The sequence below is a fragment of the Arachis ipaensis genome, chromosome B7 (assembly GCF_059453495.1).
Source record: "Arachis ipaensis isolate K30076 ecotype BB chromosome B7, ASM5945349v1, whole genome shotgun sequence".
Taxonomy (NCBI): Eukaryota; Viridiplantae; Streptophyta; class Magnoliopsida; order Fabales; family Fabaceae; genus Arachis; species Arachis ipaensis.
In genome coordinates, this window is record NC_142442.1 from 122,158,034 (window position 1) to 122,227,191 (window position 69,158).

The 69,158-nt window shown below is 37.8% G+C and overlaps 6 protein-coding genes and 4 non-coding genes across 16 annotated transcripts in view; 8 read left to right on the forward strand and 2 right to left on the reverse strand.

The window, feature by feature from the left end:
• The first annotated feature begins 8,682 nt into the window (after positions 1-8,682).
• On the forward strand, positions 8,683-8,791 carry LOC148553946 (small nucleolar RNA R71). The gene has a single exon (XR_015893917.1). It is a non-coding gene; the product is annotated as a small nucleolar RNA R71 (small nucleolar RNA).
• A 9,366-nt stretch (positions 8,792-18,157) lies between these two features.
• On the forward strand, positions 18,158-18,266 carry LOC148553947 (small nucleolar RNA R71). The gene has a single exon (XR_015893918.1). It is a non-coding gene; the product is annotated as a small nucleolar RNA R71 (small nucleolar RNA).
• Positions 18,267-29,622: 11,356 nt separating this feature from the next.
• On the forward strand, positions 29,623-29,730 carry LOC148553948 (small nucleolar RNA R71). Its single transcript, XR_015892847.1, has one exon. It is a non-coding gene; the product is annotated as a small nucleolar RNA R71 (small nucleolar RNA).
• Positions 29,731-36,348: 6,618 nt separating this feature from the next.
• LOC107610078 (BEL1-like homeodomain protein 7) lies at positions 36,349-39,947 on the forward strand. 2 transcript variants are annotated; one of them, XM_088493566.1, is made up of 5 exons: positions 36,349-36,602; positions 37,424-38,061; positions 38,166-38,518; positions 38,836-38,896; positions 38,981-39,947. In XM_088493566.1, the coding sequence occupies exons 2-5, from the start codon at positions 37,450-37,452 to the stop codon at positions 39,578-39,580; spliced, it is 1,626 nt and encodes a 541-aa protein (XP_088349692.1). In that variant the 5' UTR covers positions 36,349-36,602; positions 37,424-37,449; the 3' UTR covers positions 39,581-39,947. The 2 variants fall into 2 exon arrangements, with proteins under 2 accessions (XP_088349692.1, XP_016167637.3); XM_016312151.3 differs by having other exon boundaries at positions 36,491-36,785.
• A 1,228-nt stretch (positions 39,948-41,175) lies between these two features.
• On the forward strand, positions 41,176-43,959 carry LOC107608094 (BEL1-like homeodomain protein 11). Of its 2 annotated transcripts, XR_002350265.2 has the most exons (6): positions 41,176-41,815; positions 41,984-42,794; positions 42,870-43,264; positions 43,375-43,435; positions 43,530-43,785; positions 43,833-43,959. XR_002350265.2 is itself a non-coding variant. In XM_016309984.3 (5 exons), the coding sequence occupies exons 2-5, from the start codon at positions 42,060-42,062 to the stop codon at positions 43,686-43,688; spliced, it is 1,350 nt and encodes a 449-aa protein (XP_016165470.1). In that variant the 5' UTR covers positions 41,575-41,815; positions 41,984-42,059; the 3' UTR covers positions 43,689-43,943. The 2 variants fall into 2 exon arrangements, 1 of the variants encoding a protein (XP_016165470.1); XM_016309984.3 differs by having other exon boundaries at positions 41,575-41,815; positions 43,530-43,943.
• Positions 43,960-44,320: 361 nt separating this feature from the next.
• LOC107610079 (uncharacterized) lies at positions 44,321-47,602 on the forward strand. Its single transcript, XM_016312152.3, has 7 exons — positions 44,321-44,980; positions 45,073-45,215; positions 45,315-45,586; positions 45,694-45,848; positions 46,076-46,338; positions 46,566-46,628; positions 47,072-47,602. Exons 1-7 carry the CDS (start codon positions 44,707-44,709, stop codon positions 47,321-47,323), a joined length of 1,422 nt encoding a protein of 473 aa, XP_016167638.3. The 5' UTR covers positions 44,321-44,706; the 3' UTR covers positions 47,324-47,602.
• A 1,074-nt stretch (positions 47,603-48,676) lies between these two features.
• Positions 48,677-52,016, forward strand: LOC107610080 (26S proteasome regulatory subunit S10B homolog B). Its single transcript, XM_016312153.3, has 10 exons — positions 48,677-48,939; positions 49,449-49,568; positions 49,755-49,891; positions 50,058-50,219; positions 50,387-50,473; positions 50,565-50,651; positions 50,736-50,873; positions 51,162-51,353; positions 51,430-51,528; positions 51,617-52,016. Exons 1-10 carry the CDS (start codon positions 48,840-48,842, stop codon positions 51,689-51,691), a joined length of 1,197 nt encoding a protein of 398 aa, XP_016167639.1. The 5' UTR covers positions 48,677-48,839; the 3' UTR covers positions 51,692-52,016.
• A 264-nt stretch (positions 52,017-52,280) lies between these two features.
• LOC107610081 (RING/U-box superfamily protein) lies at positions 52,281-55,978 on the reverse strand. 5 transcript variants are annotated; one of them, XM_016312154.3, is made up of 5 exons: positions 55,658-55,978; positions 54,680-54,750; positions 54,230-54,575; positions 53,529-53,560; positions 52,281-53,422 (listed from the first exon to the last, which is right to left on the reverse strand). In XM_016312154.3, exons 3-5 carry the CDS (start codon positions 54,558-54,560, stop codon positions 52,472-52,474), a joined length of 1,314 nt encoding a protein of 437 aa, XP_016167640.1. In that variant the 5' UTR covers positions 54,561-54,575; positions 54,680-54,750; positions 55,658-55,978; the 3' UTR covers positions 52,281-52,471. The 5 variants fall into 5 exon arrangements, with proteins under 5 accessions (XP_016167640.1, XP_016167641.1, XP_020961819.1 ...); XM_016312155.3 differs by having other exon boundaries at positions 54,230-54,565; positions 55,658-55,907; XM_021106160.2 differs by having other exon boundaries at positions 54,230-54,600; positions 55,658-55,796.
• A 5,505-nt stretch (positions 55,979-61,483) lies between these two features.
• On the reverse strand, positions 61,484-61,591 carry LOC148553949 (small nucleolar RNA R71). The gene has a single exon (XR_015893338.1). It is a non-coding gene; the product is annotated as a small nucleolar RNA R71 (small nucleolar RNA).
• A 7,499-nt stretch (positions 61,592-69,090) lies between these two features.
• Positions 69,091-69,158, forward strand: part of LOC107607573 (uncharacterized) — a 483-nt gene continuing 415 nt past the window's right edge. Inside the window, exon 1 of the mRNA XM_016309508.1 lies at positions 69,091-69,158. This exon is cut by the window's right edge and continues 415 nt beyond it. Within this exon, the coding sequence (XP_016164994.1) occupies positions 69,091-69,158 (68 nt within the window).

Consider the following 69,158-nt stretch of genomic DNA (forward strand, 5'->3'; position numbering starts at 1 on the left):
TCATCAAAGGCCTGTTGACACTCCTTTGATCATTCCCAAGATTAGTTCTTTTTTAGAAGATCGGTTAATGGTGAAGCCTTGGCGGAGTATCCCTTGATAAACTTCCGATAGTAGTTAGCCAATTCAAGGAATGATCTCAATTCAGATACTTTGTTTGGCGACTCTCACTCTTTGATAGCATTCACATTTCCTTGATCCATGTGGAGAGTTCCATCTTTTATGATGTGTCCTAAGAAGTGGACTTTGTCCATTATAAAGGAACACTTTAATTTCTTTACATATAGATTATTCTCTCGCAAAATCTTGAATATAGTTTGTAAATGTTCTACATGTTTCTCTAAGGTATTGTTGTAGATGACAATGTCATCCAAGTAGACCACTACAAACCGATCAAGATAAGGATGAAAGATCTCGTTCATCAAGGTACAAAAGATCACAAGAGCATTGGTTAAGCCAAAAGGCATCACTAACCACTCATACGATCCATACCTCGTGACACATGTGGTCGTAGACTCATCACCATCAGCAAACTTACTAACCGGCAAGTGCACTGGGTCGTACCAAGTAATACCTTACGTGAGTAAGGGTCGATCCCACGAGGATTGATAGATTAAGCAACAATAGCGTTTGATAGGATTAGTTAGACAGACAGAAAATTGGTGTTGAGATGCAATATAAAAGACATTAAACAATATCAAAAATATTGAAGAAAGGCAAGTAATTAAGATGGGAATAATATATGGAGAAGATAGTTAAGGTTTCAGAGTTATCTATTTTTCCGGATTAACTTTTCTTACTAACTAATTTAATTATGTAGGATTTAATTTATGGCATACTGTATGTGACTAGACCCTAATTCCTTAGACCTTCCTAGTCTCCCCTAAAATTCATTAACTGCCAATTCCTTGGTCAATTAATTCCAATTAGAGGGTGATAATCAATTTCTAGTTTATATGCTACAAAAACTCTAATTATCCAAGAGGTAAAAGGATTATATGTCACGTATCCTATTAAATTCAGATAATTAAAATTTAGGAGAAATAGTTTTCAAGCTGTTGTTCAGGTAAAGAGCTTTTCCAAGTTTTACAAGAACTCAAATAGAAAGAGGGTCATACTTCCGTTCCACCCAAATTCATAAAATAAAGAGCGAAAACAATTCTTAAATTATAAATCCACACATAAATTAAAATAGTAAAAGAAATAAAATTAATCCATAGAAATAGACAGAGCTCCTAACCTTAACAGTGGAGGTTTAGTTGCTCATGGAAAAGAGAAAATAAGGATTCAGGTAAAAATGTACAGTGTTTCAATTTGATGGCATCAGATCCCTTTTTATAACTAATCCTAATAAATTTAAAATCTAATATTTAAAATTAAACTTAAAATAATATCTTTTCCTAATTTAAGATTTAAATTTAAATTTGAATTAATTAACAGATCTTCAGTTGATGGGTGGGGACCACTTGTTCTGTCCATTCTGCAGCTTCTAATATGTGTTTTCTGGGTTGAAAATTGAGTTAAAACAGCCCAGAAATCGCCCCCAGCGTTTTTCTGCATTTTCTGCACGTGGCGCATGTGACGCGTCCGCGTCGTCCATGCGTTCGCGTCATTTGTGCAGATTCCAGTTCACGCGTTCGCGTCAGGCACGCGATCGCGTCATTGTGATTTCCTACATTCCGCGCGGTCGCGTGAGCCATGCGTCCGCGTCGGTATTCGCTGGTCATCTCCTTGGCTTCTTCTCTTTCTCTGCAGAAACTCCATCAAATTCCGCCAAATGCTACCTAAAATAAACAGTATTGTACAAAACTCAAAATAGCATCCATAGTGGCTAAAATATAATTAATTCTTAATTAAATTCAACAATTTAGATGCAAATTCACTAGGAAAAGATAGACAAAATGTTCACGCATCACAACACCAAACTTAAACTGTTGCTTGTCCTCAAGCAACCAAAACTAATATAAGCTTAGGATGTGAATTTGCATGAGAATGAGAGTTCGATTAAGCCCATGTCTTCTCTTATAGTGGGATTTACAACTGCAATCCTGAACAGTTTTGGCATCTCACTTTATCCTTTGAAGTTCAGAATGATTGGCATCCATATGAACTCAGAATTCAGATAGTGTTATTGACTCTCCTAGTTTAGTATGTTGATTCTTGAACACAGCTACTTTATGAGTCTTGGCTGTGACCCTAAGCATTTTGTTTTCTAGTATTACCACCGGATACATAAATGCCACAGACACATAACTGAGTGAACCTTTTCAGATTGTGACTCAGCTTTGCTAGAGTCCCCAGTTAGAGGTGCCCAAAGCTCTTAAGCACACTCTTTTTGCTTTGGATCACGACTTTAACCGCTCAGTCTCAAGCTTTTCACTTGACACCTTCACGCCACAAGCACATGGTTAGGGACAGCTTGATTTAGCCGCTTAGGCCAGGATTTTATTCTCTTGGGCCCTCCTATCCATTAATGCTCAAAGTCTTGGATCCTTTTTACCCTTTGCCTTTTAAGTTAAAGGGTTATTGGCTTTTTCTGCTTGCTTCTTTTTTTTTATTAATAATATTTTTTTTTCGCAAACTTTGTGTTTTTCACTGTTTTTTTTTTTTTTGCTTCAAGAATCAATTTTATGATTTTTCAGATTATCAATAACATTTCTCTTTGTCATCATTCTTTCAAGAGCCAACAATTTTAACATTCATAAACTTCACTATCAAAAAATATGCACTGTTCATGTCATGCATTCAGAATCACAGAAAATACCACCACATTTAAGTAAATAAGACTATTATTCAATATAGACCCACTTTCTCATGCAATATATCACTCCTATAATTTTTTTTTTGATTTAAGCTCAGTGAGTAATACATGAGACATCTTTTCAGAATTAAAGCAATAGAAAAACTAAACTAGTCCTAGGATTCTAACTAATAAAGGATCATGCAACAAACAAAGCAAAATAACAGGAAACCGGAACATAACATAGAAAAAGAGGGGAGGAATAAAAAATGAAAGGAACTCAACCACCTTAATTATCCTAGCGGTCGCTTTATTCTTCAGGTTGTGCTCCTTCGCGAAGATGATTCGCCTCCCTTTTGTACTAGAAAACCTGTAAGCGTAGCGTCAACACCAAACTTAAGGGTTTGCTTGTCCTCAAGCAAAGAAGAACTGAAAATAGAAAAGACAAATATTAAAATGAAAGAAAAAATAAAAGGATAAGAGAATAAGAGAGAAGTAGGATTGGGAGAGAGAGAGAGAAAGAAAACTGGGCGGCGCAAGCGACGCGGCCGCGTGGGGCACGCGGTCGTGCATATTGCTCTTATACGGATTGACGTGATCGCGTCGGTCACGCGGTCGCGTGACCCAGTTTGTGCTTCTGGCGCGAGTGCAGCCTCGCGCCAGCACAACTCTCTGTTCAAATTGATATAATTGCCGAAATTGGGGTGACGCGATCGCATGGGGCATGCGATCGCGCGAGTGGGCATTTAATGGGGTACGACGCGGCCGCGTGGGGCACGCGGTCGCGTGAAGGGAATTGCGCGTCCAGCGCCAGTTCAGCACCACTCTAGCACAACTTTCAGCTGTGCACTCGTTTTACGTCGAAAATCAGGGCACGCGGCCGCGTGGGAGGCCATTACGCCCATACGACGCGGACGTGTCGGCGACGCGGTCGCGTGGGATGAATTGTGCCATTGGCACGTCTCCAGCCACGCTCCAGCGTGACTCTCTGTTTGTTTTTATTTTTTCTCTTCTCCCCTTGCGACGCGGACGCGTTGCTGATGCGGTCGCGTCGCGTAGCAATTTTTTTTTTTTAGCTTGAGGTGGTCGGTTCCTGGAAGAACATAGCTGTATGATCAGAGAATTAGTAAGAACTCAATAAAAACAAAATAACTAAGAAAAACTACTATGAAAAATGGCGAAGGATACGAAATTATCGGGTTGCCTCCCGACAAGCGCTTCTTTTACGTCACTAGCTTGATGGTCAGTTTTGCTAGTTCAGCAGATGAGTGGATCTCTGGCGGTCAATCTCGCCTCCAAGATAGTGCTTCAACCTCTGGCCATTCACTGTAAATTTTCTGTCAGAATTTTCTTCCTGTATTTCCACATGACCATATGGCGAGGCTCTGGTAACCACAAACGGTCCTGACCACCGGGATTTCAGCTTCCCGGGAAAGAATTTGAGCCTTGAATTATACAGAAGCACTCTTTGTCCTGGCTCAAAGACTCTGATGGCAATCTTCTTATCATGCAGTAGCTTGGTTCTCTCCTTATAGAGCTTGGCATTCTCATAGGCTGAATATCTGAATTCATCAAGCTCATTCAACTGAAGCATCCGCTTAATTCCTGCAGCCTCTGAATCAAGATTCAGGTACCTGATTGCCCAATAAGCCTTGTGCTCCAGCTCCACTGGCAAGTGACAGGCTTTGCCATAGACCAACTGATATGGGGACATGCCAATTGGAGTCTTGTATGCTATCCGGTATGCCCAGAGAGCATCATCAAGCTTCCTAGACCAGTCCTTTCTTGAAACACTGACGGTCTTCTCCAGAATCCTCTTAAGCTCCCTGTTGAAAACTTCAACCTGTCCACTTGTCTGAGGGTGATAGGGGGTTGCCACCTTATGACGGACTCCATATCTATGTAGAAGAGAGTCCAACTGTCTGTTACAGAAGTGGCTTCCTCCATCACTAATGAGTGTCCTTGGGACACCAAACCGGCTAAAGATGTATCTCTGAAGAAAGCTCATTACCACCTTGGCATCATTGGTGGGTAGAGCTACAACTTTCACCCATTTGGACACATAATCCACTGCCACTAGAATATAGTTGTTTGAATGTGAGGGTGGGAAAGGTCCCATGAAATCAATACCCCACACATCAAACAACTCAACCTCAATTCTCTGTTGTGGCATTTCATGGTTAGCAGGGAGATTTGCAGCTTTTTCACATCTGCCACAGTGCTTTACGAAAGCTCTTGAGTCCCTGAAGAGAGTCGGCCAGTAAAACCCCCTCTGAAGGACTTTTGTAGCTATCATTTCACCACCAAAGTGGCCTCCATACTCAGAACCATGACAGTGCCAGAGAATCTGCTGTTTTTCTTCATTTGAGACACACCTCCGGATAATTCCATCCGAACACCTTTTAAAAAGGTATGGTTCCTCCCAAATGTAGTACTTTGCATCAATCAATAGCTTCTTCACTTGTTGCCTACTGTACTCTCTTGGGATAAAATTCATGGCTTTATAATTTGCAATGTCTGCAAACCATGGAGCCTGCTGAATGAGGAACAATTGCTCATCTGGAAATGTCTCAGTTACAGCTGTGGGTGGTTGCATTCCTGCTTTATGCTCAATTCTGGAGAGATGGTCAGCTACTTGATTTTCTGACCCTTTCCTGTCTTTTATTTCAATATCAAACTCCTGAAGGAGCAACACCCATCTGATTAATCTTGGTTTAGAATCCTGTTTGGTTAGAAGGTACTTCAAGGCAGCATGGTCAGTATAAACAATAACCTTAGAACCAAGTAAATAGGACCTAAACTTATCAACCGCATACACAACAGCTAATAATTCTTTTTCTGTAGTTGTGTAATTCTTTTGAGTATCATTTAACACACGACTGGCATAATAAATGACATGTACAACCTTACCATGCCTCTGTCCTAAAACAGCTCCTATAGCAAAATCACTAGCATCACACATTAATTCAAATGGTAAATTCCAGTCAGGGGGAGCTATAATGGGAGCAGAGGTAAGGTTTGCCTTCAGAGTTTCGAAAGCATGCAGACAGTCAGAATCAAAGACAAAAGGAACATCAACAACCAACAGGTTGCTCAATGGTTTAGCAATTTTAGAAAAATCCTTTATAAATCTTCTATAAAATCCTACATGACCCAAGAAACTCCTAATTGCCTTAACATTAGTTGGTGGTGGTAATTTTTCAATTACCTCCACTTTTGCTCTGTCAACCTCAATTCCCTTACTTGAAATCCGGTGTCCAAGAACAATGCCTTCGGTGACCATAAAATGGCATTTTCCCAGTTTAAAACAAGGTTTGATTCTTGACACCGTTTCAAGACAAGAGATAAATGTTTAAGGCAGGATTCAAAAGAATTACCAAAAACAGAAAAGTCATCCATAAATATCTCAATAAACTTTTCAACCATATCAGAAAAAATTGAAAGCATACACCTCTGAAAAGTTGCTGGAGCATTACAAAGTCCAAATGGCATTCTCCTGTAGGCAAATACTCCAAAGGGGCATGTGAATGCAGTCTTCTCTTGATCTTGAGGGTCACTGCAATTTGATTATATCCAGAATATCCATGTAGAAAACAATAAAAAGCATGACCAGCTAACCTCTCAAGCATCTGATCAATGAAGGGGAGGGGAAAATGATCCTTCCTTGTAGCAGTGTTGAGCCTCCTGTAATCTATGCACATTCTCCATCCTGTGACTGTTCTTGTAGGAATAAGCTCATTCTTTTCATTCTTGATCACTGTCATCCCTCCTTTCTTGGGAACTACCTGTACAGGACTTACCCAAGGGCTATCAGAAATAGGGTAAATAATACATGCTTCCCATAATTTCATTACCACTTTTTGGACCACCTCTTTCATAGTTGGATTGAGTCTCCTTTGTGGTTGCATAACTGGTTTAGCATCATCTTCAAGAAGGATCTTGTGCATACACCTGGTTGGACTAATCCCCTTCAAGTCACTAATGGTCTACCCAATAGCTGTTTTATGGCTCCTGAGCACTGAAATAAGTGCCTCCTCTTCTTCAGGCTTCAGAGAAGAGCTAATAATCACTGGATATGAATCATTTTCACCCAAAAACACATATTTCAGAGAAGGTGGTAAGGGTTTGAGCTCAAGCTTGGGGGCTTCCTCCTCCTTAATTGGCGTATTCATCAGCTCCTTTTGGGGTGGTGAATCATCAACTTCAACTAATTCACACTCAGAAATAGGATCTAGAACATCATCAAGTACCTCAGTTTCCAGTACTTCTTGAACAAGTGGTTCAATAACATCTATTTTCATACACCCCTCAGAATCATTGGGGGTGTTTGAGGGCTTCAAAGACATTTAGGACCACCTGTTCTTCATTGACCCTCAGGGTTAATTCACCCTTTTGTACATCAATCAGAGCTCTACCTGTAGCTAAAAAGGGTCTACCAAGTATAATAGAGGGTTTTACCTCCTCTTCCATGTCTAATATAACAAAATCAACAGGAAAAATAAATGGTCCTACTTTCACAAGTAAATCTTCAACAACACCCACAGGTAATTTGATAGAAAGATCAGCAAGTTGAAGAGAAATACGAGTGGGTTTTACCTCCTCAATTTGAAGCTTTTTCATCACTGAAAGTGGCATGAGGTTAATGCTAGCTCTAAGATCACATAAAGCTCTCTGAATGCCAACTTCTCCAATGGTTCAAGGAATGACAAAGCTCCCTGGGTCTGGCATCTTCTCAGGAAGGGTGTGTTGAATAATAGCACTGCATTCCTTGGTTAACACCACGGTTTCTTGCTCCTTCCAATTCCTCTTGTGTGTCAACAGCTCTTTCATAAATTTAGCATAGAGAGGCATTTGCTCCAGAGCCTCTGCAAAAGGGATGTTGATCTGCAGCTTCTTGAAGACATCTAAAAATTTAGAGAATTACTTTTCTTTGGACGCCTTCTGAAGCCTCTGAGGATATAGCATTTTTGGCTTGTATTCAGGGGCCTTTGGCAAGGTGGGATAAGTGTCAAGAGAGTCAGGAAATGGGTTGTCTGCATGTTTAGGAGAGGCGTGCTCTGCTTCTTCCTTCTTCTCCTCTGGAGCTTCTTTTTCAACTAGATCTTCATTGACCTTAGTCTCAGAACCAGCTACCTTACCACTTCTCAATTGAATGGCCTTGCAATCTTCTCTTGGGTTCACCACTGTATCACCAGGGAATGTATTTGGAGACCTTTCAGGTAATTGCTTGCTCATTTGACCCATTTGCACCTCCAAATTTCTAATAGAGGCTTTGGTTTCTTGCATGAAACTCATCATCATCTCCCATTTAGAATCTTCTTGGGATTTAGAATTTGTCTGCCGAGGTGGTTGTTGTTGCTGAGACTGAAATTGGCGGTTATTATAGTTGTTCTGTTGAAAACTGCCCTGAGAACTATTGTTGAAGTTCTGAGGTTGATCTCTCCACCCAAAATTTGGGTGATTCCTCCATCCCTGATTGTATGTCTTAGAATATGGATCATTGTTGGGATTTCTAGGACCACTCCCCATGTAATTCACCTGTTCAGAAGAAGGTTGAGCATAATCATAATTATCATTTTGCATAAAGTTACCTGTCATGTCATAGGAGGTCTCTTGGGGTGGATTTTGAGTGTTGATAGCTGAGACTTGCATGCCACCCATCTGTTGAGTAAGTAGATTTATCTGCTGAGACATAAGCTTGTTCTGAGCAAGAAGAGCATTAACAGCTTCTACTTCTAACACGCCTCTCTTCTGAGAGGTCTCAGAGTTCACAGGATTCCTGTTAGATGAGTACGGATATTGGTTGCTTGCAACCAATTCAATCAGCTCAATAGTCTCCTCTGGTGTCTTCTTTTTGTGCAATGAACCGCCTGCAGAAGTGTTTAGGCTCATCTTTGACATCTCTCCTAAGCCTTCATAAAAGATATCCAGTTGGGTCCACTTGGAGAACATGTCTGGAGGGCATTGCCTAGTCAGTAGCTTGTATCTCTCCCAAGCTTCATAAAGAGTTTCACCCTCCTTCTGCTTGAAGGTCTGAACCTCCAACCTGAGCTTAGTCAGCTTCTTTGGTGGGAAGAATTTAGTGAGAAACTCTGTAACTACCTTTTCCCACGTATTCAGACTCTCCTTTGGTTGGGAATCTAGCCATAGCTTTGCTTTATCCCTCAGAGCAAATGGGAAAAGCATGAGTTTGTACACCTCTGGGTTTACTCCATTTGTCTTCACAGTATCACATATCTGCAGAAAATCAGAAATAAATTGATTTGGATCTTCATGAGGAAGTCCATGATACTGGTAGTTTTGTTGCACCAGGGTGACCAATTGTGATTTCAACTCAAAGTTGTTTGCAGTTATAGGAGGCACCACAATGCTTTTTTCATAGAGATCCGCAGTAGGGGCAGAATAAGAGGCAAGCACTCTCCTCTGTTGATCATCCCCGTTCGGATTTACCACATTGGCATTAGCATTATTATTTGTCATAGTGGATTTTGCAGCCTTGCAAAGTCTTACTTGTTGTAAACGTCGCCTGAAAGTTCTTTCAGGTTCAGGATCAAAGTCTAAGAGATATTTTTTGTCTCTATTCCTGCGCATACACAAGCAAAAAACAAGGAAAAAAATTGGAACTCTCTACGTTAGAGTGCAGAGAAGTCCCTGTGAAGTAACTTGTGTAAAATAATAAAATAAAAATACTAAATAAATAAATAATAATAAAAAAATTCGAAAATTTAAAAAAAAAATAAACAGAAAAATCAAAATAAAATTAACTGGATAACACAAAACTTAATTTCAGGAATTAAAAAAAATATTAATACTAAAATTATTATTTATTTATTTATTTATCATATATATATATTTTAGAGATAAAATAAAACTAATAGAATATAAAAAATGGGAAGAAACGAAAACGAAAATAAAGGAAGATGGAAATAAAAAGAAAATAAAATAAAAAAAAAAAAAGAAATAACGAAACTGGAGGGGGGAATTGTAAACGAAAAGGAAAAAAGAGAAAAAAAATAACGTAAACGAAAATGAAAAGAAAAAAATAAAAAAGACTTAACGTAAAAAAAATGAAAAAAGAAAAAATAACGTAAAAAAAATGCAACAGAAAAAATAATAATAATAATAAAATATAAAGAAAAAATATCTAATCAAAACAATCAAACAACGAATAGTTGGTAATCATAGTCAAATCCCGACAACAGCGCCAAAAACTTGATGCGGTGATTTATAACCACAAACTTACTAACCGACAAGTGCACCGGCTTGTACCAAGTAATACCTTACGTGAGTAAGGGTCGATCCCACGAGAATTGATAGATTAAGAAACAATAGCGTTTGATAGGATTAGTTAGACAGACAGAAAATTAGTGTTGAGATGCAATATAAAAGACATTAAACAATATCAAAAATATTGAAGAAAGGCAAGTAATTAAGATGGGAATAATATATGGAGAAGATAGTTAAGGTTTCAGAGTTATCTATTTTTCCGGATTAACTTTTCTTACTAACTAATTTAATTATGCAGGATTTAATTTCTGGCAAACTGTATGTGACTAGACCCTAATTCCTTAGACCTTCCTAGTCTCCCCTAAAATTCATAACTGCCAATTCCTTGGTCAATTAATTCCAATTAGAGGGTGATAATCAATTTCTAGTTTATATGCCACAAAAACTCTAATTATCCAAGAGGTAAAATGATTATATGTCATGTATCCTATTAAATTCAGATAATTAAAATTTAGGAGAAATAGTTTTCAAGCTGTTGTTCAGGTAAAGAGCTTTTCCAAGTTTTACAAGAACTCAAATAGAAAGAGGGTCATACTTCCGTTCCACCCAAATTCATAAAATAAAGAGCAAAAACAATTCTTAAATTATAAATCCACACATAAATTAAAATAGTAAAAGCAATAAAATTAATCCATAGAAATAGACAGAGCTCCTAACCTTAACAGTGGAGGTTTAGTTGCTCATGGAAAAGAGAAAATAAGGATTCAGGTAAAAATGTACAGTGTTTCAATCTGATGGCATTAGATCCCTTTTTATAACTAATCCTAATAAATTTAAAATCTAATATTTAAAATTAAACTTAAAATAATATCTTTTCCTAATTTAAGATTTGAATTTAAATTTGAATTAATTAACAGATGTTCAGTTGATGGGTGGGGACCACTTGTTCTGTCCATTGTGCAGCTTCTAATACGTGTTTTTTGGGTTGAAAATTGAGTTAAAACAGCCAAGAAATCGCCCCCAGCGTTTTTCTGCATTTTCTGCACGTGGCGCATGTGACGCGTCCGCGTCGTCCACGCCTTCGCGTCATTTGTGCAGATTCCAGTTCACGCGTTCGCGTCAGGCACGCGATCGCGTCATTGTGATTTCCTACATTCCGCGCGGTCGCGTGAGCCATGCGTCCGCGTCGGTATTCGCTGGTCATCTCCTTGGCTTCTTCTCTTTCTCTGCAGAAACTCCATCAAATTCCGCCAAATGCTACCTAAAATAAACAGTATTGTACAAAACTCAAAATAGCATCCATAGTGGCTAAAATATAATTAATTCTTAATTAAATTCAACAATTTAGATGCAAATTCACTAGGAAAAGATAGACAAAATGTTCACGCATCACAACACCAAACTTAAACTGTTGCTTGTCCTCAAGCAACCAAAACTAATATAAGCTTAGGATGTGAATTTGCATGAGAATGAGAGTTCGATTAAGCCCATGTCTTCTCTTATAGTGGGGTTTACAACTGCAATCCTGAACAGTTTTGGCATCTCACTTTATCCTTTGAAGTTCAGAATGATTGGCATCCATATGAACTCAGAATTCAGATAGTGTTATTGACTCTCCTAGTTCAGTATGTTGATTCTTGAACACAACTACTTTATGAGTCTTGGCTGTGACACTAAGCATTTTGTTTTCTAGTATTACCACCGGATACATAAATACCACAGACACATAACTGAGTGAACCTTTTCAGATTGTGACTCAGCTTTGCTAGAGTCCCCAGTTAGAGGTGCCCAGAGCTCTTAAGCACACTCTTTTTGCTTTGGATCACGACTTTAACCGCTCAGTCTCAAGCTTTTCACTTGACACCTTCACGCCACAAGCACATGGTTAGGGACAGCTTGATTTAGCCGCTTAGGCCAGGATTTTATTCTCTTGGGCCCTCCTATCCATTAATGCTCAAAGTCTTGGATCCTTTTTACCCTTTGCCTTTTAAGTTAAAGGGTTATTGGCTTTTTCTGCTTGCTTCTTTTTTTTTTATTAATAATATTTTTTTTTCGCAAGCTTTGTGTTTTTCACTGTTTTTTTTTTGCTTCAAGAATCAATTTTATGATTTTTCAGATTATCAATAACATTTCTCTTTGTCATCATTCTTTCAAGAGCCAACAATTTTAACATTCATAAACTTCACTATCAAAAAATATGCACTGTTCATGTCATGCATTCAGAATCACAGAAAATACCACCACATTTAAGTAAATAAGACTATTATTCAATATAGACCCACTTTCTCATGCAATATATCACTCCTATAATTTTTTTTTATTTAAGCTCAGTGAGTAATACATGAGACATCTTTTCAGAATTAAAGCAATAGAAAAACTAAACTAGTCCTAGGATTCTAACTAATAAAGGATCATGCAACAAAGAAAGCAAAATAACAGGAAACCGGAACATAACATAGAAAAAGAGGGGAGGAATAAAAAATGAAAGGAACTCAACCACCTTAATTATCCTAGCGGTCGCTTTATTCTTCAGGTTGTGCTCCTTCGCGAAGATGATTCGCCTCCCTTTTGTACTAGAAAACCTGTAAGCGTAGCGTCAACACCAAACTTAAGGGTTTGCTTGTCCTCAAGCAAAGAAGAACTGAAAATAGAAAACACAAATATTAAAATGAAAGAAAAAATAAAAGGATAAGAGAATAAGAGAGAAGTAGGATTGGGAGAGAGAGAGAGAGAAAGAAAACTGGGCGGCGCAAGTGACGCGGCCGCGTGGGGCACGCGGTCGCGCGTATTGCTCTTATACGGATTGACGCGATGGCGTTGGTCAGGCGGTCGCGTGACCCAGTTTGTGCTTCTGGCGCGAGTGCAGCCTCGCGCCAGCACAACTCTCTGTTCAAATTGATATAATTGCCAAAATTGGGGTGACGCGATCGCATGGGGCATGCGATCGCGCGAGTGGGCAGTTAATGGGGTACGACGCGGCCGCGTGGGGCACGCGGTCGCATGAAGGGAATTGCGCGTCCAGCGCCAGTCCAGCACCACTCTAGCACAACTTTCAGTTGTGCACTCGTTTTACGTCGAAAATCAGGGCACGCGGCCGCGTGGGGCACGCGGTCGCGTGGGAGGCCATTACGCCCATACGACGCGGACGTGTCGGCGACGCGGTCGCGTGGGACGAATTGTGCCATTGGCACGTTTCCAGCCACGCTCCAGCGTGACTCTCTGTTCGTTTTTATTTTTTCTCTTCTCCCCTTGCGACGCGGACGCGTTGCTGATGCGGTCGCGTCGCGTAGCAATTTTTTTTTTTTTTAGCTTGAGGTGGTCGGTTCCTGGAAGAACATAGCTGCATGATCAGAGAATTAGTAAGAAGTCAATAAAAACAAAATAACTAAGAAAACCTACTACGAAAAATGGCGAAGGATACGAAATTATCGGGTTGCCTCCCGACAAGCGCTTCTTTTACGTCACTAGCTTGACGGTCAGTTCTGCTAGTTCAGCAGATGAGTGGACTTCTAGCGGTCAATCTCGCCTCCAAGATAGTGCTTCAACCTCTGGCCATTCACTGTAAATTTCCTGTCAGAATTTTCTTCCTGTATTTCCACATGACCATATGGCGAGGCTCTGGTAACCAAAAACGGTCCTGACCACCGGGATTTCAGCTTCCCGGGAAAGAATTTGAGCCTTGAATTATACAGAAGCACTCTTTGTCCTGGCTCAAAGACTCTGATGGCAATCTTCTTATCATGCAGTAGCTTGGTTCTCTCCTTATAGAGCTTGGCATTCTCATAGGCTGAATATCTGAATTCATCAAGCTCATTCAACTGAAGCATCCGCTTAATTCCTGCAGCCTCTGAATCAAGATTCAGGTACCTGATTGCCCAATAAGCCTTGTGCTCCAGCTCCACTGGCAAGTGACAGGCTTTGCCATAGACCAACTAATATGGGGACATGCCAATTGGAGTCTTGTATGCTGTCCGGTATGCCCAGAGAGCATCATCAAGCTTCCTAGACCAGTCCTTTCTTGAAACACTGACGGTCTTCTCCAGAATCCTCTTAAGCTCCCTGTTGAAAACTTCAACCTGTCCACTTGTCTGAGGGTGATAGGGGGTTGCCACCTTATGACGGACTCCATATCTATGTAGAAGAGAGTCCAACTGTCTGTTACAGAAGTGGCTTCCTCCATCACTAATGAGTGTCCTTGGGACACCAAACCGGCTAAAGATGTATCTTTGAAGAAAGCTCATTACCACCTTGGCATCATTGGTGGGTAGAGCTACAACTTCCACCCATTTAGACACATAGTCGACTGTCACTAGAATATAGTTGTTTGAATGTGAGGGTAGGAAAGGTACCATGAAATCAATACCCCACACATCAAACAACTCAACCTCAAGAAGTCTCTGCTGTGGCATTTCATGGTTAGCAGGGAGATTTGCAGCTTTTTCACATCTGCCACAGTGCTTTACGAAAGCTCTTGAGTCCCTGAAGAGAGTCGGCCAGTAAAACCCGCTCTGAAGGACTTTTGTAGCTGTCCTCTCACCACCAAAGTGGCCTCCATACTCAGAACCATGACAGTGCCAGAGAATCTGCTGTTTTTCTTCATCTGGGACACACCTCCAGATAATTCCATCCGAACACCTTTTAAAAAGGTATGGTTCCTCCCAAATGTAGTACTTTGCATCAGTCAATAGCTTCTTCACTTGTTGCCTACTGTACTCTCTTGGGATAAAATTCATGGCCTTATAATTTGTAATGTCTGCAAACCATGGAGCCTGCTGAATGAGGAACAATTGCTCATCTGGAAATGTTTCAGTTATAGCTGTGGGTGGTTGCATTCCTGCTTCAGGCTCAATTCTGGAGAGATGGTCAGCTACTTGATTTTCTGACCCTTTCCTGTCTTTTATTTCAATATCAAACTCCTGAAGGAGCAACACCCATCTGATTAATCTTGGTTTAGAATCCTGTTTGGTTAGAAGGTACTTCAAGGCAGCATGGTCAGTATAAACAATAACCTTAGAACCAAGTAAATAGGACCTAAACTTATCAACCGCATACACAACAGCTAATAATTCTTTTTCTGTAGTTGTGTAATTCTTTTGAGCATCATTTAACACACGACTGGCATAATAAATGACATGTACAACCTTACCATTCCTCTGTCCTAAAACAGCTCCTATAGCAAAATCACTATCATCACACATTAATTCAAATGGTAAATTCCAGTCAGGGGGAGCTATAATGGGAGCAGAGGTAAGGTTTGCCTTCAGAGTTTCGAAAGCATGCAGACAATCAGAATCAAAGACAAAAGGAACATCAACAACCAACAGGTTGCTCAATGGTTTAGCAATTTTAGAAAAATCCTTTATAAATCTTCTATAAAATCCTACATGACCCAAGAAACTCCTAATTGCCTTAACATTAGTTGGTGGTGGTAATTTTTCAATTACCTCCACCTTTCCTCTGTCAACCTCAATTCCCTTACTTGAAATCCGGTGCCCAAGAACAAAGCCTTCGGTGACCATAAAATGGCATTTTTTCCAATTTAAAACAAGGTTTAATTCTTGACACCGTTTCAAGACAAGAGATAAATGTTTAAGGCAGGATTCAAAAGAATTACCAAAAACAGAAAAGTTATCCATAAATATCTCAATAAACTTTTCAACCATATCAGAAAAAATTGAAAGCATACACCTCTGAAAAGTTGCTGGAGCATTACAAAGTCCAAATGGCATTCTCCTGTAGGCAAATACTCCAAAGGGGCATGTGAATGCTGTCTTCTCTTGATCTTGAGGGTCCACTGCAATTTGATTATATCCAGAATATCCATCTAGAAAACAATAAAAAGCATGACCAGCTAACCTCTCAAGCATCTGATCAATGAAGGGGAGGGGAAAATGATCCTTCCTTGTAGCAGTGTTGAGCCTCCTGTAATCTATGCACATTCTCCATCCTGTGACTGTTCTTGTAGGAATAAGCTCATTCTTTTCATTCTTGATCACTGTCATCCCTCCTTTCTTGGGAACTACCTGTACAGGACTTACCCAAGGGCTATCAGAAATAGGGTAAATAATACCTGCTTCCCATAATTTCATTACCTCTTTTTGGACAACCTCTTTCATAGTTGGATTGAGTCTCCTTTGTGGTTGTACAACTGGTTTAGCATCATCTTCAAGAAGGATCTTGTGCATACACCTGGTTGGACTAATCCTCTTCAAGTCACTAATGGTCCACCCAAGAGCTGTTTTATGGCTCCTGAGCACTGAAATAAGCGCCTCCTCTTCTTCAGGCTTCAGAGAAGAACTAATAATCACTGGATATGAATCATTTTCACCCAAAAACACATATTTCAGAGAAGGTGGTAAGGGTTTGATCTCAAGCTTGGGGGCTTCCTCCTCCTTAATTGGCGTGTTCATCAGCTCCTTTTGGGGTGGTGAATCATCAACTTCAACTAATTCACACTCAGAAATAGGATCTAGAACATCATCAAGTACCTCAGTTTCCAGTACTTCTTGAACAAGTGGTTCAATAACATCTATTTTCATACACTCCCTCAGAATCATTGGGGTGTTTGAGGGCTTCAAAGACATTTAGGACCACCTGTTCTTCATTGACCCTCAGGGTTAATTCACTCTTTTGTACATCAATCAGAGCTCTACCTGTAGCTAAAAAGGGTCTACCAAGTATAATAGAGGGTTTTACCTCCTCTTCCATGTCTAATATAACAAAATCAACAGGAAACATAAATGGTCCTACTTTCACAAGTAAATCTTCAACAACACCCACAGGTAATTTGATAGAAAGATCAGCAAGTTGAAGAGAAATACGAGTGGGTTTTACCTCCTCAATTTGAAGCTTTTTCATCACTGAAAGTGGCATGAGGTTAATGCTAGCTCCAAGATCACATAAAGCTCTCTGAATGCCGACTTCTCCAATGGTTCAAGGAATGACAAAGCTCCCTGGGTCTGGCATCTTCTCAGGAAGGGTGTGTTGAATAATAGCATTGCATTCCTTGGTTAACACCACGGTTTCTTGCTCCTTCCAATTCCTCTTGTGTGTCAACAGCTCTTTTATAAATTTAGCATAGAGAGGCATTTGCTCCAGAGCCTTTGCAAAAGGGATGTTGATCTGCAGCTTCTTGAAGACATCTAAAAATTTAGAGAATTACTTTTCTTTGGACGCCTTCTGAAGCCTCTGAGGATATAGCATTTTTGGCTTGTATTCAGGGGCCTTTGGCAAGGTGGGATAAGTGTCAAGAGAGTCAGGAAATGGGTTGTCTGCATGTTTAGGAGAGGCGTGCTCTGCTTCTTCCTTCTTCTCCTCTGGAGCTTCTTTTTCAACTAGATCTTCATTGACCTTAGTCTCAGAACCAGCTACCTTACCACTTCTCAATTGAATGGCCTTGCAATCTTCTCTTGGGTTCACCACTGTATCACCAGGGAATGTATTTGGAGACCTTTCAGGTAATTGCTTGCTCATTTGACCCATTTGCACCTCCAAGTTTCTAATAGAGGCTTTGGTTTCTTGCATGAAACTCATCATCATCTCCCATTTAGAATCTTCTTGGGATTTAGAATTTGTCTGCTGAGGTGGTTGTTGTTGCTGAGACTGAAATTGGCGGTTATTATAGTTGTTCTGTTAAAAACTACCCTGAAAACTATTGTTGAAGTTCTGAGGTCTCTAAGGTTGATCTCTCCACCCAAAATTTGGGTGATTCCTCCATCTCTGATTGTATGTCTTAGAATATGGATCATTGTTGGGATTTCTAGGACCACTCCCCATGTAATTCACCTATTCAGAAGAAGGTTGAGCATAATCATAATTATCATTTTGCATAAAGTTACCTGTCATGTCATAGGAGGTCTCTTGGGGGTGGATTTTGAGTGTTGATTGCTGAGACTTGCATGCCACCCATCTGTTGAGTAAGTAGATTTATCTGCTGAGACATAAGCTTGTTCTGAGCAAGAAGAGCATTAACAGCTTCTACTTCTAACACGCCTCTCTTCTGAGAGGTCTCAGAGTTCACAGGATTCCTGTTAGATGAGTACAGATATTGGTTGCTTGCAACCAATTCAATCAGCTCAATAGTCTCCTCTGGTGTCTTCTTTTTGTGCAATGAACCGGCTGCAGAAGTGTCTAGGCTCATCTTTGACATCTCTCCTAAGCTTTCATAAAAGATATCCAGTTGGGTCCACTTGGAGAACATGTCTGGAGGGCATTGCCTAGTCAGTAGCTTGTATCTCTCCCAAGCTTCATAAAGAGTTTCACCCTCCTTCTGCTTGAAGGTCTGAACCTCCAACCTGAGCTTAGTCAGCTTCTTTGGTGGGAAGAATTTAGTGAGAAACTCTGTAACTACCTTTTTCCACGTATTCAGACTCTCCTTTGGTTGGGAATCTAGCCATAGCTTTGCTTTATCCCTCATAGCAAATGGGAAAAGCATGAGTTTGTACACCTCTGGGTTTACTCCATTTGTCTTCACAGTATCACATATCTGCAGAAAATCAGAAATAAATTGATTTGGATCTTCATGAGGAAGTCCATGATACTGGCAGTTTTGTTGCACCAGGGTGACCAATTGTGGTTTCAACTCAAAGTTGTTTGCAGTTATAGGAGGCACCACAATGCTTTTTCCATAGAGATCCGCAGTAGGGGCAGAATAAGAGCCAAGCAATCTCTTTTGTTGATCATCCCCGTTCGGATTTACCACATTGGCATTAGCATTATTATTTGCCATAGTGGATTCTGCAGCCTTGCAAAGTCTTACTTGTTGTAAACGTCGCCTGAAAGTTCTTTCAGGTTCAGGATCAAAGTCTAAGAGATATTCTTTGTCTCTATTCCTGCGCATACACAAACAGAAAACAAGAAAAAAAAATTGGAACTCTCTACGTCAGAGTGCAGAGAAGTCCCTGTGAGGTAACTTGTGTAAAATAATAAAATAAAAATACTAAATAAATAAATAATAATAAAAAAATTCGAAAATTTAAAAGAAAAAATAAACAGAAAAATCAAAATAAAATTAATTGGGTAACACCAAACTTAATTTCAAGAATTAAAGAAAAATATTAAATCTAAAATTATTATTTATTTATTAGAGATAAAATAAAACGAATAGAATATAAAAAAATGGAAAGAAACGAAAAACGAAAATAAAGGAAGATGGAAATAAAAAGAAAATAAAATAAAAAAAAAAGAAATAACGAAACTGGAAGGGGGGGGGGAATTGTAAACGAAAAGGAAAAAAGAGAAAAAAAAATAACGTAAACGAAAATGAAAAGAAAAAAATAAAAAAGACTTAACGTAAAAAAAACGAAAAAAGAAAAAATAACGTAAAAAAAATGCAACAGAAAAAATAATAATAATAATAAAATATAAAGAAAAAATATCTAATATAAACAATCAAACAACGAATAGTTGTTAATCACAGTCAATTCCTGGCAATGGCGCAAAAAATTTGATGCGGTGATTTATAACCACAAACTTACTAACCGGCAAGTGCACCGGGTCGTACCAAGTAATACCTTACGTGAGTAAGGGTCGATCCCACGAGGATTGATGGATTAAGCAACAATAGCGTTTGATAGGATTAGTTAAACAGACAGAAAATTGGTGTTGAGATGCAATATAAAAGACATTAAACAATATCAAAAATATTGAAGAAAGGCAAGTAATTAAGATGGGAATAATATATGGAGAAGATAGTTAAGGTTTCAGAGTTATCTATTTTTCCGGATTAACTTTTCTTACTAACTAATTTAATTATGCAGGATTTAATTTATGGCAAACTGTATGTGACTAGACCCTAATTCCTTAGACCTTCCTAGTCTCCCCTAAAATTCATTAACTACCAATTCCTTAGTCAATTAATTCCAATTAGAGGGTGATAATCAATTTCTAGTTTATATGCCACAAAAACTCTAATTATCCAAGAGGTAAAAGGATTATATGTCACGTATCCTATTAAATTCAGATAATTAAAATTTAGGAGAAATAGTTTTCAAGCTGTTGTTTAGGTAAAGAGCTTTTCCAAGTTTTACAAGAACTCAAATAGAAAGAGAGTCATACTTCTGTTCCACCCAAATTCATAAAATAAAGAGCGAAAACAATTCTTAAATTATAAATCCACACATAAATTAAAATAGTAAAAGTAATAAAATTAATCCATAGAAATAGACACAGCTCCTAACCTTAACAGTAGAGGTTTAGTTGCTCATGGAAAAGAGAAAATAAGGATTCAGGTAAAAATGTACAGTGTTTCAATCTGATGGCATCAGATCTCTTTTTATAACTAATCCTAATAAATTTAAAATCTAATATTTAAAATAAAACTTAAAATAATATATTTTCCTAATTTAAGATTTGAATTTAAATTTGAATTAATTAACAGATCTTCAGTTGATGGGTGGGGACCACTTGTTCTATCCATTCTGCAGCTTTTAATCTGTGTTTTCTGGGTTGAAAATTGAGTTAAAACAGCCCAGAAATCGCCCCCAGCGTTTTTCTGCATTTTCTGCACGTGGCGCATGTGACGCGTCCGCGTCGTCCACGCGTTCGCGTCATTTGTGCAGATTCCAGTTCACGCGTTCGCGTCAGGCACGCGATCGCGTCATTGTGATTTCCTCCATTCCGCGCGGTCACGTGAGCCATGCATCCGCGTCGGTATTCGCTGGTCATCTCCTTGGCTTCTTCTCTTTTTCTGCAGAAACTCCATCAAATTCCGCCAAATGCTACCTAAAATAAACAGTATTGTACAAAACTCAAAATAGCATCCATAGTGGCTAAAATATAATTAATTCTTAATTAAATTCAACAATTTAGATGCAAATTCACTAGGAAAAGATAGACAAGATGCTCACGCATCATCATCTTGTATGGTGCTGAGGCAAGAAGCTTTGCTCTTAACTCTAATTCAATCTTATGATTCACTTTTTTCTCCTAGGTGGTAGTTACTTTGACAACTCAGAAGGCATCACATCTTTATTTTCTTCAAGCACTTTCTTGATTTTGTGGGGACATTTTATTTTTTGGATGTTGACTCCTCTTGTAATAGAGCCAAATATCATCTTCTCCTTCTTGAAGACTTTCTTGAGTTGCATAGCGAAGAGCATCGGGGGTTGTCCAACTTTTAAAACTATAGAAACCATGCATGGAGATCCTTTCTCTGTAATGCATACTATATTGTAGTATGACATAGGTAATATATTTTTCTTCTTTTACAAATTGAGTCCGATGACTATCTTAAAATTATCCATGGTTGCTACTGAAAAATTCACAAGACCCTTCCAAGAATCAAGAGTCATCTCAATCCCTTTTGCTACTTGATAAGCAGATATTTTATACGCTTTTTGGCATCATTTTCATATAACTTTTAGTATGTTTTGTTTAGTTTTTATTAAGTTTTTATAGGTTTTAGTGTTAAATTCACATTTTTGGATTCTACTATGAGTTTTTGTATTTTTGTACAATTTCAGGTAATTTCTGGCTGAAATTGAGGAGTTGGAGTAGAAGTCTGATTCAAAGACAGAGAAAGCACTGCAGATGCTGTCTGGATCTGACCTCCTTGCACTCGGAAGAGCTTTTCTGGAGCTACAAAAGTCCAAATGGAATGTTCTTAATGGCTCTGGAAAGCTGACTTCTAGAGCTTTCCATCAATGTATAATAGTCTATACTTTACTTCGGATTAGAAGGCCCAAAACTGGCATTCAACACCAGTTTCCTACCCCCTTCCAGGCGTCCAGTGCCCAAAGAGCAGAGCCCAGCGTCCAAATGTCCAGAGAGGACCCCCTAGCCAGCGTTCAACACTCTAGGAGCCTCATAGCACGTAGATCTCATCAAAGCTTAGCCCAAGCACTCACCAAGTGGGCCCCAGAAGTGGATTTTAGCACTAAAAAAATGTTTTACCCTTACTAGTCATTTGTTTAGTATTTAAGGGATTAGATTTATGTTATTTAAATAGATCCTCTTGGAGGACGCACACCATACATGTTTAACATTTTATTTCCTTTCAGTATGAGTCTCTAAACCTCCTAGGTTGAGGGGAGGAGCCCTGCTGAGTCCTATGAATTAATAAAAGTATTACTGTTTCTTCTTCGATCCGTGTTTGATTTATTTCTAAGACGTATACTTGATCTTCAACATGGTGAATAGGATGATTAGTGACAATCAGCTCTGTTCATCATACTAAGATGAACGTGCCTGACAAACACCCATGTCTACTTGGTTTCGTGTGAATACGTGACTGGAAAGCACGAGCCAACAACTATGTTTATACATCTCTCAGACGGTTAATCCACGACTTCGTTGGGGACTTCTCGAGACACCAATTCAGCCAATATCCGGGGAGATTAGGATCTTCATGGTATAAGCTAGAATCTAAAGAAGCATCATCCTCTGATCCAGAAGATTCGACCTTGTCTGTGGCGTTTTAAGTAGGATCACCAGGAGAATGAACTGCTAGAGCTTCACCCTTCGTCAGATTGGATGACCACGGCTAATGGCCTTCAATCTGTAGCAGAGGAGATCAATGACCACGACCCATGGCGTTGATCACATATAGCCTGCCATAGAAGAGATCATTCACAAATAGAGAAGACAGTGATACCAGAGTTAATTCAGAAAGGCAAAGCAACTCTAATCCTTAACCCTATTCCTATTCCTGATTCCATTCAAATTCACAATCAAATTGCATTTAAACATAATCAACCTTCTGATTCGCCTGACTAAGACCTGCAAGATAACCATAGCTTTCTTCAAACCACAATTCTCATGGAATCAACCCTGACTCGCTCAGGTATTACTTGGACAATCTAGTGCACTTGCTGGTATAGCTATACAAAAGTGTGGGGATTCGTGCACCACTACTCTCTTAAGAGGTTCACCCTTGATATTCACGGGTTTGAACTAGCCATTCTTTTCGGTGTTCTTCAATCTAAGCCTCTTTGCTTCATCAGGTGTGATGAAGTTGTGTTTAGCACCAGTGTCGATCATAGCCATAACGGGTTTTTCATTGATAAATATTTTAATATACATCAAGTCTTTCTTTTTTGTAATGCTTGCCTCTTTACCCTTCACAACATTCATATGTTAGATAGATCCAACATATTCAGTTACTTGCGATTGAGCATCTATTTTCTCAGAGATAGATGCCAGAGTCCCTAACTTGGGACAGTCATTCATTTGGTGAAAGCTTTCTTCTTTTTCTCATACTCTTTCTTTCAAGAATACTTCCCTTCCTTCTTGGTTAAGAAACTCTTCTCCTTGTCTCCCCCACCTTTAGTAGAACTAGGCTTGGAAAAAGACTTGGATTTAGAGTCTTTTTTATGATACTCGGTGAGTGATTCAGCCACTACAATGGCTTCATCGACATCCTTAACATTTCTCCTTTATAATTCTTGTTTTGCTCAAGGTTGGAGTCTATCAATGAAGAAAACAATGCATCCTCTGATGCTAAGTTGGGATTTGAAGTGTGTGAGTAATGAACTCTTGTACGTAGTTACTAATCACACTCTTATACTTCAACTCCCTCAATCTCTTCCCTACTTCATAGACCACATTCTCAGAAAAGAATGGTCTCTTCAACTCTCTTTTAAAAAATTTTTCATGTGGCTATATTGCAAGTACCCTTCTCCATATCTATGAATTTTCTCCTCCACCACAAAGTAGCATTATTAGAAAGGTAGAGAGCTGTAATGTGTATCTTTATTGCTTCTTCGACCACCCATTGGCCTTCGAAGTACCTCTCTATTCGCCATAGAAAGTTCTCCACCTCTCGAACATCCCTTATGTCCTTCAACTCCTTCGCTTTTGGGAGATCAATCTTTGTTGCTCCCTTATAATGGTTGGTCGGAAACTCGCCTCCTCGAACCAAACTTGAACCTCCTCGAATAGTTTTAAGGAATTCTCAAGCTTCTCTTCTATTTGGAGCATGCTTTCTTTGAAAGCATCTAGTTCTCCCAACACGTGAGTCTCGAGGGTCTCCTTGTCATGTTCTATCTTTTGGAAGCTGGTACACGAAATTGTGAACTCTGGTAATGGCTCCAAAAACTTGGTGCTCTAATCTCAAATTCATAATTTGTCACAACTTCGACACAGCTAACCAGCAAGTGCACTGGGTCGTCCAAGTAATACCTTACGTGAGTAAGGGTCGAATCCCACGGAGATTGTTGGTATGAAGCAAGCTATGGTCACCTTGTAAATCTCAGTCAGGCAGATATAAAATAGTAATGGGGTTTTCGAAAATAAGTAATAAAAGAAGGATAGAAATACTTATGTAAATCATTGGTGAGAATTTCAGATAAGCGTATGGAGATGCAATCGTTCCTCTAAACCTCTGCTTTCATGCTGTCTTCATCCAATCAGTCTTACTCCTTTCTATGGCTGGCTTTATGTAAGAATGTCACCGGTGCCAATGGCTACTTTCAATCCTCTCAGGAAAATGGTCCAAATGCTCTGTCACAGCACGGCTAATCGTCTGGAGGCATCACCCTTGTCATTGGTTGCATCATATTCCTCTCTGTGAAAATGGTCCGATGCGCTGTCACTGCATGGCTAATCATCTTGGACGTTCTCGATCATACTGGAATAGAATTTACTATCCTTTTGCGTCTGTCACTACGCCCAGCACTCGCGAGTTTGGAGTTCGTCACAGTCATTCAATCCCAGAGTCCTACTCGGAATACCACGGACAAGGTTTAGACTCTCCAGACTCTCATGAATGCCGCCATCAATCTAGCTTATACCACGAAGATTCTGATTAAGAGATCTAAGAGATACTCATTCAATCTAATGTAGAACGGAAGTGGTTGTCAGGCACGCGTTCATAGGGAATGATGATGATTGTCACGTTCATCACATTCAGGTTGAAGTGCGAATGAATATCTTAGAAGCGAAATAAGATGAATTGAATAGAAAACAGTAGTACTTTGCATTAATCTTTGAGGAACAGCAGAGCTCCACACCTTAATCTATGGAGTATAGAAACTCTACCGTTTGAAAATACATAAGTGAAAGGTCCAGGCATGGCCGAATGGCCAGCCCCTCTGATCTAAGAACCAGGCATCCAAAGATGTCTAATACAATAGTAAAAGGTCCTATTTATAATAAACTAGCTACTAGGGTTTACAGAAGTAAGTAATTGATGCATAAATCCACTTCCGGGGCCCACTTGGTATGTGCTTGGGCTGAGCTTGAAGTCTACACGTGGAGAGGTCATTCTTGGAGTTGAACGCCAGTTTTTGTGCCATTTTGGGCGTTGAACTCCACTTTGCAACTTGTTTCTGGCGCTGGACGCCAGAATTGGGCAGAGAGCTGGCATTGAACGCCAATTTGCGTCATCTAAACTTGGGCAAAGTATGGACTATTATATATTTCTAGAAAGCCCTGGATGTCTACTTTCCAACGCAATTGGAAGCGTGCCATTTCGAGTTTTGTAGCTCAAGAAAATCCATTTTGAGTGCAGGAAGGTCAGAATCCAACAGCATCAGCAGTCCTTCTTCAACCTCTGAATCTGATTTTTGCTCAAGTCCCTCAATTTCAGCCAGAAAATACCTGAAATCACAGAAAAACACACAAACTCATAGTAAAGTCCAGAAATGTGAATTTAACATAAAAACTAATGAAAACATCCCTGAAAGTAACTAGATTCTACTAAAAACATACTAAAAACAATGCCAAAAAGCGTATAAATTATCCGCTCATCACAACACCAAACTTAAATTGTTGCTTGTCCCCAAGCAACTGAAAATCAAGTAGGATAAAAAGAAGAGAATATACTATAAATTCCAAACTATCAATGAAACATAGCTCCAATCAGATGAGCGGGACTTGTAGCTTTTTGCCTCTTGAATAGTTTTGGCATCTCACTTTATCCATTGAGGTTCAGAATGATTGGCATCTATAGGAACTCAGAGTTCAGATAGTGTTATTGATTCTCCTAGTTCAGTATGATGATTCTTGAACACAGCTATTTTATGAGTCTTGGCCGTGGCCCTAAGCACTTTGTTTTCCAGTATTACCATCGGATACATAAATGCCACAGACACATAACTGGGTGAACCTTTTCAGATTGTGACTCAGCTTTGCTAGAGTCCCCAATTAGAGGTATCCAGGGTTCTTAAGCACACTCTTTTTTTGCTTTGGACCTTGACTTTAACCACTCAGTCTCAAGTTTTCACTTGACACCTTCACGCCACAAGCACATGGTTAGGGACAGCTTGGTTTAGCCGCTTAGGCCAGGATTTTATTCCTTTAGGCCCTCTTATCCACTGATGCTCAAAGCCTTGGGATCCTTTTTATTTACCCTTGCCTTTTGGTTTTAAGGGTTATTGGCTTTTTGCTCTTGCCTCTTGGTTTTAAGAGCTTTGGCTTTTTCTGCTTGCTTTTTATTTCTATTTTTTTTTTCGCCTTTTTTTTTCTGCAAGCTTTGTTCTTTGCTGTTTTTTCCTGCTTCAAGAATCATTTTTATGATTTTTTAGATTATCAAATAACATGTCTCCTTGTCATCATTCTTTCAAGGGCCAACATATTTAACATTCTTAAACAACAACTTCAAAAGACATATGCACTGTTCAAGCATTCATTCAGAAAACAAGAAGCATTGTCACCACATCAATATAATTAGACTAAGTTCAAGGATAAATTCGAAACTCATGTACTTCTTGTTCTTTTGAATTAAAACATTTTTCATTTAAGAGAGGTGATGGATTCATAGGACATTCATAACTTTAAGACAAAGTTACTAACTACTAATGATCATGTAATGAAGACACAAACATAGATAAGCACTTAACATAGAAAACGAAAAACAGAAGAAATAAGAACAAGGAATGAATCCACCTTAGTGATGGTGGCGTTTCCTTCTTGAGGAACCAATGATGTCCTTGAGCTCTTCTATGTCTCTTCTTTGTCTTTGTTGCTCCTCCCTCATTGCTTTTTGATTTTCTCTAATTTCATGAAGGATGATGGAGTGCTCTTAATGTTCCACCCTTAATTGTCCCATGTTGGAACTTAATTCTCCTAGGAAGGTGTTGATTTGCTCCCAATAGTTCTGTGGAGGAAACTGTATCCCCTGAGGTATCTCAGGGATCTCTTGATTTGCAGTCAAATGTTCTACCACTGAGCTATAGACCCTTTGAGATGAATTTTTCCATCTCCCATGACTCGGAGGTGGAAGCCTTTGTCTTTCCTTTCCCTTTTCTAGAGGTTTCTCCGGTCTTAGGTGCCATTAATGGTAATGGAAAAATAAAAAGCTTATGCTTTTACCACACCAAACTTAGAATATTGCTCGCCCTCGAGCAAAAGAAGAAAGAAGAAGAAGAAGAAGAAGATATGGGGGAGATGGAGGGATGTGTGTATGGATGTGAGTGGTGAATGGAAAACAGAAGGGATGATCATGAATGGAGAGAGAGGGTGAGGTGGATGGGGATCCTGTGAGATTCACAGATCCTGAGATGATCCTGTGGTGTCCACAGATCTTGAGGTGTCAAGGATTTACATCCCTGCACCAATTAGGCATGTAAAATGCCCTTGCACACAACTCTGGGCGTTCAGCGCCAGGTTGGTGCCCATTTTGGGCGTTCAACGCCCATTTGTTGCCCATTTTCTGGCGTTGAACGCCAGAACCATGCTTGTTCTGGGCGTTCAGCGCCAAATCCTCTCCAGAGTGTAATTCTGGCGTTCAGCGCCCAGATGATGCCCATTTTGGGCGTTCAGCGCCCAGATACTGCCCATTTTGGGCGTTCAGCGCCAGAACCATGCTCTGTTCTGGTGTTGAACGCCAGGCAGGTGCTTCCTCCAGGGTGTGATTTTTCTTCCGCTGTTTTTGATTATGTTTCTAAATTTTTCGTTTATTTTGTGACTCCAAATGATCATGAACCTAAGAAAACATGAAAAACAAAAATAAAATTAGATAAATAAACATTGGGTTTCCTCCCAACAAGCACTTCTTTAATGTCAATAACTTGACAGTGGGCTCTCATGGAGCCTCACAGATGTGCAGAGCTTTGTTGAGACCTCCTAACACCAAACTTAGAGTTTGGATATGGGGGTTTGACACCAAACTTAGAGTTTGGTTGTGGCCTCCCAACACCAAACTTAGAGTTTGACTGTGAGGGCTTTGGTTGACTCTGCTTTGAGAGAAGCTTTTTCTGCTTCCTCTCCATGGATGCAGAGAGAGATCCTTGAGTTGTAAACACAAGGTTGTCCTTATTTAATTGAAGGATCAATTCTCCTCTGTCCACATCAATCACAGCTCTTGCTGTGGCTAGGAAAGGTCTTCCTAGGATGATGGATTCATCCTCTTCCTTTCCAGTATCCAGGACTATGAAATCAGCAGGGATGTAAAGGCCTTCAACCTTTACTAACACGTCCTCTACTTGTCCATAAGCCTGTTTTCTTGAATTGTCTGCCATCTCTAATGAGATTTTAGCAGCTTGCACCCCAAAGATTCCCAGTTTCTCTATTACAGAGAGGGGCATGAGGTTTATCCCTGAACCAAGGTCACACAGAGCCTTAAAGATTATGGTGCCTATGGTACAAGGTATTAAGAACTTTCCAAGATCCTGTTTCTTCTGAGGCAATGTCAGTTGATCCAGATCACTTAGTTCATTGGTGAACAAGGGAGGTTCATCTTCCCAAGTTTCAATGCCAAATAAATTGGCATTCAGCTTCATGATTGTACCAAGGAACTTGGCAACTTGCTCTTCAGTAACATCCTCATTCTCTTCAGAAGAGGAATATTCATCAGAGCTCATGAATGGCATAAGGAGGTTTAATGGAATCTCTATGATCTCTAGATGAGCCTCAGATTCCTTTGGTTCCTCAAAGGGAAACTCCTTATTGATCATTGGACGTCCCAGGAGGCCTTCCTCCTTGGGATTCACGTCCTCTCCTTCCATTATAGGTTCGGCCATGGTGATTAATTCAATGGCCTTGCACTCTCCTTTTGGATTTTCTTCTGTATTGCTTGGGAGAGTACTAGGAGGGATTTCAGTGATCCTTTTACTCAGCTGGCCCACTTGTGCTTCCAAATTTCTAATGGAAGACCTTGTTTCATTCATGACTCTCACAGTGGCCTTAGATAGATCAGAGACTAAGTTTGCTAAATTAGAGGTATTTTGTTCAGAGTTCTCTGTCTGTTGCTGAGTGGATGATGGAAAAGGTTTACTATTGTTAAACCTGTTTCTTCCACCATTATTAAAGCCTTGTTGTGGCTTTTGATCCTTCCATGAGAAATTTGGATGATTTCTCCATGATGGGTTATAAGTGTTTCCATAAGGTTCACCTATATAATTTACCTCTGCTATTGCAGGATTTTCAGGATCATAAGCTTCTTCTTCAAAAGATGCCTCTTGAGTACTGTTGGATGCAGCTTGCATTCCATTCAGACTCTGAGAAATCATATTGACTTGCTGAGTCAATATTTTGTTCTGAGCCAATATGGCATTCAGAGTATCAATTTCAAGAACTCCCTTCTTTTGAGGCATCCCATTACTCACAGGATTCCTCTCAGAAGTGTACATGAACTGGTTATTAGCAACCATGTCAATGAGTTCTTGAGCTTCTGCAGGCGTTTTCTTTAGGTGAATGGATCCACCTGCAGAAGTATCCAATGACATCTTTGATAGCTCAGATAAACCATCATAGAATATATCCAGGATGGTCCATTCTGAAAGCATGTCAGAAGGACACTTTTTGGGTAGCCCTTTGTATCTCTCCCAAGCTTCATAGAGGGATTCACCTTCTTTCTGTCTGAAGGTTTGAACATCCACTCTAAGCTTACTCAGCTTTTGAGGAGGAAAGAACTTGGCTAAGAAATCCTTGACCAGCTTATCCCAAGAGTTCAGGCTATCCTTAGGTTGAGAGTCCAACCATATTCTAGCTCTGTCTCTTACAGCAAAAGGGAAAAGCATGAGCCTGTAGACTTCAGGATCTACTCCATTAGTCTTAACAGTATCACAGATCTGCAAGAATTCAGTTAAGAACTAAAAAGGATCTTCAGATGGAAGTCCATAAAACTTGCAGTTCTGCTGCATCAGAGAAACTAGCTGAGGTTTCAGCTCAAAATTGTTTGCTCCAATGGCATGTATAGAGATGCTTCTTCCATGTAAATTGGAATTAGGTGCAGTAAAGTCACCAAGCATTCTCCTTGTATTATTGTTGTTGGGTTCGGCTGCCATCTCCTCTTCCTGTTCGAAATTTTCAATAAGGTTGTCTCTGGATTGTTGTAATTTAGCTTCTCTTAGTTTTCTCTTCAGAGTCCTTTCAGGTTCTGGATCAGCTTCAACAAGAATGCCTTTTTCCTTGTTCCTGCTCATAAGAAAGAGAAGAGAACAAGAAAAGAAGAGGAATCCTCTATGTCACAGTAAAGAGGTTCCTTATTGTTAGTAGATGAATAAATAATTAGAAGGAGATGAGGGAGAAGGATTTTTGAAAATTATTTTTGAAAAAAAGTTAGTGATTTTCGAAAATAGTTTTTGAAAGAGGTTAGTAATTTTCGAAAATTAAAATAATTAGTTAATTAAAAAGAATTTTTGAAAAAGAGGGAAGATATTTTCGAAAATTAGAGAGAGAGAGTTAGTTAGGTAATTTTGAAAAAGATAAGAAACAAACAAAAAGTTAGTTAGTTAGTTGAAACAAATTTTGAAAAGATAAGAAGTTAGGAAGTTAGAAAAGATATTTTGAAATCAAATTTTTGAAAAAGATAAGATAAGAAGATATTTTTTAAAAGATATGATTGAAATTAGTTTTGAAAAAGATTTAATTTTTAAAATCACAATTAATGACTTGATTCACAAGAAATCACAAGATATGATTCTAGAACTCAAAGTTTGAATCTTTCTTAACAAGCAAGTAACAAAATTGAAATTTTTGAATCAAAACATTAATTGTTGATGTTATTTTCGAAAAGTATATAAAAATAAGAAAAAGATTTTTGAAAAATATTTTTAGAATTTTCGAAAATAACTAAGAAAAATGAAAAAGAAAAGATTTTGAAAAAGATAAGATTTTTAAATTGAAAATTTGATTTGACTCATAAAAACAACTGGATTTTAAAAATTTTTGAAAAAGTCAAATCTAATTTTCAAAATTTTAAGAGAGAAAAAGGGGAAGATGTTTTTTTTTTTTTTTTTAAATTTTTAATGATGAGAGAGAAGAACATGAAAATGATGCAATGCATGAAATTTTTAGATCAAAACAATGAATGCATGCAAGAATGCTATGAATGTCAAGATGAACACCAAGAACACTATGAAGATCATGATGAATATCAAGAACATATTTTTGAAAAAAATTTTTAATGCAAAGAAAACATGCAAGACACCAAACTTAAAAATCTTTAATGCTTAGGCACTAAGAATTCAAGAATGCATATGAAAAACACCATACAACACAAAACAAGAAAATATCAAGATCAAACAAGAAGACTTACCAAGAACAACTTGAAGATCATGAAGAACACTATGAATGCATGAATTTTCGAAAAATGCAAGATGAATATGCAATTGACACCAAACTTATAACATGACTCAAGACTCAAACAAGAAACACAAAAAATATTTTTGATTTTTTTTTATTTTCTAATTTTTTTGTATTTTTTCGAAAATTATTTGAAAAACAAAAATAAGGATTCCAAAATTTTTAATATGAATTCCAGGAATCTTATGCTCTTTAGACTAAAGCTCCAATCAAAGGGTCAGGCATGGCCTAATAGCCAGCCAAGCTTTAGTATGTAACTTAGACATGACACGCCTGACATGCCCTACAGCCAGTCAGGCTTCAACATGCTTCATGAAACACTAGAATTCATTTAAAAAATTCTGAAGAAAAATATATTTTTTGAAAACATTTTTATTTTTTTAAAAATTTTTTTTTTCGAAAACAAAGGAGAAATTTTTTGAAAGATTTTTGAAAAAATTTTTTTTTTGAAAATAAAACAAAAAAAATTACCTAATCTGAGCAACAAGATGAACCGTCAGTTGTCCAAACTCAAACAATCCCCGGCAACGGTGCCAAAAACTTGGTGCACGAAATTGTGAACTCTGGTAATGGCTCCAAAAACTTGGTGCTCTAATCTCAAATTCATAATTTGTCACAACTTCGATACAGCTGACCAGCAAGTGCATTGGGTCGTCCAAGTAATACCTTACGTGAGTAAGGGTCGAATCCCACGGAGATTGTTGGTATGAAGCACGCTATGGTCACCTTGTAAATCTCAGTCAGGCAGATATAAAATAGTAATGGGGTTTTCGAAAATAAGTAATAAAAGAAGGATAGAAATACTTATGTAAATCATTGGTGAGAATTTCAGATAAGCGTATGGAGATGCAATCGTTCCTCTGAACCTCTGCTTTCCTGCTGTCTTCATCCAATCAGTCTTACTCCTTTCTATGGCTGGCTTTATGTAAGGATGTCACCGGTGCCAATGGCTACTTTCAATCCTCTCGGAAAAATGGTCCAAATGCTCTGTCACAGCACGACTAATCGTTTGGAGGCATCACCCTTGTCGTTGGTTGCATCCTATTCCTCTCTGTGAAAATGGTCCGATGCGCTGTCACTGCATGGCTAATCATCTTGGAGGTTCTCGATCATACTGGAATAGAATTTACTATCCTTTTGCGTCTGTCACTACACCCAGCACTCGCGAGTTTGGAGTTCGTCACAGTCATTCAATCCCAGAGTCCTACTCAGAATACCACGGACAAGGTTTAGACTTTCCAGACTCTCATGAATGCCGCCATCAATCTAACTTATACCATGAAGATTCTGATTAAGAGATCTAAGAGATACTCATTCAATCTAATGTAGAACGGAAGTGGTTGTCAGGCACGCGTTCATAGGGAATGATGATGATTGTCACGTTCATCACATTCAGGTTGAAGTGCGAATGAATATCTTAGAAGCGAAATAAGATGAATTGAATAGAAAACAGTAGTACTTTGCATTAATCTTTGAGGAACAGCAGAGCTCCACACCTTAATCTATGGAGTGTAGAAACTCTACCGTTTGAAAATACATAAGTGAAAGGTCCAGGCATGGCCGAATGGCCAGCCCCTCTGATCTAAGAACCAGGCGTCCAAAGATGTCTAATACAATAGTAAAAGGTCCTATTTATAATAAACTAGCTACTAGGGTTTACAGAAGTAAGTAATTGATGCATAAATCCACTTCCGGGGCCCACTTGGTGTGTGCTTGGGCTGAGCTTGAAGTCTACACGTGGAGAGGTCATTCTTGGAGTTGAACGCCAGTTTTTGTGCCATTTTGGGCGTTGAACTCCACTTTGCAACTTGTTTCTGGCGCTGGACGCCAGAATTGGGCAGAGAGCTGGCGTTGAATGCCAGTTTGCGTCATCTAAACTTGGGCAAAGTATGGACTATTATATATTGCTGGAAAGCTCTGGATGTCTACTTTCCAACGCAATTGGAAGCGCGCCATTTTTAGTTTTGTAGCTCCAGAAAATCTATTTTGAGTGTAGGGAGGTCAGAATCCAACAGCATCAGCAGTCCTTCTTCAACCTCTGAATCTGATTTTTGCTCAAGTCCCTCAATTTCAGCCAGAAAATACCTGAAATCACAGAAAAACACACAAACTCATAGTAAAGTCCAGAAATGTGAATTTAACATAAAAACTAATGAAAACATCCCTGAAAGTAACTAGATTCTACTAAAAACAATACCAAAAAGCGTATAAATTATCCGCTCATCAGAAGCGCTCATAGATAGAAGATAGAACATTCTCCAACATAGAAGCTCTCTTCTAAGAAGTTGAAGTCTTTACTTCTAGGCTCACTTGAAGAACAAACCTTTTCACCTCCCATTGAGAAGAAATAGCATCTCTTCCCTTTGAGACTTAACATACTCTATGGTTAGACTAGAAGCCATACTCAGTAACCATTTGTGCTCTCTCTCGAACCTTGTTCTGATACCGAATTGTCACGACTTTAGACACACTCCAATGCTACCATGCCAGCACTCGGACTTATTCAACCTCTTGAGTTAAGACCAAATCAGTCTAGCCCTCAATATTTAGCAAGAAAGCTAAGAATACAAGAGAAAGGAAGCTTTGATAGAAAAATATTTTATTACTCAAGTGTTTGTTACAAATGACTCGCGCATACAGACTCTAACTCACACACATAAACTCAAACTCTCACCCGTATTTATAGCTATTTACCTCCTCAAACGGTTAGAATTAAATCTAATCAACAGTCTTAATCAAGTGTCTAGAATCTTCATTATAAATATCTAATCTATCACATTTTTTTAAATACTTCTAAATTATTTTATATTATTCTTTATATTTCTATATATATTTATATTCTTTTAGAATACTTTATCACTTTTCGAAATCTTCCAAAACCTTTTAGAATATTTCAAAATTTTTTAGAATATTCTAAAATTATTTAAAATATTTTTAAGCACTCTAAAAAATTATACAAATACTATTAAATCTAATATTCTAAAAGTTACCGGAACAATATGCATATATGTTATATATATGTCGTATATTATTATTACCATTGTATATGTCATGTGGTCGAAAGGTATTGGATTCTCTAGACTACTGTGGAAGAGGAACCTACCTGACTAGCTAGGTCCACTTCATGAGGAAGCTAATTAGAAATATGGGATCAAATACCTCTGTTAACATTCAGCAATGTTAATTACAAAGCTAGAAAAAGAAATGAAAGCTCATAGTGATGTATAATTTTCTTTATCCAAATATCATTGCTTACTTGTATCATACATAAATCATCTTGACAGTTGTTTTTCTTTTTCTTTTTTTTTTTTTTTTAAAAAAAATTGACACAACAATTTTCCCTTACCCCGAAAGTCAAATGAATCACAAGGATGCAAGAAGACAAAATAAAGTATTTATGAAAAAATAGTATGGCTCGGGAAGATGACAGAAGATAGAGAAAAGAAAATTTCTCAGAAATGAAATATTCTTTCCTATTGATGCTTGACTATTTCTCCAATAAAACAATTTTTTAGTTCAAAAGTCTTTTGCCATTTAATAGCGTCTAAGTGTATTTCCTTTTCAAATTTGATCCTCGTAAGTCATTTACATGAATATATATGCACACGCCATTAATCAAATACAAGTTAATATTAACTATTCAAAAATATAAAGTCAATATCCAGTTTAATAAGACTGAGAATGGATAGGCTAGAGTAGGGTTTAGAACCTCCCATAACTTTATCTGCGAGTTAAAAATTTTATTAAAATTCTACCATATTCTATTTGTGGGTTGAGAATCTCTCAACTTAATCCTATCCGCATTCTAAAATTCTAAACCCTATCCTACCATATTCTACCTGCAGAAATATCAAATTTTTTCAAAGTAAATATAAAATTCAATTATTTCGAATTTTATACATATTAATAACATAAAAAATAAAAAACTAAGACTCTAAATTATTAAATTAACTAACCGTACCCTAAATTCGTACCCTATCCTACCCGCAGAAATACTCGGACCCTACCCTACCCTACCCGTAACGAGTCGGGTAGGGTACCCTACCCGAACGGGTTGAACTGGGTTGGATATGAATTGCCAACCCTACGGTTTAGTCTCTGCAATGATTTTTTTGAAGAACTACCAGACTTCTAATAAAAAAAAATATCTTTTTTAGTCTTTAATTTTTATTTTTATAGGATTGATTAGTCTTTATATTAATAATAAAAAATATTGATAAAAGAACTAATCAATTTTATAAAAGTAAATATTAAAAATAAAAAATAATTTTTTATTAAGAATTTAATTGTCTTTTAAGATAACTGTTAGAAATCGTTTAAGGTTTTTTTTGAAATTATCATTCACAGAGAGAAAGATGATGATGTGGTGGGTTCCAATTAGAAGAGGACATGAAGCGTACACGTCGACGCGTGAATTTGTCACTTTCACCTACTCCTTAATACCCAATCCGGCCAACCTTGATATTCTCTCCTTTTTATTCATACAAAAACATTATAAATTTAATTTCCAAATTAAACTATATAGTATATAGTCTGCGCCTCACACATTCGTGAATCTTGATCACGGTTGTTCAGTTCTTCTTCAATTCTGTAATTGATGATCAATTCAAATTCAACGCATGGGGATGGAGAAAGGGATAGCAATATGATTGTTAATTTATTCATAATTAATTAAGATTTATGCGTTAAGTTTTAAAGGAGGGAGGGGAGGTGTTACACCAAGCTACAGGTCCACCAACTGGTGGTTATGCCTTGAACCCTTGTAAGCAAACAACCACACACACACATATACACACACTTGAACATGACACAATTTATGATATAACTTTTGTCACACGTGAGAAACTCGACAATGATTGACGTTAAAATTTACTAATTATTTATTCCTTTTTACCAATACCATAATTTCTTAACTTTTTATATATTTTCACGTTAAGAGAAAAGAGAGAGAGAGAGAGAGAGAGAGGGTAGTTGGTGTTAACATCCGCAAGCAATCAAGGAAGCAAACAAGTCATGGGTGCGGTGTTATTTTTTTAATGATTTAAAAATGAAAATATAATAATATGTTTGGATTGGTTGGTGCCGTTGTTCCAATGAAAAGGAAGTAGTTGTGGCTCTTCGTTTCAAGTATCTCTCTTGGGATTGCCATATGTCTGCCCTTCCTCACACTAAGGTTTTTTGTTTTTGTTTTAATTTTGTCTCCTCCATTTCTTGTTTCTCCACTTCTCTTTCTCACTTAGGCTCTCTCCCCTTCTTTCCTTTAATCTTCTTTCTTTACTGGTTAGTTTTCCGTTTTTCACTCTTATTACTCCCTAGCTTAGCTTCCTTGAACTGAGTACCCACCACTTTCTTTCAGGTATTTCACTTTTATGAGTTTATCCTTATCCACTGTTTTCTTCTGTTCATTATGCTAGCTGAAAGTGCGTGTTGTTCTCACACAGTGGGATTTCATGATTACAATAAAGCAAAAGTTAGAACTTAGTGTATATTAGAACCAATGAATAAGGTGCTTATAACCAGCTTAGATTTTTCTTTCGCTTGGACTTTGTAAGAGATCTTTGAGCTATTTACTTAATTAATCTATGCAGAGTGGTTGGTTCCAAGTGTTGAATTATGGGGATTTCGTTTAGTTTCGTTTCAGATTTGGTTTATTTTTCTTAGCTATGTTGGTGTTTGTGAATTTCATCTTTGCATAAGCTTAATATATGGTGGATGTGTTGACCCTTTTGTGCTTTGAAAACGTAAATAAAATATAAATATGTACTATATTATATAGTATATAGTTCCTGTATATCCTCAAACCAATGCAACATAATGGAAAATTAATGTATACAACAACAGTGTTGAACATTAGCCTAACAGTAGTGACGACCATGTTTGCTTTATGACAACGTTTTCTTTTCCTTTGAGTATACGGTGATTTTTATTTTATTAATTTTGTGTGCGTGGCTCAAAAAACTTGTTTAACAACCTCGTTCCTTGACTTTACTGCAGTTGAGCTGTTCTCGAAATCTATAGAAATGTATCCCAACCAAGCATTTTCTTCAGGATCCTATGCTGAGATGTTGTCTGGGAATCCTTTATTGTCTCATAACTACAACAATAATGGATCTGTTGGAGCACCAAACATGGTTGATCCAGCATGCAATTCTTTTGTAGAAGGTGAACAAAATGTACATGGCCAAGGCTTATCTCTTAGTCTAGGTACATCTGTTCCTTCCTTTCAATACCAGTATGATGGCACTGCTTCTGCTGCTGCTGAATGCATGGTATCTTTATCTTCTGGAGGCTTTCATGAAAGTGCCAAAAGAGAGGGTTTGTACAATTCCAATAACTCTGATCCATGCATTCAAGGATCATTCTCAAACGGTGTATTGAACTCACACTATCTTAAGGCAGCACAGGAGTTACTTGATGAAATAGTTGGTGTCCGAAAGGCTTTGTTGAAGCAACCTGGAATGGAGAAACAAGAAAAGTTCAATAATGTCATTGATGGTGGCTCCAAGGATTCTGATGGAAAATGTAACAGTCAATCTCTGCAAAATAATGTCAAACCTCCTAATGAATTATCAGCTGAAGAACGCCAGAGTTTATTAGAAAAGAAGACAAAGCTTCTGACCTTGTTGGATGAGGTAAATTAAATATCCTTGGTAATTGTTGGATCATATCATATAATAGTTTTCAACATTAGTTGAATAATCATAGAATGGTTTAATTTGTGATATGGTTGAATTAGGTGGATAAGAAATACAGACAGTACTGTCATCAGATGCAGATTGTGGTGTCATCTTTCGACATGGTTGCCGGATGTGGAGCTGCTGAACCTTACACATGGCTTGCATTGCGCACCATATCTCGCCATTTTCGGAGCTTGCGCGATGCAATCAGTGGACAAATTCAAGTGATACAGAGGTGCCTTGGGGAACAAGAAGGGATACCGCGTCTTCGTTATGTTGATCAACAGCTTAGACAGCAAAAGGCACTTCAGCAACTTGGTGTAATGAGACAAGCTTGGAGGCCTCAGAGGGGTCTCCCCGAAACCTCTGTCTCAATACTTCGCGCTTGGCTTTTCGAACATTTTCTTCACCCGTATGTCATCACTTTCTATTTCAATATAAAAAACTTACATGCAGTTGTCTTCATCTTCAGGTGAAGTTGATAGTCAAAATTCGTCAGTTAAACATGTCAAATCATTTGATGGTTTTCAATTATCAACTTTACATAAAGATAACTGCATCCGAGTCTCTAACCTTTTCAAAATATATGAAAAGCTATGTTCAAAAGGATGCATCTGATCTTAGATAAGTGAGCAAATGAACTTTTTTAGAAGCGAACAAGTGAATTTTTTTTTAAATAATGTTGTAATAAAGTTATTAGATAAGTTTCATTTTGTAAATTGAAACCAGGTATCCCAAGGATTCAGAGAAAATCATGCTGGCAAGACAGACAGGCCTGACCAGAAACCAGGTACAATAATTAATTGAATTGTAAGTACAGTTATGGTTGGTATTTGGTAACATTCATATTATTAATGGTATTGATAATGATCAGGTGGCAAATTGGTTCATCAATGCACGGGTGCGGCTATGGAAGCCGATGGTTGAAGAAATGTATAAAGAAGAGTTTGGTGATTCTGATAACATAAGCTGCAATATTCGATCCGAAGGCATTGTGAAAAGTAAAAGAGATGATGCTCAAGCCTCTGATAACAAAGGGGAAGATGATTCACAAGACAATTTAGCAACCCTTGCTGATAGTGTCCAACAAGAAGGGCATTTTCATAAACATGCATCATGTTCCATGGATGAGAACAACAATAATGGGGTTTATAGTTGTGGAAGCATAATGGGTTGTAGTACTAGTCCTGCTGCATATGATTTTGCAGAGTTGGGTAACTTTACATCTACCATGGGTGGCCACGTGTCTCTTGCATTGGAATTGAGGAACTGTGAAAGGGATGGGTTTGGTGGCATGTCTGATAATGATGGCATCCACAAGAAAAGACGTAATCATAATCAGGGTTTGGCTTCTTCTTCTTCTTCTTCCTCCCCAGAGACTGATCACCTGCTAGATTATCATTTCACAGATTCAGGAAAGCAACAACACAGGTTCAGCAGCAACCCTCATCTTCTGCATGAGTTTGTTGTCTGAAAATCTGAAATATCTACCAAAAGGGAAATTGAAATATCTTTTTGGATCTCTCTGGAATGGTGTACCACCAAAGAGAAAAGCCTATGCATGATGCATGCTACTTTGATCATTCTTCTTGTCCATTATTGTTCATAAAAGAAGTGATGTAATATTACTAAACCGTACAAAAAATATATACAGGTAGGTAATGTGTAGATATGTTTCTCACTTTGTAATACTTCAGATGATTGGTTGTATGTAAAATTTTGTAAGGAAAAGGGAACACATGTTGTTGCATCCATTCGTATATAATGTCGAAAAATAAGGAATCTTGTAAGAGATACGTATCATGTACGATGATGTAAATGTCTTGCCTCTTGTTTGCAAATTGTGGTCCATGAGAAAAACACTAACACCTTAGTTTGTGTCATTGGTGAATGATGATGATTTTCTTCATAACTTGCATGGCATAGTAGTAGTACAAACGTGATTATATTTAAACCAATGTTAAGAAATAAGAGCCCATGTTTTGTTTTCTAGGTGTAACACTTGGTTTAATTAAGGCATTAATCATGTACTCATTTATTAAGTGACAAGTGGAGGAGTTCAAAATCCAAATTAAAGGAACAAAGTTTAGAAATAATTACTAAAAAAGCATCCAAAGGGACCAACCCAAAATGAGTCTTATCAGCACATCATACCAAAGCCAGAACCCACCACTCTTAAGGCCCTAACAGTTTACTCTACACCGATCTATTAACATTTTAGGTGATTATTTTCACGAAGATGTCTTCATGTGAATATAGTATTACGTACCCTTAGATAGTTCATTCAAATATATTGAGTCAAACATGTAAAACAATCTAACGATTTATAATGCAATCTTTAAGTGAAAATCTCTATAGGAGTATTCACCTGCATTTTATGGTTGTTACTTGTTTTCTCTCCATACAGAAATTGTGATAATCAGTGTCCTTTCAACATCCCTATGCATGCTCACAGTGCCTAAAGGGAAAGGAAAAAGCTAAAGATATTCTTTCTATACATCCATGGCATTTATGCAGGGTCACAAGCTGACAATCCTAGAACTGAGAGTGTGCAAAAGATAGCACACTTTCCTCCTCTTTTTGCAGATCACAACAATCCAAATGAACAGCACATTTTTAACCTATGGAGGCGAGGCTCTATAATATCCTGTGAATGTGATAAGAGAAAAAGAGAGATACTATACTATGCACTGTTTAAGCTGCTTTTGAGTCTCCCAAAAATTTATATAACTGCAGGTGCAGGCAAGGACTAAAGCTGTAAGAATTGATGCTTTTGCTTGTTGGGGACCATTTTATTTTTCTGTCATTTTCTAACGTAGCCAATTAACTTGGCTTCTTTTAGGATAGGCCAGAACTCTGTCTCATAGACTCATAGGTCTGTGCTACATGATAGATATAGATCTTCTGCCTCTGCTGGTAAATATAGGGGAAATAATTGACATTGTTACATTCGCTGAATTATAAATTATTATTTTTATATATTATCAGAAGCATATTTTGTATTATTATTATTGAAATGCAGAAAATCCAAAGTCTATAAAGGTAATCCTCCCCCCTGTAGGTCCACTTGCATTTACAAACTGCCTTGAATTTGTACCCTCAATTCTCTGTATTAACAAACATTTTATCTTTGTAATATTTATTTATTTATTTTTACACACAATTACTTCAATTATTCTAATGAGTTTCCAAGTACTCGGTTTTGACTTAGTTTTTTGCTTTGCCTTTAAGTAAATCTTTTGAACATGTTAACCTTCAACACATCTAAGTCGTACCAATAAGTAGTTAGAGTTAATGGGGTAAAACCGGTTCTGCAACTTTTGTCTTGTATTCAAGTTGTTAGCATGTACTTTAATTTTACCACAAAATTTTTATTTATGTTCTTCACTAGTCTCCTCTTGGCCTGACAGGGACACCATCTCCTAAAAAATCTTTTATCTTTGATTCTTGCATCTCCTCTTTATTTCTATGCTCAATATATTATGATTATTATGAATAGAGCTAGCTAGCTGCATTTCCCCCAGGATCAATGGCTTGGTTTTTAAACAGTGTAGAGGCCTTCATATATATACATGAAACTTGGGAGTTGATTGTGACCACTGCTTATACTCACCAATGAATCCACTGCTGAAATTTCGATGGGCTTTGTGCAACTTAGTACGGATTGGATTCTTAACTTCTCTGCATTATTATTAACCTATCTCTTCAGGTAGCTTTTTACACAAATAGTTCTTTCTGTACGTAGAAAATAGTGTTTGTTTTTCTTTACCTTCAAGTTCCATTTCACCATTTTGTTTCTCTTTTTTCACAATTCAGAATCACATGAACATTTTTTTTTTGGGTTTTAATATATAGTTCTTTGTATCCTTCACTGTAGAGTGTAGTACAGTTGCAAGATAAGGCTCAACATACCCCAAATTCCAGGACCTCAAAGAAATTAAGGTCCATTCATTATGTCAAACTCCATCACCAATCAAAACCAATTTGAGGGGCAAGAGTTAGATGCTGCTTATGGTTCTTGTTTGAGAAACAACCCTGCATTCACTACTGAGTCCATAGGAGGAGTGTATCCCATTATGGAACCTCACCATCATGCACTAGCTTCAGGCTCTGAGATGAGTCACACAAGGCATTTGATGGATCTTCTTGGAGCAGCTGCTAATGAGAGCAATCATCATCATCATAATCATCACCAACGACAACCTCAAGGGCTCTCTCTTTCCTTAGGGTCTCACATGATTGTTCCTTCTCATGATGAATACAGTAGGCATAATAGTAGATCCTTCATTCATGGTTTCATGAACCCCAATAATTACTTCATCCCTGCCCAAGATTCAAGGGCAGTGGAGAATAATCTAACCAGTGACTACTACTTCAACAGTGCCACCACCACCACTACTTTTGCTTCATCTTCTGCCTCTTTTGGAAGTGAATCTTTTGCTGCTCTCATTGGGAACTCTAGGTACCTCAAACCAGTACAGTCCCTTCTTGAAGATCTTGTTGATGTTGGTGGAAACGTGGTTGATAGAATCAATGACAAGTATGTGGAGAAGTTGTTCCATGGTGGCAGGAACAGTTCCCGAACACTCTCCTCACAGTTCAGGAACAACATAAACACTGGTGTCTTGTCAGCTGAAAAACAAGAAAATCAAATCAAGATTGCAAAGTTGATTTCTTTGTTGGACGAGGTTGGTACTTGGTACAGTCTTAATGAATTCTCTGCCTCTTTTAAGTAATGAAGTTGATATAACATTGATTTTCAGGTAGAAGGGAGGTATGAGAAATACTACCATCAAATGGAACAAGTGGTGGCATCGTTTGAGATGATAGCAGGTGAAGGAGCAGCAAAATGTTACACTGCATTGGCACTACAAGCCATGGCTAGGCACTTCTGCAACCTCAGAGATGCAATAATGTCACAGATAAATTTGGAGAAAAAGAAACTGTTGCAAGATTTGCCTAAACAACTCAACAATGGGTTATCTCAACTAAGCCTATTTGATAGAGACACAAGTAGACAAAGCAGAATGTCTTCTCTCCAACAACTTGGGATGATCCAAAGTCAACGCAGCCAACAAGTTTGGAGACCCATCAGAGGCTTACCTGAAACCTCTGTTGCAATTCTACGTTCTTGGCTCTTTGAGCACTTTCTCCACCCGTAAGCAAATTAAAGCAAGCTAAAGCTTCCTCTTTGTTCCTTGCTCATATCATATCATATATGAATAATGTTATTTTTTATGTGTATCTTTTTTCTTTCTTTCTTTGCAGTTATCCTAATGATTCTGAGAAATTAATGTTAGCGTCCCAGACAGGTTTAACTAAAAACCAAGTAACTACTCCGAATCAGAAACCTTTTTGTTTGTTGGTTGTGTTGTGATGGATGGTCATGTCTATGTATTTAAGATATTTATTGTTGGTTTCAGGTGTCGAATTGGTTCATAAATGCAAGGGTACGGCTATGGAAACCAATGATAGAAGAAATGTACGAACAAGAGTTTGGAGACTCTTCAGAAGACTCCAACCCACAACCTGATTTCACCACCGATGATGCTACTCACTGCCACCACCACGATTCAAATTAAAAACGAAAAAGCAGAGAACAATTACTCTTATTATTACTATGTAACATCACACAATGAGTCAATGAGATTGAGAGCCATTGTAAACAATTTTTTTTTTGTTTTTTTACTGCTCCTCACCACCTGATCCTTCAAGCAACTTTATAGTTTATAGTAGTCTTTTTGTTTAATCAAGAAGTAACAAGTAAGTTTGTATCGAAAGATTAACAACCTGGTGTAAAGTGTGATAATATCTAAAATTTATTAGATAACTAAAAATATTATTGCAATGTCATGGAGCAATTGTATAGCATCTCTTTTTTGTTTGGATGGAGTAAGAGAGTAGCTTATTGTATATCATGTTCCTACCGATTATTATGTAAATGCTTACTACTACCACTTATACAGTTATACCATTTATTACCACCCATGCATCATACAAATTTGGTATCACTATCACACGACTCGATTGATATATGACAATACATTCAAGTAATATATGATATTGTTAAATATTCTGATAGAAAAATAATTTATTATTAAAAATATATCACCTATTTTTAAAAGATACAAATACTTTGTATTTATAAAAACACAAAATATTGATTTTGAACTTATTTCTGTTGTAGAATCTGGGCTCACAAATTGGGCCCATTGAGTTTTACACAATAAAAAAAAAAAGAGATGTCCGGGGTCCTTCTCCCAAATCCGAACGACAGCAGGGAAGGTAGTATCTGTGACAAAATAAATAAAAATGGAAGCAATACCAAAAAAAATAAAAAATAAAAAAAATAAAAATAAAAACGGAAGCTAGTAGATGGTAGATTTATTAGTATTTGTGGTAGAATTTAAGAATTGTGGATTAATTAGTATGTTTGATCTGGGAAACGAAGGCAGTTTATGACCAAGTTAGCAATGAGACCTTGAAACCCAAAGATCCAGCAGCAGCAGGAACCCTAGAAACAAGAATCACAATGACAATGTGGAATTAGTAGGTAAGAGATTCATAAATTTGGGAAGTAAGAAAGTAAGAAGCGAAGCAATGGCGAAGCATACCCAGGCATGGATGGGAATGCCGAAGAAGAGATGGCCGCTGATGTTAGTGGCATTCTTGTCTCTCTCCACGGCCATGGTTCTCTTCATCAGACCCAACAGCTCCGTTCCCTGCACCCCCACTACCGCCGCCGACAACAACCACTTCGTAGACCAAGACAATCAGATTCGCTCCTCTCTCCAACTCGGAAACGCTCCCTCTCCCCTTGATTTCATGAAGTCCAAGCTCGTTCTCATGGTTTCCCACGAGCTCTCTCTTTCAGGTACGTTCTTCGTCTCTTTCATTTTTCCCCTTTCGCCAATTGAATTCAGGGAGGAAAAGAATGTTATTTTTTGTGTGTGTGTTGTTGTTCAGGTGGTCCTTTGTTACTGATGGAGTTGGCTTTTCTGCTGAGGGGAGTTGGTGCTGATGTTGTTTGGATCACAAATCAGAAGCCTCCAGAACCTGACCAAGTCATTTACAGTTTGGAGAGCAAGATGTTGGACAGAGGAGTTCAGGTCTGCTTTGTTAACTACTCTCTGAATCTAAACTCGCTTTTGATTTCAAAATGAGTGACTTTGGATTTGTATTCATGAGCTTCACTGTGTTGTTGATAGGTTCTGCCTGCAAAAGGTGAAAAGGCTGTGGATACAGCTATTAAGGCTGATCTAGTCATTCTTAACACTGCTGTAGCCGGCAAGTGGCTTGATGCCGTTCTCAAGGAGAAAGTTTCCCTTGTTCTTCCAAAGGTTTTATGGTGGATTCATGAAATGCGAGGGCATTATTTCAAAGTGGAATATGTTAAGCACCTCCCTTTTGTTGCAGGTGCCATGATTGATTCTCATACTACTGCTGACTACTGGAAGAATAGGACCAGGGAACGTTTAGGGTAAACTTCCTGCTTCGTTTTTTTTTTTTAATTTTTTGCTGCTGCCTCTTTTCTGTGATAACTGAGTTGTGTTTCTTGCTGTGTGCCATGGTCTGACTTTGTTGTAGCATTAAAATGCCTGAAACTTACGTCGTACATCTTGGAAATAGCAAGGAGCTTATGGATGTTGCAGAAGATAGTGTAGCAAAGAGGGTTCTTCGCGAGCATGTTCGAGAATCTCTTGGAGTGAGAAATGATGATCTACTTTTTGCCATCATAAATAGTATGATTTCCTGCTGGCTTGTAGTTACCTATGCTCAATCTTATATTTGATTGGTATAGTTTTATTCAATCTAAACATGATCTGCTAGGAAGAATGCAAGATTGTTTTCTGATTAAAACCTTTCCTCGTCTAGTCAATCCTTCCCTTTTGTGTTGTTTGTATGCTTTCCATTCATTCTGACCTTTGTATTAGTGTATGTATTGATCTCCATGGTGGTATAACTGCAGGTGTTTCACGTGGTAAAGGACAGGATCTATTTCTCCGATCCTTTTATGAAAGTTTGCAACTCATACAGGAGAAGAAACTGCAGGTGCCAACTTTGCATGCTGTAGTTGTGGGTAGTGATATGAACGCTCAGACAAAGTTTGAAACTGAGCTGCGCAAATTTGTTGCGGAGAAAAGGATTCAGGACCGTGTTCACTTTGTTAACAAAACCCTGGCAGTGGCTCCTTACTTGGCTTCGATTGATGTTCTTGTTCAAAATTCTCAGGTATCTTCTGATAAATTACTCTTGTACAATACATTGTTTTGAAGAATAAAAGTTGCTAAATGACTTCGGAGACATGAAGTTAATAGTAGTTCAAGGGGGCCTTAGCCCCCCAAAATCATTCAGTTCAGTCAGGAACCTAAAGATAGAAAGCAATGCTTATGTTTAAAATCTGGTTATAAGTTTTTTTTTTAGGGTTTTACTTATCAATGTGCTTCTCTACGTATCAGGCACGAGGAGAATGTTTTGGAAGGATAACCATTGAAGCAATGGCATTTCGCCTGCCTGTACTGGTATCTCCTTATTAATATGGCCTTTCCTATCTGTATGTGTTTAATGAGGCCAGAGAATTATAATTTGGATTTTGGAAGTCTGTTTTATCCAGACAAATTTTTGTTCATAGAAAACTGAAATATGCAGCCAATGCTTTTCCAATGAGAACTAGGTACAGGTACTCTTTAAGTTGTCGGCAGTCAGATCATTTGTTAGTTGCAACTGTATTTGATCTCCTGACTATATTCAAGCCCTGGTTATTGTAACTAGTATAAGACATTCTATTTTTGCAATTTGTTCTCAATAAATGATATTGAATATTAACTAGGATAAGGACAATCCAAAATACCTTTTATTTGAAATATATTGTCACACATATATGGTGTTATTTGTTTCTTGCTGCAAAAACAATGACATATTATGGCATGTCTAATTATGTTTCTTCTCATTTAAATATTTGCAGGGAACTGCAGCGGGAGGGACAATGGAGATTGTGGTGAATGGGACAACCGGTTTCCTACACCCTGTTGGAAAAGAAGGCGTGACCCCTCTTGCAAATAACATTGTGAAAATGGCAACTCATGTTGAGAAGAGGTTGACTATGGGGAAGAAAGGGTATGAGAGAGTGAAGGAGAGGTTTCTGGAGCACCATATGGCACAGAGAATTGCACTGGTTCTTAAGGATGTTTTGCAGAAGGCGGCCATGCAGAATTAAATTAACTAGCTTAGGCACTTTGCTGTTAAATTGTAAATTGATTCCACAGGAAGAAGAGAATGAAGTGTATACCTTCCCCTGTACTTTGTACCATATGTCTTGGGAAATTGTTTGATTCATTTCTTGTGTATAGCTCTGTCATATCATTCATTTCCTCACTTTTCACTCTTCTTGCCTTGCTGCTTGGTGATCAGTGAATTTTAGAAAAGTAAGTGATGTGTTAAAAACTCGTGCTAAGTGATTTAGTGATGTGTTAAAATGAGGTATTTCTTGCCCTTCTTTCTACTGTTTTAAACCAAACGAAGTTCACACTATCATCTATCATGTTCACGTGCTAATCTTTTACTGTTGAAGTTGTAAAATGATGCACATAATTCTAGACTCTAGACTAGGCTTGGAAAAGTGAGGTTCAATTTGCCAAAAGGAAAAAATCATGTTTGAGTATTTACTATTTAAAGTGTGATTTACCTGACTGTAAACATAATTAATTTTTTTTCATTTTTTCCAGAAAATTTTCCGTTGTTCGGGTGACATTGTTTTAGCTCACTCTTGGCTCATCCAAACATGTCTGCCTGGTATCGGTAAACTGGTGACAGATTATTAAAGTAGCAAAACCCTAAATTGATATTAAACACTAATTAAGTAAAGACTGTTATCGTTTAACTAACAAAAAATATAGCATTATCTATTTAATAAAGAGCGTTTAAAAACGGATAAATTATTTATCAAACTAATGAATTTTAAACTTCTGCTGATAAAAAGATTTGTAACATCAAAATCCAAAAAACAAAAGAAAAATTGGCAACTTAATGCAGCTTATTTAAATTTTTGCTAATAATTGTTGTAAAAAGTTGTCACTTTTAAATCTTAATTAATATTTCACTTAATCAGCAAAATCTTTATTTTCCAAAAATACAAATAAATAAATAAAATATTTACGTATTTTTCTTCAAATTTTAACTCGTGTAAATGGAAATCCAGTTGTTCAAAGTTCTCAAAGGTAAAATATGCAAGGGTAGTTCCGTGATTACGGGGTTGTTTGGAGAATTTCTAAAAAAAAATTTTCTTTTCGAGTTATTGGTTTTTAGAAAATCTTATAAAAAAATAAAAATAATTTTATATTTAGATATTTTATGCAAAATTTTTTTATTTATCAATTATTTTTTAGTATAATAATATAAAAATATTTTTTTATTTATTTATTATATAAATTTTTTTTTTAAAAAAATCTTTAAAAAAAAAGAATATAAATTATAATTTTAAATTTTTTTTTTAATTTTTTTAATATTTTTATTTTTATTATTAAAAATTTACCAAATACAATATAAAATAAAAAAAAAATTTTCAAGTACTATGTTAAATTTGCGGCAGATGGCTTTGCTTGTGTAGTTGAGCTGAAGCTTAGTGATTCTCTTCCGTGAAGCGGTGAAGCCTTTCAAACTTTGGGTAGCTGCAAAAATAAACAACTTTGCCCCTTTCTCTCTTTGTTGAGCACCACAACACACACAACAAAACCATGGCCGATGCCGAAGATGCCGTGCGACGCCGTAACGCCGTCGCTGACTACCGGAAGAAACTCCTTCAGCACAAGGAATTGGAATCCAGAGTCCGATCCGGTTCGCCTCTTATTTCTTATTCTGTTTTCTGTCACTTTTAATAACTATCATATGCATTCCTTACTAGCTTCGGTTCTGTCTCGTTATGCAAAATGGCACTGCTAGGGTTCGTGTTGTCAGCCTTTTTTAACTGTTTCTTTCGCATCACATCGCGCAAACCTGTTACCATGCCTGAGTATTTGTTTTCATTAGGGTTCTTTATTATTTTAAATTTTGGGGGAAAACTGGCCCGTGCTAAATTTGGTTTTGGTTACTTTAGGTCAATTTCTGGAAATTAGGGAAATTATATCGATTGGATCTACTTTGAAATCGCACTAAGATTCTGCTGATGAAATCTATTCTATTCCCTAGTTGTGTAGAAGAAAAAAAAAACTCGTGATAGAGTTCTTAGTCAAAAGAAACAAGTGGCATAACTCCTAAAACAGAGTTATGGTATTTTTTTTTTATAGCAATTTCCTTTTTAACCCGATACAGGAATGTTGAATTTGGATTATAAACTCAAATTTCAGTGAGGGAGAATTTACGAGCCTCAAAGAAAGAATTCAACAAAACAGAAGATGATTTGAAGTCTCTTCAAAGTGTTGGGCAGATCATTGGCGAAGTTCTCAGGCCTCTTGATAATGAACGCTGTAATGATTCTATCCTTTTTAATTTATTATTTGATTCTTCTTATCATCTATACATCTGTATTTAAAGTGTGTATTATGGTTGCATAATCCTTTCTAGCTAACTAGTATATTATATTGTTACTTGATTGATAGAACTTTTAAGAATAAATCAATGGTTATAGAATTTATTTGTTTTTGTAATGTTAGTGATTGTTAAAGCAAGCAGCGGTCCAAGGTATGTGGTTGGCTGCCGCAGTAAAGTGGACAAGGAAAAATTGACTTCTGGTACAAGAGTGGTTCTTGATATGACAACACTCACCATAATGCGTGCTCTTCCACGTGAAGTAAGTTCTCACTGTTTTTCTGTTATTCTTTTTTCCTTTTTTTTTTTTAAATTGTGATTGGATTCATGCATTGATGTCTTGTTGACATATGTAGGTTGGTTGGTTTCTGAAAATCAACTATTTCTTATGTCTGATGTCCCCTACTTTCTATTGTTTGTGTTTCCAGGTTGATCCTGTAGTTTACAATATGCTGCATGAAGATCCTGGGAATGTCAGTTACTCTGCCGTTGGTGGTTTATCTGATCAGATAAGAGAATTGAGGGAATCAATTGAGTTGCCTCTGATGAATCCCGAGCTCTTTCTTCGAGTTGGAATTAAACCTCCTAAGGTACCTTTCACTAAACTTTCTACTCCCTGACCTCTATTGAAGAAATTGTGTATTTTATTTTAGTAGCATTGGCATCCAATTCTTATTGTCTTTAATGGAAGTGTATTTTAAAAGCCATGCTTCTAGATTTTGCTTTTGATTACAATTACCCCACTGTCATCTTTCAGGGTGTTCTCCTCTACGGACCTCCTGGTACTGGTAAAACATTGTTGGCTAGGGCGATTGCCAGCAATATAGATGCTAACTTCTTAAAGGTCATATTCTATTTCTTTTTCTCAATTCTGTGTGTTTTAAGGGTTTCCTCAACACGAATGTATTTTACCTTCCTCCCTCATTCTGATGTAGGTTGTTTCAAGTGCCATAATTGATAAGTACATTGGAGAAAGTGCTAGGTTGATTAGGGAAATGTTTGGGTATGCACGTGATCATCAGGTAGGATTTTTGCATTTGGTTTGCCTATAGCTTATATATATATAATTAAGGAGCAATTCTAAATCTCCATAATGTTTGTTTAAGCCCTGCATAATTTTTATGGATGAGATCGATGCCATTGGTGGTCGTCGTTTTAGTGAGGGAACAAGTGCAGATCGTGAGATTCAAAGAACATTGATGGAGCTGCTTAATCAACTTGATGGGTTTGATCAACTTGGGAAGGTATACTTCACTTGATAATCCCATCATACTAAATTTTACAAGCAGCCATGATTAACTTATAGAAACATGGGTTATGTAATGAATTCCATTAAAAGGAACTTCATTCTACCTTCTCTTTTAGTGTTGAGGTAGGTGGTGAATGTGGTAAGCCAGTGAGGCAAACATATCTACTTTTACACTTTTAGATGATGAATGCATGGTAATGGATTTTTTCTGCAAATGATTATGTGGGAGAACTCTATTGATGGTTTGATAATTATAACATTTTTGTCTGCATTTGTGTTGTAGGTTAAAATGATAATGGCAACAAATCGACCTGATGTACTTGACCCTGCTCTCCTGCGTCCTGGGAGATTGGATAGAAAAATAGAAATTCCTTTGCCCAATGAACAATCAAGGATGGAAATTCTCAAGATTCATGCTGCTGGAATTGCTAAGCATGGTGAAATAGACTATGAAGCTGTTGTGAAGCTTGCCGAGGTGAGTCCAGGTGACTTGGGTTAGTTTTACTCATAATTTCTGCATGTTTGACATTTCTCTATTGCAAACTGTGCAGGGATTTAATGGAGCTGATCTTCGGAATGTCTGCACAGAAGCTGGAATGTCCGCAATTCGTGCAGAGCGTGATTATGTGATCCACGAAGATTTTATGAAGGTGAGTACTTTGTATAAGAAGCTATTTTCTCCGGGTATACCATGCCTTCTCACTTACATGGATTATAATTTTGATTGTTTGGTCCCAGGCTGTTAGGAAACTGAATGACGCAAAGAAACTTGAATCGAGTGCACACTACAATGCGGATTTCGGTAAAGAATAGAATTTATTGGAAACTTCCTTCAAAGCCATGGATATCTAGGCAGTGCATGTTTTGAGTAAGAAATACCTCATGCAAGTTAGTCAACTCGAAGAGCTAAAAGCATGATGGTTCGTTTGGGCTATGACTTGTATTATCTGAATTCTGAAAGTGGAACTTGTCAACCCGACACAGGGATGTCAATTGATTTGTTTGCCTGACGCATTTATTTATTTTTTTCCTTTCTTGCTATGAATGTAGAAGTACGGCACACATATTTAAACTAGTATCTGGCCGTTTGCCATGTTAATCGCCTTCTATTTCCATATTGATTGAGCATTTTAAATCATGAATTATCACTTGGTTATCAATTTATTTCTGCTAAGCATACCGACTAGCGACTAATTCTGTTAATCATACATATGCTTGTAAGCTGGATGCTTTTTCTTCGTCAAAAACCAGTTATTCTGTCAAAGGTAATCCAACGCTTTTTTATTTTAGATATGATTTCATCTAGAATACCATTTGAACAGACAGAAATTTAATCGGACAAGGGGAACAAAAAAGAAACAAAACAAAACTTGTCTTCAATCCCTCGTGTTGGTGCGTAGGCTTAAGGGCAAAGGACGTTATATTCCATACAATTAAATATGAACAACGTCAAGCTGGTTGGAATTTTTTGTGACGAGAAATAAATACAAAATTATTGGCAAGGCTAAACTAAAGTACAAAATATTGAATTCTAACTTGCTAGTATAATCAAGAGAGCTGGTGTGCCTCTAACAACTACATGCCCGTGGGAACTCAATCTTTACGATGCCGTGCCCAGAAACCCTTCTTCCTCGCAGAATCATTCTCCGACAGGGATCGGCTCCACTTGGATCCGAGTGAAAAATGCCGCCTTAAGAATGGTTTTCCAACTGAGTTACTCCTTGTACTGGAGCTGGCTTCCATCTTTGAAGATTTCCCACCCCATTCAACCCCTTTTTGGCGATCAAATACATCTAACCCACCATCAAGATAGCTGTCAACAACCCGGTTTCGGGATATCTTGTGGTTCTTGGCCTTCATCTCTGATTTTCGTGATAACTTCGACAAGTGCTTCTCTCCGACCATACAAATTGGACAGGCTGGATCATAACTATCTGTCTCCGGTGTCATAGTTTCCAAGCAGTCTGCATGATATACATGACCACAGACAAGAACGGCAACAACCGAGACATCACTGCTGGTAAAAAATTTCTGGTTACCCCATGCAGATCTCTCGGTCAAGAGCCTCGAGCATGCCCCACAAGATTGTAAATCCATTGAGGGTGAATACGAGAACCTACTACTAGCTCCACTTATCTTAAGACGTCCTGAACCAAAATACTCGCTATCAAAAGACCACCGTTCCTTTTGAGACGAAGCGACCAGCTCAGAAAAGGTTCGCATAGACCAGCCATCAGATGACCCACATTGGGATCCAGTTGCCATGTCATTACTGCAAGTGGAGAGTACAAATGACGGTCTTCCCTCAGAAATAGAGTTGTCCGGTGACTTCAGACCCAGAATTCGGCTGTCAGATATTTGTCTCAAAAGGGGGTGTCCTGGAGATCTATGAGCCCATCTCGATGGCATTGAATTAGGTAGATTGTGATCATTATGATTAGGCAATGGATCGGTTGTAGGTGTTGAGAAAACTGAAGGTATTGAATACGAAACATTTGGCATTGAAGATTCTGCAATTTCCGGTGATTCTGCCAAATTTTTCACCTACAGAGAAATATAATATCAACAGTGAGGCCAAAGTTACAGCAATATGCTTATCATTTAGATTATTGGCAATTCTATGTAGCAAATCTAGTAGTTCAAAACTAACCACTGTAGAGCAATTGCTTGACAAGGAAAGATCTGCAGCAAGAACATAGATGAAGAAAGAAAAATTAACGGCCATACCCCAAAAGAAAAAAAGGAATCAGGGAACCAGTGTACAAAAGTATAATAGCAATATAAATATCAGGAAACAAGAATACAGAATGCTGGGAAGCAACTTATGCCAGATCGGAAGACAAGAAAATGCAACAGGTGACAAAAGGACATTGATCTGGAAGATAAAGATGCTTTGCATAAACAATTAACAAAAACGTCCAACATATCACAAGTACGATTGGAAGGCAGGTCCTTAATGCTTTTATCCCAAGCACTTTAAAAGAAAAATAAGGAGCCTATAGATGATCAAGCTACTCCAGACAGATGCAAAGATCCTCATTTCACACCAATGTTACTTCAACTGTAACCAATCTAAAAGATCAGAACAATCTTTGAACACTACTATGTATATTCATGAATAGTAGTGAAAGGTGTAATATGAAAAACGCACAAAGCTGGATAAGCAAGAAAGCTTAACCAAACTTTTTCCCTCACAAGGTAAGCACCTTCAGTTGAACAGACAGATAACTGTCAAAAGAATTCATCCAGCAATAAAATCTTCTTTCAAATAATGAGATGCTCAAAAACCACCAGTGCCATATTCTCATGCATCATTAGATTCTATAAAAGAATAATAGATTCGACATTTACTTGAAGATGGGGTCATCTGATTTGCGACCAGTCGCTCATGCACAGGGGACTTCTGAGAAATAGGTGTTACAGAATTCTCCAGGGTGCTTCCCCCATCAGATAAATTGCCTCTTTCAGAACTTAGTGACCCTTTGAGCTCCATGCTGATATTTCTGCTGACTCTGCGTGACGTGTGAAAGGAAGGATCCTCAATTTCACCAGCAACATGGCCCCAACTATCCCATCGAAAGCTCCACGAAGGCGAACATACAACATTTCTATGTAAACTTTCACCTGCACCTCTGTTGGAAAGTGTATGATCCTTTGCAGCAACACAACAAGCTGATCCCATGATAACTGCTAAGCGCTGGCATACATAAATATCAATCAAACTTGAATGAAGACTAATAAAGAGATACTGTATTGGTAAATTAAAGAAATATAAATAAGAAAACACGTGTAATATTTTACCAGGAAAATTACAGAGAAAATCAGAAGCCAGCTCAATTTTCCAACAAGAAATTGTAATCCTACTTACTCTCCTGAAAATTGAACAAAAAATAAAATAAATTAAATTGAGATTTATGGTAACGTGTTGAAAATGATAAAAAAAGCCAAAGCTCTAGATAAAGAAACCCACTCAAATCTTATGAATTCTGATGGAAACAAATTTATTCGGTGAGCAATGAACATGACATCGTATCGTAAAGTTAAACGGTTCAATAGCATTTTCCATATTATGTGACATACCAATCAAAATGTTAACATTAAGAAGCTCCTAAGTTCCAAACCAAAACTTGCATCCCAATCTAACCCTCCTAAAATCTCTAGCACAGCAGTGTGTGGTAAAATACCCAAGTTAACATGAGAAAAGAAAGCAATAATGGAAGCCATGGAACAACTTCCTAGACATACAGACACCAAAAATTTATAGTTGCAACCAATCATCGAAGAAGACATTAAAAGTGAAATTAGTAATGAGAAGCAGCAAATCCTAACTGGATAACTGTGAAAGGAAAATATTGGATATTCACACTCACAGAGTTAAAAGCAGAGGTGAACTACACTGCAGAGCCAAACACTAACACTTAATACAGAGAAAAACACGAAACTCCCAAACATAAAACCTTAATTCATCAATAAAACCACCAAAAATAACTTCTTTTCATTTACATATTTTTTTTATAAAAATAAATAAATAAATAAAGCAAAGGGTTGCAATTTCGTCTACCATGACCCGAATCCCGTGGCCACGTAAAAGAAACAAAGGGGAATTCATCCAGCAATGCTCAAAATGGGGCAATATTTTTGGCATAGAACGAATAACAAAAGAGCTAGGGTTTTGAAGCATTCTAAAGACCAGGTCGTAGCATGAATGAATAATAGAGTTAGAAAAAAAATTGCTAAAAATAGAGAAATAGAATAGAAAGAATAAGAACGAAATGGTACCTCTTCAAATGAAAATTCTTAGAAAAAAAAATGTGAGCTTCGGAGAAGAGAGAAGAAAAAAAAAAACGGGTTTTGGTGTGTGAAGTGTTGATATTTGGGGCTTCCTCTTCGTGTTGTTCTGAGTGGTGTACGGAAGAAGTATGTGACGGCGTTTGCCACCGTTATAACGGAGTTTAAGTAAGAGGGTGACCCTGTGACACTGCTGTTTTGTCTTTGTGTGTGTTGGATTGAAATTGGAATTGGAATACTTAGCACTGAATGCCATGGTTTTCACTCTTTATTTTGTCCCTTTCCTTTCTTTTCCCTTTCTTCCTATTCTTCAATGTGCATTGCTGTCTTTGTCTCTTTTTAAATACAGGTTGTAAAATTAAATAAATAAAAATTATGGTTGAATAATGTTACTCCCATGGCTTTGATAAAGTGGGAAAGCATGAATTGACTCACTATACTTTTAAAAGACAATAACTTCTAAAGTCATCAATATTGACAACATACGATTCAAGATCATTATTCATTAGTTTGATTCTTATAAAATACTATTCTGATCTTGTCGAGCTGCTAAGTTTTGACAACATTTAAAGGGAATTAGTTCAATAAAAAGGAGAAATCATACTCTTTTAGAAAAAACCAGGCATTAATAATTAATAATTAAAACAGAAAGGAAGTAAAGGTTTTTAGATTTGTTTTTCTTACTAGGAGACCGCATTTCTTTAATTATAACCCTAATACTAGAAATGAAAAAACAGTTGGCTGCTCAGTGGTCTAAGCTAAGAGGGGTACATGTTATGTTAATTATTGATATTCTTTTTTTCACACGCTATTTTTCAGTCTAATAGTCTTTTACTTATTTAAAAGTGTACTATTGATCAATAAATTAGGAGAAAGTATAGGGAGCTAATAGAGTATTTGTACAATATGTATAATAGGAGATTAGGGATATTCAATTCAGGTTTATTATCCTTGGTACTTGAATAGTTATTTTGGATAATATGTGTGTATTGTGTTTGAGAAATTAATAGTATTTTATCCTAGATGTTCATTTTTTAACTCATATTAAACCAAATAAATAACCCATTATACATATTGTACAAATACTCTATTAATTTTTTAGCGACATAAATTATTATATATATAAGATAATTATTCGATCCATCTAAGTTAGTTCTAATAATTTGATATTTTATGCATGCGTATTAAGTTTTGGACAAGCAAACAAATAGCTGGGTCAGCTGAACAAAAAGATAAAATTCTACACATATATGGACTAGACAGTTTTTTTATGCATTATTAAACAGTCTATACGCAACACATTCTTAAAGTTATTTATCATTATTACTACATAAAAATACAGAGGTATAAAGGTATAGTAATATTCGGCATCAATTTCTATAGAAATTTGTAGGTGTTTCGTCTGGATTTTGATTTTTCCACTTCGATAAAAATGTCGATTAATATCTCAATTTGAAGAATAGACACGATTTTTTTTATGAGTTGCTCTTAAAATTTATAGATCATACCTAATAAAAATGTAAAAAATAATAATTATAAAAAGTTTGTTTCGATCGAGTCTAATTGATCTGATGGCCAGACCCGACTGGTTGACTCGATGGGTATGTAATATCCGAATCGAGAAGAAACTCGAGACACCTCTTCTCTCCCTGTGAGGTACATGATAGTTGGAGAAAAAAATTTTTTGAAAGGTGGGTTTGTTTCTGTGGGACCTGCCCTAGGTGCAGACTATATAAGGGGAGGGTCCTACTCTTCCCCCAGGTACGTCACCTAACCCTTACCTTTTCTGCCACCTTGTACGGATTCTGACTTGAGCGTCGGAGTCCCTTTTGCACGTGGCTCCCCCTCTCATCACACCACTAGCGCGGAGATCGAGAAGCTCCTTTCCTCTCCCTCCAACGCTTGCCCGAGAGGTCCAGTCATGCCCGAGCAACCCGCATCTAGGTCCCCTGATTGTACACCCCGCATCTCTGACCCGTTCAGGAACCAACCGACTAACCGAACATTGGCGCCGTCTGTGGGGGACCTGACCTGAATGGATTTCTCGTTGGGTGATAAGCGGATAATTTATACGCTTTTTGGCAGTATTTTTACATAGTTTTCAGTATGATTTGATTAGTTTTTAGTATATTTTTATTAGTTTTTAAATAAAAATCACATTTCTGGACTTTACTATGAGTTTGTATGTTTTTCTGTGATTTCAGGTAATTTCTGGCTGAAATTGAGGGACTTGAGCAAAAAGCAGATTCAGAGGCTGAAGAAGGACTGCAGATGCTGTTGGATTCTAACCTCCCTGCACTCAAAGTGGATTTTCTGGAGCTACAGGAGTCCAAATGGTGCGCTCTCAATTGCGTTGGAAAGTAGACATCCAGGGCTTTCCATCAATATATAATAGTCCATACTTTTTTCGAGTTTAGATGACACAAACTAGCGTTCAACGCCAGCTTTCTGCCCTATTCTGGAGTTAAACGCCAGAAACAGGTTGCAAAGCAGAGTTAAACGCCAAAAATAGGTTACAAACTGGTGTTTAACTCCAAGGAAGACCTCTACACGTGTAAAGCTCAGTGCTCAGCCCAAGCACACACCAAGTGGACCCCAGAAGTGGATTTCTGCATCATTTACTTATCTCTATAAACCTTAGTAACTAGTTTAGTATAAATAGGACTTTTTACTATTGTATTTACATCTTTTGATCATGTTTTGATGATTGAACCCTCTTTGGGGGGGCTGGCCATTCGGCCATGCCTGGACCTTGTTCTTATGTATTTTTAACGGTAGAGTTTCATGACGCATGGTTGCCTCGCCTGACAACCGAGCCTTCCATTCTATGAGATCAGAGTCTTCGTGGTATAGGCTATAATTATTAGCGGCCATTCTTGAGATCCGGAAAGTCTAAACCTTGTCTGTGGTATTCCGAGTAGGATCTGGGAAGGGATGGCTGTGACGAGCTTCAAACTCGCGAGTGCTGGGCGTAGTGACAGACGCAAAAGGATTACTGAATCATATTCCAGTATGATCGAGGACCGACAGATGATTAGCCGTGCGGTGACAGCGCATTTTGGACCATTTTCACTGAGAGGACGGGATGTAACTATTGACAACGGTGATGCCCAACATAAGCTTGCCATGGAAAGGAGTATGAATGATTGGATGAAGACAGCAGGAAAGCAGAGGTTCAGAGAAACAAAAGCATCTCTATACGCTTATCTGAAATTCTCACCAATGAATTACATAAGTATCTCTATCCTATTTTATATTTTAAATTATATTTTATTTATCAATTCACCATAACCATTTGAATCCGCCTGACTGAGATTTACAAGGTGATCATAGCTTGCTTCAAGCTGACAATCTCTGTGGGATCGACCCTTACTCACGTAAGGTTTATTACTTGGACGACCCAGTGCACTTGCTGGTTAGTTGTGCAAAGTTGTGACAAAGAACTAAGATTATGAACGTGCGTATTAAGTTTTCAGCGCCGTTACCAAGGAATAAACGATCACGATTTCCCACACCAAGTTTTTGGCGCCGTTTCCGGGGATTGTTCGAGTTTGGACAACTAACGGTTCATCTTGTTGCTCAGATTAGGTAATTTTATTTTAATTTTAAGTTTTTGTTTTTATTCTTTTTACTTTCGAAAAATTTTCAAAAAAAAAATTTCTTAAAAAATAAATTATTCTATATTCTTTATAATTTTTAAGAAGGAATTCTAGAATCTCATGAGATAGGTTGAATCCTGGCTGGCTGTAAAGCCATGTCTAAATTCTTTTGGACTGAGGCTTCTTCTTCACATGCTTGAACTATGTATGCTAAAGCTTGGCTGGCCATTGGCCATGTCTAGTGTTTTGGACCGGAGCTTTCACTGAAAGCTTGGCTGGCTAGTGAGCCATATCTAATTCCTGGACCGGAGCTTTAGACTAACATTGAATGATTCCTGGAATTCTCATTAAAAATTTTGAAATCCTTATTTTTCTTTTCCAAATCAATTTTCGAAAAATACCAAAAAAATTTTTTTAATAAAATAAAAAAAAAAACCAAAAATAATTTTGTGTTTCTTGTTTGAGTATAGTGTCAATTCTTAAGTTTGGTGTCAATTGCATGCTTTTCTAATTTTCTTTAATTTTCGAAAATTCATCATATGTTCTTCATGATCTTCAAGGTGTTCTTGATGAATTTCTATGTTTGATCTTTAATTTTTCTTGTTTTGTATCTTTTCTTGTTTTTCATATGCATTCTTGCATTCATAGTGTCTAAAAATTAAAAATTTCTAAGATTGGTGTCTTGCATGTTTTTCTTTTCTTAAAAATTTTCAAAAATAAGTCTTGATGTTCATCTTGATCTTCAAAGTGTTCTTGGTGTTCATCTTGACATCCATAGCGTTCTTGCATGCTTCATTTGTTTTGATCCAAAATTTTCATGCATTGAGTCTTTTTGATGTTTTTCTCTCTCATCATTAAAATTCAAAAAAAAATATATATCTTTCCCTTTTTCTCTCATAAATTTTCGAAAATTTGAGTTGACTTTTTCAAAAATTTTTAAAATCTAGTTGTTTTCTTATGAGTCAAATCAAATTTTCAATTTAAAAATTCTATCTTTTTCAAATCTTGTTCAAAAATAAAATCTTTTTCATTTTTCCTTCATATTTTCGAAAACTTTATGAGTGATTTTCAAAATCTTTTTCTTATTTCTATTTCATATTTTTCAAAATTAATGCTAACAATTACTGTGATTGATTCAAAAATTTTTAAGTTTGTTACTTGCCTATTAAGAAAGGTTCAATCTTTAAATTTTAAAATCATATCTTTTTGTTTCTTGTTAGTCAAGTAATCAACTTTAACTTTCAAAAATCAAATCTTTTTAAATTTCTTTTTCAAAATCAATTTCAAAATCTTTTATAACTTCTTTTCTAACTTCTTATCTTTTCAAAAATTGATTTTAAAATCTTTTTCAACTAACTAATTGACTTTTTGTTTGTTTTAAAATTCTTATCATTTTCAAAACCACCTAACTAATTATCTCTCTCTAATTTTTGAAAATCACCTTCCTCTTTTTTCAAAATTCCTTTTTAATTAACTAATTGTTTTAAATTTTAATTTAATTTAATTTCATTTTTCATTTCTTTTTATATTTTCGAATTCTAATTAATTAATTTTAATAATTTGAAATTCGAATTCTTCATCTTCTCTCTTCTCCATTCTATTCTTCTCTTCTTCTACTTACATAATGAATCTCTATACTGTGACATAGAAGATTTCATATTTTCTTTTCTGTTCTCTTCTTTTTCATATGAGCAGGAACAAGGATAAGAACATTCTTGTTGAAGCTGATCCTGAACCTGAAAGGACTCTGAAGAGAAAGTTAAGGGAAGCTAAAGCACAACTCTCTGGAGAAAATCTGACAGAAATTTTCGAAAAAGAAGGAGACATGGCCAAAAATAATAACAATGCAAGGAAGATACTTGGTGACTTTACTGCACCAAATTCCAATTTACATGGAAGAAGCATCTCAATCCCTGCCATTGGAGCAAACAATTTTGAGCTAAAGTCTCAATTAGTTTCTCTGATGCAACAGAATTGCAAGTTTCATGGACTTCCATCAGAAGATCCTTTTCAGTTCTTAACTGAATTCTTGCAAATCTGTGATACTGTTAAGACCAATGGGGTTGATCCCGAGGTCTACAGGCTTATACTTTTCCCGTATGCTGTAAGAGACAGAGCTAGAATATGGTTGGACTCTCAACCTAAAGATAGCCTGAACTCTTGGGATAAGCTGGTCACGACTTTCTTAGCCAATTTCTTTCCTCCTCAAAAGCTTAGCAAGCTTAGAGTGGATGTTCAAACCTTCAAATAGAAAGAAGGTGAATCCCTCTATGAAGCTTGGGAGAGATACAAGCAACTGACCAAAAATTGTCCTTCTGACATGCTTTCAGAATAGACCATCCTGTGTATATTCTATGATGGTCTGTCTGAATTATCTAAGATGTCATTGGACCATTTTGCAGGTGGATCCATTCACCTAAAGAAAACGCCTACAGAAGCTCAAGAACTCATTGACATGGCTGCAAATAACCAGTTCATGTACACTTCTGAAAGGAATCCTGTGAGTAATGGGATGCCTCAGAGGAAGGGAGTTCTTGAAATTAATACTCTGAATGCCATATTGGCTCAGAATAAAATATTGACTCAGCAAGTCAATATGATTTTTCAGAGTCTGAATGGATTGCAAGCTGCTTCCAACAGTACTCAAGAGGCATCTTCTGAAGAAGAAGCTTATGATCCTGAGAACCCTGCAATAGCAGAGGTGAATTACATGGGGGCAAGCTTGTCAAACCCGCGAGTCTAAGTAAACTCGTGGAGCTGACCTAGACTCGACTCGCGAGTTAACTCGTAGACTCGTACGAGTTCACCTGTTATGAAGTTTATATATGTCATACATAATATATATTTACTCAATTCTAACCCTTCAAAATTAATAATATCAATCTTAAAGCACATAATAAATTAAAATAATAGCATACATTATAACAAATACTTTAAAATACACATTCAAATCCTCTATAATTATTCTTATACAAGTACAACATAGAACACACAAAATTAAAAATTCTAAATCCGTAATAATAAATCTTTAATTGAACATTGAACAATATTAAATAATCAAATTAACTCTAATCAAAATAATTAATTACTAATCAGTCATGAATGGATGAACCATCTGGCCATCTAACATAAACGATAAGCAATAGGCTAAAATTAGAAGCAATAAAATTTAAAAAACAAAAAAAAAACTAAATCAAGAAGCAAAGGCTCAAAGAAAGGGCAAAAGGCATACAAAAAATAGAGGATACAGAAGAAAAGAAGGGGGCAAAGTCCCAGCAACATCAGATCAAAGACAAGGGTGCAGCAGGCAGTGGTGGTGAGGGTGCAGCAGCAGCACGAAAAGATGGCGACAAATAGTCATGGACAAAGCAGAGGGAGTTGAACGGTGATAGCACGATGGAGTTGCGGATAGTGGAGATGTGAATAAATACAAAGCAGAGGGCAACACAGGTAAAATTCACAAAGACAATGGCGCGAATCAGAGCAGAGGTAGCAGACACAGGCGAACAATGGAAGCTCGACGGGGAACGGCGACTGCGGCAGAATATGGAGAAAGTGAGACTTGAGAGAAACGACGCAGATGAGTGATTTGTGAGTGAGTTTTCTTTCATTCTTTGGGAGTGTTATCGTAACACTAATAAAAAAAAGTGTTTTAGCAAAAATGAAAAAAATACAAACTCGCTAACTCGGTCCTAGACTCACGAGTTTGTTCGAGTTTGACCGAGTCTAGCCGAGTCTAGCCGAGTTTACTCAAGATAGAGTCTATGCCCAAGTCAACTCGATTCCATATCTAAACTCGTAAACTCATACGAGTTTACGAGTTAACTCGAGAGTTTGACAACAATGCATGGGGGAACTCTATGGAAATACCTATAATCCCTCATGGAGAAATCATCCAAATTTCTCATGGAAGAATCAACAAAAGCCTCAACAAGGCTTTAATAATGGTGGAAGAAACAGGTTTAGCAATAGCAAGCCTTTTCCATCATCCACTCAGCAACAAACAGAGAATTCTGAGCAGAATCCATCTAGCTTAGCAAATATAGTCTCTGATCTATCTAAGGCCACTCTAAGTTTCATGAATGAAATAAGGTCCTCCATTAGAAATTTGGAGGCACAAGTGGACAAGTTGAGTAAAAGAATCACTGAAACTCCTCCCAGTACTCTCCCAAGCAATACAGAAGAGAATCCAAAGAGAGAGTGCAAGGCCATTAACTTACTTGGTATGGCCGAACCCAGAGAGGAGGAGGAGGACGTGAATCCTAGTGAGGAAGACCTCCTGGGATGTTCAGTGACCAATAAGGAGTTTCTCTTTGAGGAACCAAAGGAATCTGAGGCTCATCTAGAGACCATAGAGATTCCATTGAACCTCCTTTTACCATTCATGAGCTCTGATGACTATTCATCTTCTGAAGAAGATGAAGACATTGCTGAAGAGCAAGTTGCTCAATATTTAAGAGCAATCATGAAGCTGAATGTCAAATTATTTGGTAATGAGACTTGGGAGGATAAACCTCCATTGCTCATCAAGGAACTAAATGCCTTGGTTCAGCAAACTCTACCTCAAAAGAAACAGGATCCTGGTAAATTCCTAATTCCCTGTAACATAGCCACTATGACCTTTGAGAAGGCTCTGTGTGACCTGGGGTCAGGAATAAACTTAATGCCACTCTCTGTAATGGAGAAACTAGGGATCTTTGAGGTGCAAGCTGCCAGAATCTCATTAGAGATGGCAGACAACTCAAGAAAACAGGCTTATGGACTAATAGAGGACGTGCCAGTAAAGGTTGAAGGCCTTTACATCCCTGCTGATTTCATAATCCTAGACACTGGGAAGGATGAGGATGAATCCATCATCCTTGGAAGACCCTTCCTAGCCACAGCAAAAGCTGTGATTGATGTGGACAGAGGAGAGTTGGTCCTGCAACTAAATGAGGACAACCTTGTGTTTAAAACTCAAGGATCTCCTTCTGTAACCATGGAGAGTAAGCATGAAAAGCTTCTCTCACTGCAGAGTCAACCAAAGCCCCACAGTCAAACTCTAAGTTTGGTGTTGGGAGGCCACAACCAAACTCTAAGTTTGGTGTTGAACCCCCACATTCAAATTCTAAGTTTGGTGTTGTGATGTCCCAACAATGCTCTGAACATCTGTGAGGCTCCATGAGAGCTCACTGTCAAGCTATTGACATTAAAGAAGCGCTTGTTGGGAGGCAACCCAATGTTATTTAATTATATCTATTTATTTTTATTGTTATTTCGTGTTTTATTAGGTTGATGATCATGTGGAGTCACAAAAACTACTGAAAAATCAAAAACAGAATGAAAAACAGCATTAAAAATAGCTCACCCTGGAGGAAGAACTTACTGGCGTTCCAATAAGAAGCATCAAACTGGCGTTTAACGCCAGAAAGAAGCATCAAGCTGGCGTTAAACGCCAGAAACAAGTACCAGACTGGCATTTAACGCCAGAACAGAGCATGGAAGTGGCGTTAAACGCCAGAAACAGGCTACATTTGGGCGTTTAATGCCAAAAACAGGCAGCAGTCTGGCGTTAAACGCCAGTATTGCATACAAAGGGCGTTTTGCACGCCTAATTGGAGCAGGGATGCTAAATCCTTGACATCTCAGGATCTGTGGACCCCACAGGATCCCCACCTACCCTACCTCTTCTTATCTCTTCACACATTTTCATAACCCTCTTCCCCATATACCCTTCACCAATCACCTCAACCACTCTTCCCCATAATGCCCACCTACCTCCAAAATTCAAATTCTTTTCCCTCCCAAACCCAACCATAATGGCCGAACCCTAAACCTTCCCCCACTTCTATATAAACCCCTCATTCCTTCTTCATTTTCACACAACACAACCCTCTCTTCTTCCCCTTGGCTGAATACACACCTCTCTCCCTCTCCTCCATTCTTCTTCTTCTTCTACTACTTTCTTTCTTCTTTTGCTCGGGGACGAGCAAACCTTTTAAGTTTGGTGTGGTAAAAGTATTGCTTTTGTTTTTCCATAACCATCAATGGCACCTAAGGCCAGAGAAACCTCAAGAAAGAGGAAAGAGAAGGCAATTGCTTCCACCTCTGAGTCATGGGAGATGGAGAGATTCATCTCAAGGGTCCATAGCTCAGTAGTAGAGCATTTGACTGCACAACAACAGAGCCTACTCATGGACCTCAACAAGAGCATGAGGAAATTCCTCACCATGAAATCCCTGAGATGCCTCAAGGGATGCACTTTCCTCCACAAAACTATTGGGAGCAAATCAACACCTCCCTAGGAGAATTAAGTTCCAACATGGGACAACTAAGGATGGAGCACCAAGAGCACTGCGTCATCCTCCATGAGATTAGAGAAGATCAAAGAGCTATGAGGGAGGAGCAACAAAGACAAGGAAGAGACATAGAGGAGCTCAAGAGCACCATTGGTTCTTCAAGAAGAGGAAGACGCCACCCTCACTAAGATGGACCCGTTCCTTAATCTCCTTGTTCTTATTTTTCTGTTTTTCGTTTACTATGCTTTATGTTTTATTTATGTTTGTGTCTTTACTATATGATCATTAGTGTTTAATTGTCTATGTCTTAAAGCTATGAATGTCCTATGAATCCATCACCTCTCTTAAATGAAAAATGTTTTAATTACAAAAGAACAAGAAGTACATGGTTTCGAATTCATCTTTTAAACTAGTTTAATTATTTTGATGTGGTGACAATACTTCTTGTTTTCTGAATGAATGCTTGAACAGTTCATATGTCTTTTGATATTGTTGTTTATGAATGTTAAATATGTTGGCTCTTGAAAGAATGATGAAAAGGAGACATGTTATTTGATAATCTAAAAAATCATAAAAATGATTCTTGAAGCAAGAAAAAGCAGTGAATACAAAAGCTTGCGAAAAAAAAAAAAGAAAAGAAAAATGGAGAAAAAAAAGGAAGAAAAAGAAAAAGCAAGCAGAAAAAGCCAAAAGCTCTTTAAACCAAAAGGCAAGAGCAAAAAGCCAATAGCCCTTAAAACCAAAAGGCAAGGGTAATAAAAAAGATCCAAGGCTTTGAGCATCAGTGGATAGGAGGGCCTAAAGGAATAAAATCCGGCCTAAGCGGCTAAACCAAGCTGTCCCTAACCATGTGCTTGTGGCGTGAAGGTGTCAAGTGAGAACTTGAGAATGAGCGGTTAAAGTCAAGGTCCAAAGCAAAAAAAAGAGTGTGCTTAAGAACCCTGGACACCTCTAATTGGGGACTTTAGCAAAGCTGAGTCACAATCTGAAAAGGTTCACCCAGTTATGTGTCTGTGGCATGTATGTATCTGGTGGTAATACTGGAAAACAAAGTGCTTAGGGCCACGGCCAAGACTCATAAAGTAGCTGTGTTCAAGAATTAACATACTAAACTAGGAGAATCAATAACACAATCTGAATTCTGAGTTCCTATAGATGCCAATCATTCTGAACTTCAAAGGATAAAGTGATACCAAAACTGCTCAGAGGCAAAAAGCTACTAGTCCCGCTCATCTGATTGGAGCTAAGTTTCATTGATATTTTGGAATTTATAGTATATTCTCTTCTTTTTATCCTATTTGATTTTCAGTTGCTTGGGGACAAGCAACAATTTAAGTTTGGTGTTGTGATGAGCGGATAATTTATACGCTTTTTGGCAGTATTTTTACATAGTTTTCAGTATGATTTGATTAGTTTTTAGTATGTTTTTATTAGTTTTTAAATAAAAATCACATTTCTGGACTTTACTATGAGTTTGTATGTTTTTCTGTGATTTCAGGTAATTTCTGGCTGAAATTGAGGGACTTGAGCAAAAAGAAGATTCAGAGGCTGAAGAAGGACTGCAGATGCTGTTGGATTCTGACCTCCCTGCACTCAAAGTGGATTTTTTGGAGCTATAGGAGTCCAAATGGCACACTCTCAATTGCGTTGGAAAGTAGACATCCAAGGCTTTCCAGAAATATATAATAGTCTATATTTTACCCGAGTTTAGATGATGCAAATTGGTGTTCAACGCCAGCTTTCTACCCTATTCTAGAGTTAAACGCCAGAAACAGGTTGCAAAGCAGAGTTAAACGCTAGAAATAGGTTACAAACTGGCGTTTAACTCCAAGGAAGACCTCTACATGTGTAAATCTCAATGCTCAGCCCAAGCACACACCAAATGGGCCCTGGAAGTGAATTTCTGCATCATTTACTTATCTCTGTAAACCCTAGTAACTAGTTTAGTATAAATAGGACTTTTTACTATTGTATTTACATCTTTTGATCATGTTTTGATGATTGAACCCTCTTTGGGGGGCTGGCCATTCGGCCATGCCTGGACCTTGTTCTTATGTATTTTCAACGGTAGAGTTTCTACACACCATAGATTAAGGTGTGGAGCTCTGCTACTCCTCATGAATTAATGCAAAGTACTATTGTTTTTCTATTCAATTCACGCCTATTTCTTCTCTAAGATATACACTCGTTCTTCAACCTGACGAATGTGATGATCCGTGACACTCATCATTATTCTCACCTATGAACGCGTGCCTGACAACCACTTCCGTTCTACTTGCAATAGCTTGAGTGCGTATCTCTTAGCCTCCTGGTTCATGACGCATGGTTGCCTCGCCTGACAACCGAGCCTTCCATTCCATGAGATCAGAGTCTTCGTGGTATAGGCTAGAATTATTGGCGGCCATTCTTGAGATCCGGAAAGTCTAAACCTTATCTGTGGTATTCCGAGTAGGATCTGGGAAGGGATGGCTGTGACGAGCTTCAAACTCGCGAGTGCTGGGCGTAGTGACAGACGCAAAAGGATTACTGAATCCTATTCCAGTATGATCGAGGACCGACAGATGATTAGCCGTGCGGTGACAGCGCATTTTGGACCATTTTCACTGAGAGGACGGGATGTAACCATTGACAACTGTGATGCCCAACATAAGCTTGCCATGGAAAGGAGTATGAATGATTGGATGAAGACAGCAGGAAAGCAGAGGTTCAGGAGGAACAAAAGAATCTCTATACGCTTATCTGAAATTCTCACCAATGAATTACATAAGTATCTCTATCCTATTTTATATTTTAAATTATATTTTATTTATCAATTCACCATAACCATTTGAATCCGCCTGTCTGAGATTTACAAGGTGACCATAACTTGCTTCAAGCCGACAATCTCCGTGGGATCGACCTTTACTCACGTAAGGTTTATTACTTGGACGACACAGTGCACTTTCTGGTTTGTTGTGCGAAGTTGTGACAAAGAACTAAGATTATGAACGTGCGTATTAAGTTTTTAGCGCCGTTACCAAGGAATGAACGATCACGATTTCCCACACCATTGGGCCCAGTGGAAGGATAAGAGGGAGGCGAGCCGCGCGTAGAGGAGAATGCCCACTGAACCAGTAGGATGGCCTCCTTAGCTTCTTCCCGCAGATGAACAAGATCCCCCTCCCGCGGGGATGAGCATCCCTCCCGTTCCCGGGAAAGGCGCCCTTTCGGAGGAATGGGAAGTGACAGCGCGAGAATAATACAGGAGTTGCGCCACAGGGTGCAAAACCTTGAGAGGGAGCTGGCGACCAGGGAGCGCTACCAGCCCGGCCTGAGTCAACCTCGTTTCCAGTCTCTTCAAAGGAGAGGGAAAGCCCAAGGAAGAAGCCCCCGGAGGAACCACGCCAGGTGTACAATGGGATCCTGAACCCCGCTGACCCGCGCGGAGTCAAAAGGCCTAGGGGAAAGTAGGGAAATACCGAGGAGACGGCCCTTAGCGAGACACGCCGAGGGGGAAGCGCGAGAAGAGAGCAGGGAGAGACCAAGAAGCCGACGAAACCCCATAATCATGGGAGCAACCCCTTTTCACCACTCCCTTCTCGAGGTCCGGCTGCCGAAACTTTTCGACAAGCAATC

What these genes read in the sequence shown, in the direction of transcription:
- LOC107610080 (XM_016312153.3), top strand. Translation starts at nt 48,840, where the DNA reads ATGGCCGATGCCGAAGATGCCGTGCGACGCCGTAACGCCGTCGCTGAC. An exon ending in GGTATGCACGTGATCATCAG is followed by an intron (nt 50,652 to 50,735) that starts GTAGGATTTTTG and finishes TGTTTGTTTAAG; the next exon opens with CCCTGCATAATTTTTATGGA. An exon ending in GGTTTGATCAACTTGGGAAG is followed by an intron (nt 50,874 to 51,161) that starts GTATACTTCACT and finishes TTTGTGTTGTAG; the next exon opens with GTTAAAATGATAATGGCAAC.
- LOC107610078 (XM_088493566.1), top strand. Translation starts at nt 37,450, where the DNA reads ATGTATCCCAACCAAGCATTTTCTTCAGGATCCTATGCTGAGATGTTG. An exon ending in TTCTGACCTTGTTGGATGAG is followed by an intron (nt 38,062 to 38,165) that starts GTAAATTAAATA and finishes TGGTTGAATTAG; the next exon opens with GTGGATAAGAAATACAGACA. An exon ending in CAGGCCTGACCAGAAACCAG is followed by an intron (nt 38,897 to 38,980) that starts GTACAATAATTA and finishes GATAATGATCAG; the next exon opens with GTGGCAAATTGGTTCATCAA.
- LOC107610079 (XM_016312152.3), top strand. Translation starts at nt 44,707, where the DNA reads ATGGCGAAGCATACCCAGGCATGGATGGGAATGCCGAAGAAGAGATGG. An exon ending in AGGACCAGGGAACGTTTAGG is followed by an intron (nt 45,587 to 45,693) that starts GTAAACTTCCTG and finishes ACTTTGTTGTAG; the next exon opens with CATTAAAATGCCTGAAACTT. An exon ending in ACTTTTTGCCATCATAAATA is followed by an intron (nt 45,849 to 46,075) that starts GTATGATTTCCT and finishes GTATAACTGCAG; the next exon opens with GTGTTTCACGTGGTAAAGGA.
- LOC107610081 (XM_016312154.3), bottom strand. Translation starts at nt 54,560, where the DNA reads ATGGGATCAGCTTGTTGTGTTGCTGCAAAGGATCATACACTTTCCAAC. An exon ending in TCAGATGACCCCATCTTCAA is followed by an intron (nt 53,561 to 54,229) that starts GTAAATGTCGAA and finishes TTCTTGCTGCAG; the next exon opens with ATCTTTCCTTGTCAAGCAAT. An exon ending in CAAGCAATTGCTCTACAGTG is followed by an intron (nt 53,423 to 53,528) that starts GTTAGTTTTGAA and finishes ATTTCTCTGTAG; the next exon opens with GTGAAAAATTTGGCAGAATC.
- LOC107608094 (XM_016309984.3), top strand. Translation starts at nt 42,060, where the DNA reads ATGTCAAACTCCATCACCAATCAAAACCAATTTGAGGGGCAAGAGTTA. An exon ending in TTTGAGCACTTTCTCCACCC is followed by an intron (nt 43,265 to 43,374) that starts GTAAGCAAATTA and finishes CTTTCTTTGCAG; the next exon opens with TTATCCTAATGATTCTGAGA. An exon ending in CAGGTTTAACTAAAAACCAA is followed by an intron (nt 43,436 to 43,529) that starts GTAACTACTCCG and finishes TGTTGGTTTCAG; the next exon opens with GTGTCGAATTGGTTCATAAA.